The sequence below is a fragment of the Strix uralensis genome, chromosome 3 (assembly GCF_047716275.1).
Source record: "Strix uralensis isolate ZFMK-TIS-50842 chromosome 3, bStrUra1, whole genome shotgun sequence".
Classification (NCBI taxonomy): Eukaryota; Metazoa; Chordata; class Aves; order Strigiformes; family Strigidae; genus Strix; species Strix uralensis.
In genome coordinates, this window is record NC_133974.1 from 129,340,402 (window position 1) to 129,410,200 (window position 69,799).

Genomic DNA, 69,799 nt, shown 5'->3' on the forward strand with positions numbered 1-69,799 from the left:
TTTAACAATATCACAAAGTTCATCAAGAACAGGAACACTCATTTTCCTATCTTTTTCTGCCAGCAAAATGAACAAGCGATTTAGCTTCCTTAAAGAAATTCCATTCGGTAGCTGTGCCAGCTCTGTCTTCCTCATGTTCGTGTGCGTTTGCTTTGTTCCTGAGTCCCAGATGGATTTCTGAAAATGGCACAGGGTTGCCAAAATGCATCTGAAGACACATATCATCAGTATGCACAAATTGTAAAGAATGTAGCCCCTGGAGCGATGTGTGATTTCATCAAAAGTGACTTTCCAGCTACGCTGAAACCTTTCATGTCTCTTGTGCAATCTGCAATGCTAAAGCAAACAATTTGAGTGCCAGATTGTCATAAGTATCTGAATGCTTCAACTTATTAAAGGGCCACAACCTTATCAAATCAGAGAAAATATGAAATCTCAAAGAAGATTAAGCTGCTATAAATACACCCAGGTAGATATAATCAATTTCTCTCCCCTAAAAAAAAAAAAAAACCAACAAAACATCCAACTCTTTTAAACCTATCCTAGGATTTTTAATTAAAGCACAAAGGTATACTTGCCAAACCTTTGGGTTTCTTGAGCCCTTGGGCCACATTTTTTGTGCAGTGCTGTGCTTCTGGTGGCATCAGTGGAGTTTTTTTCAATGTCTCACCTGGGAAAGAGCAAGGAGATTTTGGATTTTTGATGGAACTGTGTAGTGTTATTGCCTATTTTTGTGTTTTGGATATGGCAGCCTGTATAATCTTAATTTAGGAATATAATAAAAAAATAACAGAGGAAAAAGTGGATTCTGGAGGAGTTATGGAAAGTTTTCAAAAGGGTGGGTGGGCAGTAGAAGGTGTACTGTTTAGTATACATTGAAACTGAATCAGGTGCAGGAGTTTTTTGGAGCCGGGGTGCAGGGACAAAAATGTGTACACAAAAGTGTACCCTTGCAGAGACACCCCCACAGGTTTGGGCACCACATTTTGTGGAAAAGGAGAAGAAATGAGGAAGCGGGAAGAGAGCAAGAGAGAAGATGCAAGCCTAGGAGGGACAAGGGTAAGGGCTTGGTGCAGTTACAACCTCCGGGTATGTTAGTGGATGGCTGCAAGGGGAAAGGGAAGGTGTTGCTCTCCATGTCTCTTAGCCATTGAAAAGGGTGTGTGGCCTTTGAAGCAGAAAGGAAGGAGGCTTATGCAAAAACTTGCTGGTGAGGAAGATAGCTTGCTCAGGTGTGGAGCAAAACCTCCACCAGCGGGAACTTCCCAAAATATATGGAACAAATCTCTGCCCGAAAATGTGTTTGACCTGCTTTAAGGCAGGACAATGGACTGGACTTCCTTGTGAGGGCTGCTGAAGCCCAATTTTCCTCTCATTAGAGGTGGCTACAGCCACTGACTTGTGTTGTGGTGCCTTTTTGTAGCGTCTAAAAGAGGACAATGCCTCAACACAGGGAATTGGATATGGTGCCTGCATTTTCCCCCCCTCCCATCTCCTTTTCCAGGCTTTGGGAACAAAACTTAAATGCTCATCAAGTTTCAAGACAACAAATTAAGTAGGTCACCTCATAACTTTGCCAGCTGATTTGTTGTAAAAGAGTAAACCAGTGATGAATTCCATACAGTCTGATTTCTCTTTCAGTACAGACACCATCTCTTCTTCAACTCAATTTATGGTGTTAGAAGGTCAATATTTTCATGGCACTTTTCTTCAGCTTAAAAGGAGATTTTTATGAAGACACCTTAATCACTTTCCTTCTTTCATCTATTTTTTTTAAAACAAATTACGAAGGTTTTTTGTGTTCAAAGGCAGTGCTTATATTCTGGTTGGAAACTTCTTTTTTTTTCTTGCTGAGGATTTCAGCTGGATCAGCTTCCTGAATTGAATTGCTGAATTAACACCAGGGTGAACGCAAGGGCTGGCAGGAGAGAAGCAGTGAGCACATCTGGCTGGAGGCAGGGGGTAAGGGAAAGAGACAGTCTGGGTGGGGAGAACAAAGCAGATCTGACCCCCTGGGTGCTTTTCCGAGGGTCTACCTGCACCACCTAAGGAGCTCACAACCGCGGGGTGGAAACTTCTGTGCGATGGCAACGCAAAGGCACAGCTGTCCCCAGAGCTGATTTTAAGCTGTGGCTTTTGTTTTCCTTCCAGACCCTGTGGGGATATGAGCAGGTCCCTCTCTGAGGTCGAGCAGCAGCGGCGGCACCGCAGGTGTTTGCTCTCCCTTTCCTCTCCCCTGGTGTGGCTCTGCTGGCAGCCTTGTTTTTCCCAAGCAAAAGCCGGTTGATCAGGCCCAATGCAGAAGAGAGGCAGAATCCGGTCCTGGCGAAAGGCCACCTGCCCCACCGTGGCTCCTGTCACCGGGCAGGTGTTTGGTCCTGGCGAAGGCTTTGCAATCTGCGGAGCGGGGAGCGGGATCAGAAAAATGCTGCCCAGCTTGAGCCAGGACACGCTGCAGCCCTTGCTTCTGCACGTTTTGCATCCCGCAGTCTGGGCTGTTTGCAATCTGCTCGCTGGCAAAAGCGTCCTGCACCGGCAGCTTTTGTTGGTGGAGCTTTAGGGATGCTCATCCCTCTTCCCCTCCCTTCCCTTTTTCCTAATTTATCTTTTGAAAGGGGCTGGAGGACAGGAGCAGTGAGAAGGTGGGCTGAGAGCTGATGTGGCCAGTGAGGCAGGGAGAGGCAGCACCGTATCTGAGAAAGGTAGGTGGCACTCACAGCTCCCCTTTTTTTGCCCAAATCCTGAGAGCTTTATCACTGGTGTTGTGGGGAGGTTGGGTGCCAGTGTGTCCCCGCCACTGTGTCCGTTCCTGCTGTTCGCTTTGTTGCTCTGTGGCTGGTTTGTGGCCAATATCTGCATGGGGCATCTACACGAGCCCTCGCTGGCATTGGGTTGGGGGGTGATGGATGGGGACTATGCCCCAACCGCCCACCCATGCCCATCAGAAGGGCTTTGTCAGACCCAAGCAATCCTCCATGAAGAAAATGCATGTCCTCTGTGCTTTCATCATATGCATGCTTACACAACTGGCTTTGTGACTCATCCTTTTGGCTTCTGCAATTACATTTAATAAACTGAAGGCTGAGGTTTCACCCCACAGAGAACAAAGCCCTCCTGGATGCAGGACGACGTATCATCGAGCCGCCCCGCGAGCGGTGCATTCCTGAGAGCTGCTGAGAGCAAATGTCTACACCGTGGGCCCGTCTGCATCAGCTGTGTGCTCCCTCCTTCGTACTCTTCGAGGCGTGGAGGATTTGTACGTGTGCTGCTTTGAGGTGTGGAGAGGGTTTGATATGGGCACAGGCTTCTGCCTCGCACAACCTGGTGGCTGCTCAATTTCTGTCTAATGGTGGATGTGAGACAGAATCACTGAAATCTTAGGGAATATCAGCATTAAAACCACTTACGTTCCAGTCATCTTCCCTTGTAGTGCTTACGCCTTAAGAAGTAAGAAGGAGATCTATGGGAAAAGCGATTTACAGTCAGGTCTCAGTTTTGCCACAACCCTTCATCTCTGACTTTGGCCAGGTTAATTCTCTTGACATCATGAGTTTCTCTAAAAATCATGAGGATAATATTAATTTTCATGCTTTAGAACTGTGGGGAAAATTAGCTCATGAATATTTGTAGTAGCTGAGACTCCTGAGAGGGACTTAGAGAGGTTTTGTGCTGTGGTGTAGAAACGTATTGAATACAGAGAGCATTGCAAACCGTACTGGGTATGGTTGTGGTCCTGCTGCCTAAGCCTGCCTGTCCCACCTGAAGGGCTGTAGAGGCTGACTGTTGCTCATAAGAAGCCTTGGCAGATAATTGATTTTGTTTTTAACATAATGCTCATGTGAGAAAGGCTGTATTGGTGGAAAAGCCCCAGCTCCTTCTCCATTTTGTCTGGAAATTCTGCCTGTGGTGGAGGAATACTCTTGGGAAGGGGTTGTATGAGCTTTGCTATATGGGTATAGTTAAGCTAACAGCTCGTCATCCCCTGAAGCCCTTTAGTTATGTGCCAATAATCTAATGAAGTTTGCATTACCATTGCCTATGGTTATAGGCCAGTTCCTTTGCATGGAAGTACTAAAAAGCCTCACCCATGTGTGTTTGTGGGGGATCACCAAGAAGCAGCACAGTCTTTATGTTTGCTCAGGCTTTGAGCTCTTTGTCTAACAGCGCCAGTTACAACAGGCTTTTGGAGTGGGGCTACTTGTCCAGGAGAACTGAACTGGGACTGTCAAATGGTCCCGGTTAGCTATGGTCTGGTTAGCAATGGTGCCAAGGTATAGCTAATGCTGTTTCCTTCCTGAGGAGAATCTGAAACAGTGCAAAATAAGCAACGTTTCATTGGCTGTTTCCTACTTTTTCCTGCCTCGATGAAACCATCTCACCTTTCTTTCCACATTTCTTTCACTGCCAGGGCGCAGTGCAGGTGGGTGTGCAGGACCTCCCCGCGCCAGGTGAAGGGAACCGGTGGGCTGTCAGCAGATCTCTGCCTGGGAGGGAAAGAGCCCGTAGTCCTGCCACGGGACTGGGGAGGCCAGATTTTGGGACGCTGCTTCGGTTTTGTTATAGGCTCCTCTGTGACCACCAACAGCTCTGCAAACTGCCCTCTATTTCCAGTTCTCTGCTTCCTAAACCATTTGCTTTGCAAAACTATTGCAGAGTAGTTTGATTCACAAAAGTGCTCTGAGGCCTTGGGTGTGAAACGTTATGACAAAAGAAGGCTTTCCAGCTCTTTATTACATCGCAAATTTTAAATCATGGAAAATTGGTCTAAAATACAATAAAATTAGCATAAAAAGGAATGCTTTCCAATTGCCTGTCAGGATCCCTTCAGCCTCATAACTGTTTTCGTGTGAAGCAATGAGTGTAATGCTTGTTGATAGTTGTTTGTTCCCTTGTTGTCTCGAAGTTGCTGGAAGCAATTTGCAAGTTACTCTTGCTCAATGTCTAGGAAGGGAAGAGAATGGAAAATGTTTACTTGTTTCTTTTTGGTAAAGAGTTCATTCCCGAAACAACGGACTGGGCTAAAGATAATTTGAGCCTCGCCGTTGACTTTGGAGGGTGAAGGATCTGGCCCTTTGTATCCCCATCACTCACCATAGGTGGCACTGAGCAGAAATGTGGGTGTCAGGCCCACGTGCCCAGTGCTGTGCCTGAAAGTTTCAATGGCTATTTGTGCCATTCCCATTAAGGAGAAGGTTGTTATGGCAAGATGAAGGACAGGATCATTTACTGTTTGGTTCTATGTGTTGGTATAGAGTATCTTTCCCTCTGGTGCGCAACACAGTCCCATTCCTCCAACCCACTTCGGCGCTGGCTGTGCCGCTGGCCCTTTACTGCCAAAACCAGCATTTTGCTCATCTGGTGCAAATCTGAAGACAGTATTCAGATACTTTTGGATCAGTCAGGATTTGTTTTCCCGCATTAGCTTCACGTATGCATGTCTCTTCCTTGAATGAGGGATGGCGTGTGGACCTGCAACGCAACGACAGAGTGTCTGAGGACTTTTTAAACTGCACTCTCCCTTCACACCTGCCCAGGGACACCGACCCAGTGCTTTGGGGAAGAGATGCGATCATCTCCCGGGGACTGCATGTCTCCAACAGCACCGAAAGCATCACAGTTTGTTCTATTTCACTTCCTGCAGACGGTCTAATTATATGAAAGAACATTGCTCTCCATTTGGTCAGAAGATGTATTATTAGCTAAGTTTACCTAATGCTTTCCTGATTTGTGTGGTTTTTGCTCTTTTTTTTCCCCTCCTTGAGCTGGACAATATGATCTTAGTCCAGCAATCAAACATGAAAGAGACCCCATGTGTATAAAGTACCCTCCTCATGCTGGAACTCGTCCAGAAGAGACAAATTGTCTTCATGCAGGAGGTCTGGTTTTGCCTCTTCCCATTAAAAAAAAGAAAAATCTGGCATGAGAAGCATCTTGGGCTAAGCCAGGGCAATGCAGTGACCATTGCCAGTAGTGCTGAGCTGTGCTGTGGGACCCGAGAGCTCAGAGATGCAGTGACACCTGTGCCATGAGCGACTGCGTTCATGCAAAGCTGACATGGGACAGGTTAGAGGTAGGAGGGGATGCTGCCACTTGTCCCCTGCACCCCAGGGTGAGCAGCAAACGTACTGGCTTGGTGTCTTTCAGAGGAGACTTTCAGATGGTCTTCACTGGTTGCAATAACATTCACTGAAGTCCACACTTGGCTTCACCTGAAAAACTCATTCAGTGGGTAGAAAAGCTGAGAGTGCTGGTACCAAGAAGGGCTCAGCAGCTCTTGGCATTTCTGGGGGTGCAACAATGTGGTGGATGTCATTTAGCTGTGTGTGGGGTGATAGTGCTGCTGTTCCCCTTCTTTGTTTTGTTGCCAGACAACGAACCTCTTTGGAGGGCTCTGGCTTTGAAGAGGATGGAGAGCAGATATATGCCTGCTGAAAGCATTGGGAAATTTTCCAGAAGGCAGTCTGTGGGAGCAACAGGTGGATATTCTTGAGAGGAAAAAAAGAAAATCTCACAGTTTCTATCAAATTTGCTGTACCCTATTCAAGCTCCGGTTAAAGAGACTTTTACAGCTCACAGTATAATCGCCAGCCTGGAGGTGTCAGATGGACCAGAGGGTCCTGTGGGAATCCCTGGCCTTGCAGATCTCCTCTTCTACAGCCAGAGTTATTTGGTCTCATCTTTGTAATGCAGGCCAAACACCCCCTGACAGTGACTCAGATGTCAAAGCTCGGCTCTCCTTCTGTGTGTCCCTTTGGCGTGGGTGAGGCCCAGCTCCCTCTGTGGCTGCATGGGTGCTGTTTCCATTCCAGGACTGAGGTTCAGCTTGGCAGCGTTGGATCTGGTACATAGTTGTATCCTGAAGTACGTAGCTCTTGGAACTTCCCACCGTTCTGCTCCCCATCAGTGCTGGTGTTGGTCAGACACGGAGCGTGCCGCTGCTTTCCTTTTGGCTCACAGACTGAACCCGTGGGGCAACCCCACTGGCTGAAAAAGCAAGGCTGTATTTCTGACCAGGCCACCCAACCTAACAATGGCAGACACAGTTGTGTCTGAGGTTGAGTTTGGGTCAGCTTCCTCTCCCACCTCCAGCCTGTGCATCTCTGGTGGCTTCATGCCTCCTGTCTGTGTGCTAGGAAGATGAGGCCGGGTGGCCCCATCCCTGCAGGGAAAGAGGTTAGTTGCAAAGTGACCCAAGCCAGTGCCCCTGCTCTGTGGTGCAGCTGGGGGTGCTGGGAGGGGGGCAAACCTGCTGTCCTGGGTGATTGATACAGTCGTGAGAGAAAGGGACTTGACCTTTCGAGCAAAAGCCGCATTAAATTACAAGAATACGGATGGCTGTGCCACTATGGGCACGGGCAAAACATAGTTATTTGTCAAGGTTAACCACTGCCATCGACCTCTCGCGGACAGCTAAAAGCTGTGGTACAGCTACCACTGTGCTGCGGCCTCTGTGAGCATGAGGCCGTGTGGGCTGTTATTCAGGAAAAAAGGCTCAGTAACTTTTCCTCCCCTTACACCTTTTAATTTGGCTTTTCTGGTATTGTGTACCTAGCGGTGATTAAACATGTGGTGAAATAGTCGGGGAATGGGCCTGCGAGTGGATGGCCAGGCAAGGGAAGCCCTCAGCCTGCTGGGGATGTTGGCACTGCTTCAGCATTTCCTCTGCTAAGCTCCTTTTCCAGACTTGCTGCCTTCCTTCTGCTCTCCCCTCTCTGAGGCCATCCTCCTTCATGCTATCATTACCCACACGCTGATTTAAATTTTGGTGACCCTTAATGAGGCCGCTTTGTAACTCAATGCACTGTTGTTTCGTCTCTACACCGGCCAGAAGGCAGTTCCATTCCTGTTACCACGTGCTCTTCCTCAACCCGAAGAGACTCCTCCTGTTTCTACACACTTTTTCTGTGTGTTTCCCAGGCAGGTTGTAGGATGAGGGTTGTGTAGGAGAACTGGGGCACTGAATTCAGGCCGGACGTGGTTTACAGCTGCAGAGGCAGACATCGCTTCGGCTCCAAGCCGTCACTCACTGGAATGCCTGGATGCGCTGGAATGGCCAGGACACGTACCAGTGAGCCGAAGCTGTGCTTCTGCCTCCTGGTGGGGGCTGGCTTCGGATGGGGGCATCACGCTAGGCTCCATCTGGGGGGTGATGGGGACCGTGGCAGTGCTGGGAAGCTGCTTGAGATTCACCCTCATGCTTTGTTGGCAGGCAGGAGGAGTATGAAGCCAGGCTGTGCCATGGCTGGAAGGTGCTCCCCATGGACTGCCCGATGGGAAACGCTGCCACGGCCAGTGGGACACCAGCATCCCTGTAGCTGCATGAGCAAGTACATTTGCACCTTTCCCACCTTCTTACCCACCTCAGAGAGTCCTGTTCAGCCCAACAGGGCTTGTCCCAAGGCCAGCTCTGCCCTGGTTCTGTTTTTTTGCAGCTGAGCAGTGTCCCCGCAAGGGCTGCCCCTGGGAAGTGGGGAAGGGGGAGGGGTGCAACTTGGCTTTGGGGGTGAACGAATGGGTTAAGCACAGCTGTGCAGAGGCAGGAGCCAGCCTGCACGATGGTGCTTGAGGGGGGAGCTGGTTCCCAAGCCTCCTCTGCTCCCCAAACTTTCTGACTCACACCCTGCATCTACCACCATGGTGTGCAGATGCTGTCCCTTGCTTCAGGCATGTTTCAGAGTCACACCAGAGCCCTCCTGAAATCTATAGAGTGAAGCACTGTTCCGCTCTAAGCGAAGCATTGGTCAGGCCCATAATAAACAGCAAACTCTGACATTTAACACATGTAACGTTGTTTGCCCAGTTTTAAAAAGGAAATATTATCTAAGTGTTCCTCTGAAAACTAGAGCCACCCACACTTAGTTTTGTTAGGTTTGGCCAGTTTGACCTGTGTAATATTGCTATCACTTCCAGAATATAACACTCTGAATCCCTTATAAACTGTGCACTTTACTGAATGAAAAGCTTCTCTGTCTGTTTAAAAATCCCCCCCAGATCCTTGTTGTGATAGAGAACAAGTAAGGAAAACATTTATAACTCCCTAAACTGATAGAAAATTAGCAGAGTCATAAAAGGTGTATGTGGCTTTAGCAATGCAGCTGAAAGGGAAAAATGAATAAACCTGCCACTTGCAAAGGAAAAGGCAGAACCGAAGAATGACTGCTGCCACTTCGGCTGCCCGGCCCTTCTCCCACCATGTCAGTGCAAAACCAGCCTCAGCCCCCTGTGCAGGCCAAAAGCAAAGTGCTCTTCTGCAGGTCCGCTCCTGCCGACACTACACTCGGCAACATACTGCTCTAAAGTGCATGACTAGAGGATATCCTAAATTAATTTACATGGATATATAAATATATGCATGTGTGTGTATTTTGTATGAAATATGAAACCAGCGATTTCTTAGCCAACCCCTTAATTTGTCTGAAACAGCGCAAGCATAATGGAAACTGCCCACACATTTTTCCATTAAAAGTTACAAAGGGAAAGGAGGGGGGAACTGGTGACAGAAAAACACATGCTCTCTCAGCTGTCACATAAATGCCAGGCAGCAACATGTACTCACACCACTTTGCTGGGAAAAGTGTCACCTTTATTCTGGTGCTTACCGTTGGTCTCCCTGCCTTCACCCTCCCTCCTGGGTGCCATGCGTATGGCGGGGAGGGATGGGGCCGTGCTGGTGCCTGTGCAGGTGCACACAGTGAGCATAAAGAGACCTGAGCGTGGCCACCTCTGTTTTGCAGGCCTCCTCTCCTGGGTTAACCAGCGAGCGCCTTGCCTCGCCATCTCTCGCGCCATCTCTGACAAGCATGCTGGTGACTGCACGGAGCCCCCAGAGTAACGCTTCCAAATAGGCTTGGTCCTGCTGGGAGTGGTGCTTGCCAGGTTTCTGTGCAGTTTGTCCATCCTCAACCTGAGTAATTTTCCCTGATGATGGACGGACAGAATCACAGAATCATCTCGGTTGGAAAAGACCTTGAAGATCATCCAGTCCAACCATTAACCTCACACTGACCGTTCCCAACTCCACCAGATCTCTCAGCGCTGGGTCAACCCGACTCTTAAACCCCTCCAGGGATGGGGACTCCACCACTGCCCTGGGCAGCCCATTCCAACGCCCAACAACCCCTTCTGGAAAGAAATACTTCCTAATAGCCAGTCTAAACCTTCCCTGGCGCAACTTGAGGCCATTCCCTCTTGTCCTATCGCTTGTTACTTGGTTCAAGAGACTCATCCCCAGTTCTCTGCACCCTCCTTTCAGGGAGTTGTTCTTTTTGTAGTGAGGGGCCCAAAACTGAACCCAGTAATTGAGGTGTAGCCTCACTTTACCCGAGTACAGGGGTAAGATCACTTTCCTGTCCCTGCTGGCTGCGCTATTTCTGATACAAAATCATGACTCTGAGCCACATAGCATGAGCCAGAGCAGTGCCACCCTGCAGGAGGAAGATGGGAGGGGAGGTGGGGGGGCTGGGGGACGCTGGCAGCTCTGCAGCCTCAGGCAGCTCCTGGGCTGTTGCCATGAGGTACCGGCGCTCCCTCGCTGCCTTCCTGCCGTCAGCCACTGGGGAGATCATCCCAGGTCAGCAGCTGCGGTGTGAGGTGCGAGGGCTTTGGCAGGGGCACCCCCTTGCTACATGGCTCACAGACATGCTGCTGTGACGCAGCAGATCCCTCAGCGGGGGAAGGTTCCTCTTGCCCCACGCCCACCTTCAACACGCCTGGCCCCACGCGACTGAAGGGGTCAGGTGCATCAGTTACTGGCTGCAACCAACACCATCTCGACGAAAATGCTATATATGGAGAAGGCAGTCCTGTGAACTCACTAGCATTTTTTGGAAAGAATGCGTTGTGTTGACAGCGCTAACCATTTTGCACAGCGGGGGGAAAAAATGCAGCTGGTAACTAACGCAGGACTGTGGGGATTCGTGAATGTGTGTATGTTTTTGTTTTTCACTATATTGTCCTATAACTCATATGCATCACTGCGGGTTATGCTAGTGGAATTTTGCTGCTCGGCAGCTGTTCGGGCAGTGTGAAGCCAGGCCCGCTCATCCTTGTAACCATCAAAGGGACACACTCCAGCCATTTATGGCTGCCTCGGGCACTGCTCCGGCTTAAGGCGTCCCCACCAGCTCGACTCTAAAGCTGTGCAGTAACTCTGTACCTCTTGATTGATTTGGGTTAAAAATAACCTGGATGACCTGACTGGTTCCTTTATCTGCACAAAGACCTGTGCCTGCCCCAGAGAAAGGTAGTGCAGAGGGACGATAGGCTGGGAGGTGCAAACACTCTGCTCTGGCTTTGCTGGTGAGAAATAGGTAAACGGAACCGCTCAGGTACGGAGGGGTTGCTGTAAAGTCTGTATTTTGTTTTCCTGTGGGAAGCAGGCTGGCTACTGGTGGGGCGTCTCCGAGGATTTCTCAGTGCTGAGACCACAAGCCCTGTTTAGTCCTGCTTGTTTCAATTCCCCCTGTACTCTGCACTGGTGAGGCCACACCTGGAGTATTGTGTCCAGTTTTGGACACCTCAATATGAGAGAGATCTCGAGGTGCTGGAGCGAGTGTAGAGGAGGGCAACGAAGCTGGTGAAGGGCCTGGAGAATAAATCCTGTGAGGAGCGATTGAAGGAGCTGGGACTGTTTAGTTTGAGGAGGAGAAGGCTGAGGGGAGACCTCATCACTCTCTACAACTACCTGAAAGGACATTGTAGAGAGGTTGGTGCTGGTCTCTTCTCACAGGTAATTAGTGACAGAACAAGAGGGAAAGGCTTTAAACTGCAACAGGGGAGGTTCAGACTGGACATTAAGAAAAAAAATTTCAGAGAAAGAGTGGTCAGACAGTGGAATAGGTTGCCCAGGGAGGGGGTGGAGTCACCATCCCTGGATGTGTTTAAGGGTCGTTTGGATGAGATGTTGGGGGATATGGTGTAGGGGAGAACTTTGTAGAGTAGGGCTGATGGTTGGGCTCGATGATCCCAAGGGTCTTTTCCAACCTGAATGATTCTGGGATTCCTCATATCTTTGGTTGGGTCTTCCAATACACCCGTTCTGTGCTAACTTAGAAATGTAAGAACAGCTTCTTCTAACTACTGACCCGTGCCTAGGAACGTAAGACCACAAACCCTTCCTTGGGTCTTTTTCCAGGATGAAGAGCTCTGTATTTAAAAGACTGAGCCAAATTTGGCCATGGTAAACTCCAGCACCTTGATAAGGACTACTACATGAAGTCATTCCAGGTACAATTTTAGTCCTTGGAAAGGCGATAAAGAAAAGAAAAAAAGCAGCCCAGCCCTGAATGGCTCATAATTTATTATAAAATAGGACTTTGTTTTTCATAAAGACTGTTGCTTAAGACTGCAGAAGTGCAAATACTCTTTTGATCTGCGCTCCAGGACTCATCCTATGAAAAACCTGGTAGGTCCTCATCAGTGGTTGTTAGCTCCTGCAGAGTTTCTAGACTTGGCAAATTATGAGTGGTAGCACTTGAAACTTTGTGTGCCATTTCATTTATTAGAATAATTTTTCCTCTTCCCTGACACTTTGTTACGTTCAGTATTAATGGTGTAGCAGCTATTCTCAAAAGCCCCATAATTTACTAATCCATAAACTACAGGGATGTGTTCTATATTTCAGGAATTGCAACCACCCTTTCATCGCCCTCCCAGAGAAACCCGAGACTGTTTTCCCCCCCCTACTGCTGAGTGAAGTAAAAAGCAGAGCTTTCTCCCCCATGTTGCAGAAAATACCTGTCTTCCCTATTAAGTGACAGATCCTGGAGCTGCTTATGCCTTTCATCCATCTGCTGTCAATTTAACTGCCTCCGCTAGCTAGTGGCTCCTACTTATGACCTTGCAAGAATTTACAGAACCTGTTTTTTATAAAAATTAAGGGGCGATCCCCATGTTTACCCTCTTGCTCAACTAACCATGCTTTGTTACTACCAGCTAGTGCTAGAACATACCCCCGTCTCTCCCCACCTCTGACTCAGACCTGCATCTGGGAAGATCCGATGACTCAGCCAAGACTTTGGCTGCTGAAGTTACCTCAGCAGGTGCGTTGCTGTTGCGTCTGCGCAGTAGCTTTGCCTGGACCGCTGTGTTTCTGGGAACGCGGAGCATAAGCGGAGCGCTGCGGCTCTGCAGCCTGTCGCACTAGGTCTGGCAGATCCGGGGAGCGCCTTCGCAGCGCACGCACCACACGTTTGGTCAGAGTGGGTGTCCAGGTCCAGGCTGCTTTTAAATCCCCTGATTTGCTCCACATAGGCAGACCAGCACAAGCCTGACACTTCCCAGACTCGGCAGACTTACTATGCACATGTTAATGCTGGGGGACCGTGCACATGTCTATCCGGGAAGTCGCAATCAACTGGTGCCTGAAAGGCCAACAGAGCTAGAGAAGAGATTTACACTATACACGTGTGTATGCATATAGCAGAAAGAATCATCTTTCATGGCTGTCCTGAATCCTTCATGAGGCCGGACTGCAGTGCGAGACCGGCTCTACCATGGGGTGAGGTTCCACATGCGGGGCACCTCTGTGTGTCAGACAGCGTAACCCAAAAACAGGCACTGCTCTAGTGATGCTGAGCCTGAGTTTTCCAAATGAAGACATTGACTTGCAGCAAGACGGCCTTTTACAGGATGGAACCGTAAGTATTTATTTACCCATGGTGTAATTTTTATCTTTCATAAGAATGCAGGTATCAGCTGCTTAATTACAGGATAATGTATGTAAACTTGCACTTTATAAAAATTTGGAAGTAAAACCTTTGCCTAACAACAGTCTTATTCTTGGCAATCAAGTTCCATCTACAGAAGCCTTTCGTGTTCGAGACATATCCCGCATGTGAGTTATTGTTACAATTCAATAAATACTTTACAAAAATAATGCTAGCTTTTTAAAAAAATTAAGACATTTTAACTCACCAATAGTTCCTCCCACACAGCTTCCTTAAAGAATAGTTTCTTCTGTAGGACACTGTGAACCCAGCATATGATAAATGGGGGAAAAGGGCTGATTGCATGCTTTATCTCAGGGAACTTAGGAGTGTGTATCCCACTTTTCCTGTTCTTTAAAAAAATAAACTTTTTCCTTTTCCTAAAAGAATCAAGCAGATCTAAATGCTCTTCATATTAAAACTGGGAAGTAACTGTGATTTTGGGGGTGGTTTTTTTTATCCTTTGAGCTAGTTTCCTTCTTTGGCCTCACTCCTCCACAGATGTAGGGCATGCTTAGTTTACAGGTAGCTGCCCCAAAGACCTGCTCCCCAGCACGAGACGTAAGCCCTGACAGCTGTAGCTCCGTATCTGAGACGTCTCCAGGAGTGGGCTGTTGTAACTCTTGCAGAACCACTGCATTGGGACTTGTCCTGCTCTGTAGGAAATCCACAGCTACATCTCCCTGCAAGCCTACCCCAGATGGACTGCAAAGACCTGAGCTAGAGGGTAGCAGGAAGAATTCCAAGAAAAAATTGCTAGTAACTGTCTACATTCACTTTTGAGTATTACCCTTCCAAAAAAAAATTCTTCCTTTTTTAGATATGACTAGTCATGAAACCAATTATAGAGAAAACTGATGCTGTAGGTGTATTAATCTTGTAAACCATTCCCATATGGAAAAGTACATTCTTCAATCCTATTGTTTATAACAACTTTTAAATACGTGCCCTCCTCAGCTGGGGCCCTGGGGCCTGATGGTGATGGCAGCTGCCCCCTCCCCACCGCACACTTACGTTACAGTTGGGGAATAAAACGAAATGCACATTATTAAATGAACATTATTGCAGTATAAAATCCTACCAGGACAAGTTTTATGTATGTCTGTATGTAAAAATAGGTGTGTGTGAGATAGAGAGATACGTGTTTATAAATTACACACACTATGAAAAATACTTATGTATTATATTACAACTATATACATTCATTAGAAAGAAACTGATCAACCCCTGTCAATGAGACAATGCAGCAGCCGTTATCAGTTCTTTGGCATCCAGGCAACGAATGCTATTTTGTGTCCGAAGAGGAAGAAAATCTTCTCAGTATTCCCTTGCTTCTTGAAATTGCTTGTAGTAGTCTTCGTCTGAAGGGTTTTCTGTACACTTCTGCCCATTGTTTGGAGGCCGTGCTTCATTGTATCGGCTCCAGTCACCTTTGCATATAATCCAAGGCAGAATGTCCACTTTGTAATGGAGTTCTGCTGAGAATTCGATGCTGATCAGGTTAGGTGTACCTGCCCCTTTCCCTCTGGTAATCAGCTGCATGTTATCATCGTAGCAGCAGTGCTGCGCTGCAAGCGTTGTGCTTTCCAAAGAGAGCATGGAGCGGATGCAGTACCGTGCAGTGGGCTTATAGATCTCCAGTTTTTCCTTTGGACCACTTGCATCTTTCCAGCGAAAGTTTTTCCTCTTAATTCGATCGTAGATTTCAGCAGTGCTGTATGCGACTTCTCTGGGGTAGGAGCACGGGCAGCTGGGAAGATCATTGACCACTTTGTGCATATATTTCTTCAAGAACTCGCTTTTGCAGCTCATCCATCTTTCACAGCTATCAGTATCTGTTTAAGGGCAGGAAATGGAAACTTAAGATACATTATGCAGCATCCCCGTTCGTATGATCACTGATAACAACCGAGTAAAGCGTAACTGTTCAGCACCAGTGCTTTGCTTGAGAAAGAAAGGGCAGCCAAAGCTCGCCTCCCTGCCTGCCATGTGCTAACATGCTGCCTTGTCAGATAAAGAAATCACACGTGTGAGTGGCTTCAGGGCCTCTGGCAGTGCTCGTCTGAGTTACGGTGCAGCACCAGCCAGTCAGAACCTCTGACGCTTCTTCTACCTGGCAAATTCTAATTAGGGTGCTGACATCCCCATGCAGCACAAGAGACACTGTCACGGGTTTACAGGTGACAGAACTGGAATAGGGAAATCGCAGTGATTTGATGCCAGTCTCCAGTTTGAAACCCTCGTCCAGACACCTACCCTGTAAGAACAGCAGATTCAGATGCTGAAGGATTAAGTTTCTCATGATGCTAGAAATACCAAGATGGCAAGCAAGGCCTGGATTCCTTTTTCTGTTCTTTTAACTAACAAATACTTTTTTCTATTTGGTCTCCATCTTCCTGAAGGGGTATTTCAAGCAGCTGTAGTTCAAACATGGAGACTGACACCTTAGCTGGCAAATGCAGCCAAAAGTGATTCAGATTCAAAAAGCGAGTATGTGACATAATATCAGTGTCTGTACCTTAGGAGGATTTAATGGCACCAGAGCCACAACTTATAGCTGGGATTAAAGAGATTTATAAACTAGTAGCATTTTTAATACTGGCACTTTATTATTTTGCAAGAGTCTCAGGAGAATCCAGTTAAACGTCTCCTACCTAAAACATTATTTAAGGCATCTGTATCATGCTACGGCTTTCAAAAAAAAACCCTGCACATCTTGCTCCACACTTACTTAACAGGACTCTGGAGCAAGGCAAAGACTGGGACCTAAAAACCTTACAGCAAACATTCTTGCAAAATATTTACTTAGTGATCTGTGTCCTGTTTTTCTATCTCCTTAAAGAGTCCTATCCCAGCTGTCATTAACTATTGTGCTCTGCCACCATAGGAGGGAGGTGCTGGATTACATTATTTATCCAATTAGTCCAGCATCCAGTGCCTGAGAGTGGCCACACTGTGCTTTCATTGAAGGGATGAAATCAGAACATTACAGAGCTTGGGCTGGGTTTTAGCTAGAGCAGTACCGAGTCAGGCCCTACAGAATTGCTTTGGCTAGCCCCACTGCAGCACGCATGCTTATAAAAGCTATGCATGCTCATAAAAGTTGTCTTTTTTTTTTTTTTTAATGTGACAGCTGTACCTAAAACACTTTTATAGCATCTTCCATTCGAGGCTATTTCAGCAAAATGCTAAACAGTGATTTTTTTTCCCCCTCTATTAGTGTGGAGACTTACAGCCCTTTTCTGAACTAGAATCACCATTTTATAATGAAAGAAGCACAGAAATTTGCTATGACTTCAGAGGAGAAAGATTCTACAACAGAAGCAAGCTAAGGTTCAGATCGTAAATTTAAGCAAGATAATAAATGGCCATTATTATTGATGTTTTTAAAGGTAAACTCAAAATCTTGGTCCCGCAGCGAGACTCTAAACAGGAAAATCTAAGGAAGTCTCTTATCTATCACTGAAAGATTGGCTAGGCTGCTTACCAACTTCAAACAGTTTGGTAGCGTTGAAGTCTTCACTTCCTGCAAGTAAGCTCACTTCTGTGGCAGCTGTCCGGAAGGTATCTTCGATCCCTAAGACAAACAGGTGTTAGCGGTGGTGGTGTTTTCCTACTAAAACACAATGCAGTCAACTGCCTCCGGGCCATCCCCTCCTTCCCCAGTTCTGCCTGGTGCTTTTGTTAGGCAGGGAAATCATCTGAAGGTGCTGCTGGGGAGGGTGGTCATTTAAAAGTATAATGACTAAGGAATCTGTGGTGTTAGGAAGATAAAGTGTTAGTTTAGCCCAAAGGTCAAAAGTTTTCAAGTTTTAGAGCTGAGATTATATTTAAGCAGCAGATTGGCCAGTTATGAAGCCAGTGCAGGGAGAGCAGTGAGGGAACCAATTTTGTTCCTCTTCCCGATGCAAGGCTTTCCAGCATCTCCCAGTAACTCAGGCAGGAGCTGTATGTGACCAGCATCTCCTCCAGAGCACATATCACAAGGGACTGACAAGATAAAAACAAGTGTCCCAATGGAAGCTCTAAAGCCCTAGGTAAAACGTGATGTCTAAAGGAGACAGCCTCTGTGCCACTTTCTAAAAGACGGGTGAGTAAGTTCATATCTGTATAAGGGCAACTGTTTTTCAGGATGTACGAGGAAGAATGATGCTATTACAAGGAGACTGAAGCTTGTTGGTCTCTCCCAGTGCTAGAGAGTTGAAAGGTGTGAGTAGGCGAGAGAGAACTAACCTCACCAATCACCCCTACCTACAACAATCAAATAACATATCAGGATTTTAAAATATCAGGATCTTCCAACAACCTCCAGTTAAGCATTTGCTATCAGTAGAGAGAAACACAGATAGCCAGAAAAGTTATTAATTGATCTTGCCAAAGTAAAGATCTTTTCACTGCTGCTTTAGTTTGGCCTACCTACCAGTCTACTGTTTCCCTCAGGTTTCTGTACCATTTAGCCTTAAAACAAATGTCTCTTCAAAGAACCATTTGAACAGGTTTGGGTTTTTTTTTTCCTCCCCATTGAATTAAAGACCTCCAAAGAGGGCAGAAAGCTCTTTAATATGTGATAACTATATGGTTAATTATGAAGTCTGTCCACCATCCATCTTCTTGCCAGTGAGCTTTCTCCTGATCTCCTGAACTGGGGCATAATAGTGGCTTGCAAAGCTTCAAAACAGCCTCAGGCCACTTTTCAATAAAATTATCATAGGGTTGTGCCTTAACTCCAGCAGTAGATGCAGAATAATAGATACCCAAGAACCCATTACAAGGCAGTAATTCACTGCTGGAATTATAAACAGTAGAAGCTGAGCTTTGCCCTTGTAATTTTAAAAATGTCAGCACAGCCTCAGAGAGTGAATATATTTTGTTGGCTGGTCGCTGGGGGTCTGTTATATGACATAATATATTCTTTCAAGTTTGCCACTGTTTGATGCTAGCTGGTAATAAATACTGGAGAATATAACTGGGGGTACATGCTTTCTTCTGGAATGAATCCCTTATTATCGAGGGTTTAGGAGGTATGGCAGCATCCAGAAACATTGTTCTGAGCTGCCTAGCAGCCATTACCTTGCAATGGATGCACGCATCGCTCTGCGAGTGAGAAGCTTCTCTCCGACTCTCTCACTGAAGCTCCTATGTCTTCTCTCCAGCACTACTGACATTTCGCTTCCCACCAAAAAAAACCTGACCTCCAATTTAAGAATTTCTGCCTTTCTGAGTCATTAAGTAAACTCAGTGAAATGCATACCACCACGGCATGTGTTTTTACTTTGATTTTGGGAAGTAATGCAGTTGCACATATCCCATGCGTTGTGGCAGCTACTGCATCACTGCCTTACAAACTCGCCTAAATCCAAATGCACAGCAGCATTTAAACGACATCATAGGAAAGTTTTCCATAGAAGCTTTAAATTTTTACGATGTAGGTTTGAGTGCTCAGCCCTGCTTCCACCAAAGCAAAAACTGCATGATGGTAAGGACACCTCTGTTACTGGCATTTAAGTGTCAGTGCCTGTAGAGGGGCAGGAGCTAGGGTAAGGCTCCTTGGCCATATTTTTTGAATACATTCAAGCCAAAACTATACGTTCCTTCATCCCATTGTGCGCAGCTGTTGCAGGACCAAACTTGCTGTTTTATAATTCTCCAATTATCAAGCAACATGTAATGAAACAGAGATGACATTTCCACCTTAACACTGGCTGTCTAGGACAGGACATTTTGTAGCTTAATGCCCAATGAACCCAATATCTCTGGAGCGAAACGCTAAGCAGGTATTTAAAGTATTTTTTTTCATATTAACACACATGCAGTCTTAAAACAACTGTGTATACATTAGGCACAAACTTAAAAGCCAGATAACGGGGGGGCGGGCGGGGGGAGGGGGGAGCTATTTGTTCACAACACAGGCATGCCCATTCACTGCACAGCAAAATAGGAGCTCTCTGAGGTAGCAGTCAGCACAGCTGTTCTGAAATTCTAAAATACACAAATTTGTTTCAAAAGAGTAGATTATACCCTTTGGAATACAAAACTGTTCACAAAAATGATGGCCGTAACTTAAAAAAAGTCTGTACTTGTCTTTTAAGTCCCAGGAGATAGTAGGCTGCATCTAGCAGCATATCATTACCAGCCAAGAACCTGCCATTTCATAAATGGCCCTGAAAACCAGCGAGTCTCTTCTCACCACAACTCCCACCTAGCCGGGGAACAAGCAGGCCCTGGGCTTTGTGCATGGGAGGGTTCCCCTCCCCACCCTCGGCTGCCTGCTCCCACTCTCCTCTGACAGCAGTTCACGTGAACAGAATCACAGAATCACAGAATCACAGAATCGTCTAGGTTGGAAAAGACCTTGAAGATCCTCCAGTCCAACCATTAACCTCACACTGACTGTTCCCAACTCCACCAGATCCCTCAGCGCTGGGTCAACCCGACTCTTAAACCCCTCCAGGGATGGGGACTCCCCCACTGCCCTGGGCAGCCCATTCCAACGCCCAACAACCCCTTCTGGAAAGAAATACTTCCTAATATCTAATCTAAACCTTCTCTGGTGCAACTTGAGGCCATTCCCTCTTGTCCTATCGCTTGTTCCTTGGTTCAAGAGACTCATCCCCCCTCTCTGCACCCTCCTTTCAGGTAGTTGTAGAGGGCGATGAGGTCTCCCCTCAGCCTCCTCTTCTCCAGACTAAACCCCCCCAGTTCCCTCAGCCGCTCCTCATAAGCCCTGTGCTCCAGTAACATGGTCACACCTGGGCAGTTGGGCCTGTCGCAGGTCCGGGACTCGGTGGCGGTGCAGGCGTACCCGCAGGACCTCGTCCGCTTCTGATTGCCGCTCCCACAGGTGACGCTACAAAGGGACCACGGGCTCCAGTCTCCCTCGCCATCAATATAATCTGTGTAAGAACAAAGATGAGGAAGGAAATGAAGAAACAAAACTCCTACTACCCAAAACTACTGTGTAGTGTTTTTTATTAAGAAGGCAAAACAAGAATGGAGTCCAGATGTCTCTACCTGAAACTTGGGCTAAATGCCAGGCATAAGCCTGCTGTTTAAATGGTTTTCACACTTGATGCTCCTCGGGGAAATGCATGCAACATTATTTGAAAAAATATTTCCTTTCTCTTTTGACCTTCTGGCAGCTGAGAATCCTCAGCTGCAAAGCTGGGTCATGAACTAACAGTACACATCTATTCGCATAATTTTCCTGTATATAGGAATATCTTTTCTGACCACAGACTAATCAGGCACAGGATAAATGTTTCTTCTTTTCAAAACACACATTGATAGCACAACAATACTCAATTAATTTTTAGGGCACAATCAATGTTGGACTATGGGAGCCTGAGCATCACACGTGAAAACTGTAATTTTGTTTTTCAGTCCCTTGAACAGGAAAAAGATATTAAAGGAATACTGCCAGGAATATAGGGACCCGCATATGCACCTTGCACCCAGAACAACATGCAATTTGTACCATTTCATGGGAGTTATTAAATAACATAAAATCTGACTGTTTACTAGCAGGAACCTTCTGAAAATGAAACATGACTATATTGTCTTCTGGTAGACATCCAAGGGCAAACGATACCAAGCCTGCGCCACCGTGGCTCGGTGCCACTGTCCGTATCTAAGCCCCTCAGAACCAGCCTCCACTGTGTGCTGAGTTATCCGCTGCACAGCCCGCCTTGGGAAGGCCACCGAATGGAGTCTGTGACCAACCCCAGTTGTCTTGCCTTCCCACCAGCCTCCCCAGCTGAGTGTTGGCTCTCACTAGGGCATGTCAATCACAGAATCACAGAATCATCTAGATTGGAAAAGATGTTGAAGATCATCTAGTACAACCATTAACATAACATTGACATTTCTCAACTCCACCAGATCCCTCAGCGCTGGGTCAACCCGACTCTTAAACCCCTCCAGGGATGGGGACTCCCCCCCTGCCCTGGGCAGCCCATTCCAACGCCCAACAACCCCTTCTGGAAAGAAATACTTCCTAATATCTAATCTAAACCTTCTCTGGTGCAACTTGAGGCCATTCCCTCTTGTCCTATCACTTGTTACTTGGTTCAAGAGACTCATCCCCAGTTCTCTGCACCCTCCTTTCAGGTAGTTGTAGAGGGCGATGAGGTCTCCCCTCAGCCTCCTCTTCTCCAGACTAAACCCCCCCAGTTCCCTCAGCCGCTCCCCATCAGACCTGTGCTCCAGACCCTGCACCAGCTTTGTTGTCCTTCTCTGGACATGCTCGAGTCAGTCAATGTCCTTTTTGTAGTGAGGGGCCCAAAACTGAACCCAGTAATCAAGGTGCGGCCTCACCAGTGCCGAGTACAGGGGTAAGATCCCTGTCCCTGCTGGCCACGCTATTGCTGATACAAGCCAGGATACTGTGGGCCTAATGTCTGGCTTAATGGATTTCTCTGCAACCTACAGGAGATATTTAACCGACCCTGTGATCATAACCTGCAGCCTTTGTTCATTTGGGTTAAACTGGCGCGGGTAGCAACGCAAAATCGGGTTTAGTGACTGAGCCAGCCCTGCTCTATAGCTATAGGCTGAATGTGTATGTACAGGCAAGACACAGGGACAGATCCCTGCCTGCACTGGCCTCTGTGCTACACGCGATTCCCGCTCCCCCCTCTCCGTGCTGTCTGTGGGCTTCCTGAGCTGGTTAGTAGAACACGTAACTTGATTTGTACCATATGTAATGACTGACGACAACTCTGTGGGGTGCTATTAAACATTTATTGCCAGGAGTATGGGAAGGTTATATATCTCACTTGTAGCACGCTGCCTAGATACGAGTTCCTCATGGCAAGGACCTTATGTGCTTTTCCTCCTTTTCATACACTGCTGCCAATCGGGAAGCCACCACACTTGAATCGGGTGTCCACGGTGTGATGTGGGTGGGAACATGGCTACTGTCTGTGTGCAAAGACCCGTGACTCTGGGGTTTGCCAACAGGTGGGCACTACAGCAGTCTCAAGAGGCATAAGTCTCCTCAGGAAAATGTGATCTGCCCTCTCTCCCTGGCCCTGCGCTCCTTCCCAGCTCTTTTCCAACTCTGATTTTCTTTCTCTGCGTGCCTGGTGAGGAAGAGGGAGGGTGAGCAGGTGCAGTGCTTGTCAAAGAGCCCAGCCTGGGAGGCCCAAGAAGGGCAGGCAGAGCCGTGTGGTACTTTTTGGCAGAGGCAGGACGAGGGAGATAGAGCTGTGAAACGTGTGAACGGGTCAATGGGCGGAACGGGCAGAAAAGCCCCACACGGGCAGGACCTGCTGCTACATCCTCCTGGCCAAGGCCGATGGCACAGGACATTTTAGGTTAGTCAGAAGGCCAGGAATCTTTTCCAATTAGTAGGGTGCTCTGGTGTAAGGCACAGAGCTCTAGGATAATTTTTAGGCCCACCTACCTAGTGTTTATACTGCACCATGAAACACACAGTATCTACTATTAAATACATCACATTAGATTTTCAGCTGGAGTTCAACCTGTTCTTCCTATTTTTATGTTTGTAATTCTTATTCTTTTTTTCCCACCACAATTATTTGTGAAAGCAATTTTATTTTACCTAAATGAATAACTACCTAATATATGAATTCTTGGCCATAAAGTGTGCCCACAAATAAATGCAGGTGCAAAAAGAAGGGATAGACTTTAATCTTCTGGCCACAAAATGTAATACATATGTATGTGTTTAGATACACCACTCCACGAAAAGTCTGTCTCAACTGTTAAGGCTCTAGGACTTAAAGTTAACCAAAATGGGAAAAATAAGACTGAATCAGTGCATGACAGCCACGCTGCAGTATCTAGAGAATGCAACAGAAGTGCCAGGGTAAAACTACTGTAGCTCTGAAACCCTGCTCTAACTAAAACCCTTCCGTATTTACATACAACTTAAATCCGAGAGGCTCTGAGCTATCTGTGAGCACATATTAGTTGACCCCCCTCGAGTCATTCCCACGTGGATAGTTACAGCCCGTTGGGGCAGTGAATAACTGTAGCTCCTCTCTGGTTCTAGTTTCTGCAACTGTTTCATACAACAAGCTGAAAACAATTGTTTTCGCCATGACACATCTGGAAGAGAATTACACACGCAAATACACAATGTTCCTGCTGCATATGCCACTCCCCAAACATGCACCAAGATAATTCATCTTATTTGTGTATCCACCAAATACTACCACGTTTTAGATCTTGCTTATTTATCCAATCATTATATTTTGGTTCCCAAACCACCGCACGGTTCTAAATTTGTACTTATCCTTACTCTAAAAATAAATGTGAAACCTTGTTTCCTTTGTTTTTAAAAAAAGTACACTTAGGACTAAAAAAAGGTCCTCTTATGGGATAACTGGTATGATTTTCAAGATTATAGACTTACTAGTGGAATGCAGCTACCACAGTACAGCTTGTGCATCTGCACAGATTTGTATTTAAAAGCTGATGAACAAAAGCCACATGTTGAAAAATTCTATTTTGCTTGGCCTACTTTCAGCGATGCCTCACCATTCTCATTTCCCCCAAACTCGTTTTTACAATCCCAAGATGCCCATAAGAGGCCTGGAACGCAAACTTACCATACTCTGGCTGCTCCTTGGACTCAAATGTCCGGTGACTGGGTGCATGACTATCCCACCCACCGAGAGGGTTTAGGAAGTTGCTGTCCTCAGTAGTGCTGTCATACTTGTAGTCCTGGTCACCGCTGCTCATGCGAGTCAAGGTGGAGGACCTCTGCCACCAGTTCCTCCAGTCAGGTGATGGGACTGGCCAGCTGGGCTTGCTGCTCTCTTTCTGCAGCTCCTTGTCTGTCTCAGTGTCGGGGCCATCCACCACTTCAATGGTAACCTGGAGGATGCAAAACAGACCAGCCTGCCTGTCAGTATCTCCTCCTAGTCAGTGGGAAACTTTCTATACGGCGAAGACAAATGACCAGTGTTGCCTTGCAAAGGGGCTGTGTAATGCTGTAGGGTTCACATGTTGTAAACCATATGTGGATTACTGAGCCCAGAGATATGCAGCGGCTGAGCGATTCCTTCTGCTACCTCTGCTGAATCAGACCTTGGAACAAAGGCTAGGAAAAATCCCGTACAAAATAATAACCCACGCTGTGCCTAAAACCTTTGCAGCAGAATTTTCTGCCTGATGGGGGAAAGATGTTTAAACCCAAACATATACGACCAGGAAAAAGAAAACCAAATCTGTTACTCTAATTACGCTGAGGCTGAATTTGAGGCAAGCATGAAGCACACCAGCATGCACAGCCCCTTCCAAGGACTCAGACTAACTCAAGACAGGGCTAAGGAAGCTCATGAGTGCAAAGGTGGAAGACGTGGAGCCCGGGAGCTCTGCTGGGTTTGCATTTGCCTTGCCCTCCAGCAGCAGCTGAGCCCAGCCCCTCGCACAGCCTCCCCGCAGCACCAGCGTTTCCATCACACAGCGGCGTGGGCTGTCACCGCTCCGTGAAACCACACTCTGCGGTGATGAGAGCCAGCAGCTCTTTCAACCGTCGCTAAGTCACTTGCTGCTGAGCCCTCTGAAGTAGGCTCGCTTTCTGTGCTGGAGAGTGCAACGATGTACAACCTCTTTACGGCTTCTACAGAAGCCCAGAGCCAAGACTCAAAGTTTGCTGCTCGATTCCCTCATGCATGCATGTAAATATAGTTCTGCATAGGAAGAACCCTTGATTACTTCTCTTCTGTGATGAACAATGTGCAGTTGTGAAACTCCTGGATAAATGCTGTGCGTGTATACAGGTGCCTATTTAAGTAGAAATAGGAACTAGCCATCAGAACCCTTGGCTCTATCAGTCATGCAAGCGTAGCGTGGCCACAGATAAATCATAAAATGCTCTGATGCTTCATGCAAATGTGGTTCAGGGATTACGCAGGACTGGGTAAACAGCTGTGATACAGAAGTGATTATCAGATACAACTATGATGTTTAATAGGTACGGAGGTATTCTTCATGTTTTATAGATTTACAAAGCAGTCTTTCAAGACAGTACTCCATGAAAATTGTGTAAAACCTGGAAAAACAGAATAATGTACTTTTATGCTAAAATTAATCTACATGGCTCTATGGATTTGCATTATGGATAAAAAGTTTTGTTTCATACAGCTGTTATTAGTAAAATCGCAAGACACACAAGAAAAAGAAAGAGAAGACTGTCTGTGTTTCTTCAGCTACCTGTGATCCACAGAGGAGTGTGACAGAGGAAGCAAACCAGAACTGCTGCCACAGCTTCGTGGCTGCAGACACAGCTGCACAGACCAGACAATGCCCACGCATCCTTTTTCGGAGAAAGGAGATTTTGCATCTATTTCATTTGACCATAGACCAAGCCATTGAAATGAAACAACTTTGAGGCTACTAAGAAGCTCCACTGGGGGAAAGAGCAAGAGCGAGGGAGAGTGCAGTTGTCAGCCTAATAACATCTTTACACAAGAGATATTTTACTCCCAGACTAAATATGGAATTGGAATGATTACTTCATTAAACCTCAGTTTCTACAGACCAAGAATTAAAATGGATTTCATAAGTTTGAAAACATCAGGGTTAGTTCAGGGATTCAAAATTGTCGCATCTATCCAAGCAAAACAGAGTTTTCACAATAAGTGAAAGGAAATAGTGTTACTGAGCGGCTAACACTGTGCACGGCTGGCCAGTCGCGGGGCTTTAGTACTGCCCACGTGAAAAATTAGCCTGATTCTAGTACTTTAGTAGCAAGTATTTTTAAGACCACATTAACTCTGTAAGCAATGACTCAGCAAAGTGAAAAAGACCCCAAACTCAAAACAAAAAACCCAAAAAAGATAAAAAAAGGCAGGGGGCACTTGATAATCATTCCATTTGCTTTGGTAAGCTGTAGTGAAGCAGCATGAACTCGCATCATTTCAGCCAGGTACAGTTTGAAGAACCATAGGGATTTGATTTAAAGTATTTATTCAGGATGCCAAGTCAGTTTAAGCAAAAGAGGGTTCGTAGGGACAGAGAAACTTCTGCCGAGCTATGTGCTACACCGGGGAAGAGAGGCAGGTGTAACGCACAAACTTCCAGGGTCATAAGACCTCTTCAGCCCACCAGCAGCACTGCCACTAATTTACTTTCAAGCCCCATCTGTGCAATCAGATATCTCTCCTCAGTCTTTCTTTTGTTGCTAAGGAGGCTTATTACAAAGGCCTTTAAAATGAGTTTTCCAACACACAGCCGATTTAAAAAACGAACACAACAAAAAGAAAATCCAGTGTGGTAGTCTGACACACGCCTATATTCTTCTCTGCTGTTTTAAGCTTTGATTACCAAGTTGTTTGTTTAATTTGTGGCATAAAAAGCATAGAGTGAAAGGAATTCTACAAAGAATCCTGGGATTGTCTGAAGTGCCACTCTTGGAAATTAAAAAAAGGCAGCTTCAGTCGACCCTAGTTCTGTTTGTTTTCAGGGACTCAGCTATGCTCTGCCCAGCCCCATTTAACTCTAATGGGCCTTCCAGAGGCAGGAGGAAATCAGCAAGTAATCCTTGTAATCCCGCCATGGTATGACCCAAAAATTAGGGCAGAGATGTGTGAAGAGGCTGCTGCGTCGGGTGAGCAATTATCACAGTCTAAAATTTCAAAAAATCAGCATTCACTGAATTCTTCCCAGTACTTACAGCTAGACTTAACATTAGCCCATGACTATAAATATACAGGATACACAAACATGTATCTTGTTTGATCAGTTTCTATACTGTGGATTGTTTATAAAAAGGAAAAAAAGAAATCAGATCTAGAACTCGAGTCATTAAAAATGGGCATTTAAAGCAGTTCTGGAAAAGCTTTTGTGCTGTATAACTACTCCAACAAAAACATGTTCTCTCAAAAATTAAAAAAAAGACCTGGTTTAGTATTTCTATCTTGGAGACTGTTTTAAAGACTTCATTTTCTCTGATTTCTTCTTCCAGTGATTATCAGAACTGTAAAGGTTATTTATTTTTTTTCTCAAGCTTCCCAAAATGTCTGTGGTAATATGGTTCTCGTATAAATCCACAATCATCTCCAGAAGTATTCAAACCTAAAATGAAGCTGCTTCTTTTATGGTTGCGTGAGCTATAAATAAGGATGTTCCTCTAAAAATTGTTAAAGACAATTGGCATAGGTACATCAAAACAACAAATTTGCAGTCAATTTCTAATGAAACAAATGTATCAAGCACAGATGTCTCGGGACACCAACATCCAGTTTTCTCCTGGCCAAAAATATACAGAAGATAAATATTATCCCTGCCTGTTGGAGTGCACAAAAAGTTCTGTGTACTTCGTCCTGTTTACTGAGACAAAGTTGCTGGATTCACTTTAATGGTGTAAACATTGCCCTAGGCAACTGGAAGATTATGTTTCAGGAAGAACTACATTTGTAACATTGTGCAAGCAGAGGATTCTATGACATTTCTATCCTCTGCTTCCCTCATACAACTGATGCAAATTTGCAATGCAGAACTTGCCATTCCGTAAATGTGGATATGTGCAAGTCAGCAATGAGGTAACCGTCACAGCAGAACAGAAATGAGTTCATTATAAGACACTGAAATAGAAAATTTAGGATTACACCACCTAACAACTTCAGTTAAAATGGTATCAGTAGTGACACCAATTTACTTCTGGTTATGTCATGACAGTTCATTTAGAACGCTTTTCTGGACTTGATGAAAAGTCAAGGACCCTCAAAATTTGCTGGGAGCAAAGAAGACAATGTGACTTGAAACCTGAAATTTGTATTTAATGTTGTCAATCTTATCTGCACTCTCTGATGGGCCCAACTGAACCCCGGAATTAAAAATGTGGTCTGAAACCCAGCTGTGAATTCTGCACTCGGCAGCGAGTTCTTGTTACACCGTGACATTAAGAAATCTGCACAGAGGTAGTAACAGCCCCGGTATTGAAAGTGGTTTAACCAGGGCCCTCTGGCAGCCTGCTCTGCATGGACTAGTCTCTCCAGTTTGCTAAAAGGACTAGCTAGTTCCTGGCAAGGCTACGCTGTGCTTCCAGGGCTGCAGCTAGGGACAACTGCTTTGCTACTACCTTAAACTATTAAGCCTTAGAGGCATTACGAGAAATAAGCACTACTGGAGCCCTTCAGTTCTTACTGTGCTAGATTAGGCATGAGCTCAGTCTTACAGACACTGTTGAGTCTTTTGTGACGATACCGAGAGGGTGTTGCTTTCCAGTGCAGTGAAACCAGCAGCTTCAAGGGACAAATAGAAATGCTACCTAAAAATACATCTAATAAAATGTGTTAAAAGTGACACGTGATAAATAGAGGTGAGGGAAATGGCCACGAATGAGCCCAGAGAAGAGCCGGTTTAAGTCTGCAGTTCTTTTTTAAAAGCAGATCATACAGCCTTGTTTCTCTGTAGTTGGGTATGTTCCTAGAGTGGTTCTGTGTAGAATTTTTTTAAGAGAAGGTAGAAACTGAGTAGATAACAGAGAATAAATAAAGCTAACACAGCAGCACTGGAGTGGTGTGACTGGTGGATATGGCCGACCAAGCAGGCAGCATTAACTCCTTCTGGCTTAAAACCATTCCTAGCAGCTATGACCAATCCCACCACCCAAAGCGAGGAAAATAATCACAACAGATTTAATCATATACTGATTTACTTCGGTTTTCTAGGGTACATCAACATGTTTTTAGGACAGGAATCCTACCCAAGTCTGCACAGTTTCTATTTGGACCCTGTCACCTCATCAGAAATGTTCAACACTTCCATCGCAACTGGAACTCACCCAGCTGTGTTTCAGGTATACTGGTTGTGAAGCTTGATCGAGATTCAAGTTCTCAGAAGAGCATTAATATCAACAAAATGCCCTTGCCTGACAAACAGTAAGGAGTTTTCCCTTTTCTGCTCATGTGTCCTGGTGCTGAGCACTGCTAGGAAAGCAGCAAAGCAGTGGGACAACAGAGAGCAGCGCACTACCTGTTACGGTACATAAGCCTAGGAAACCAGGAGTAAAAAGAAAAGGGGAGGGACAAGAGCAAGAGCTCAATTGCAAGTTGAAGCATCTGGCTCCGTATAGAGGATCAGCTGCAGAGAAGAGCTGAGAGATTGTAAAAGGTTGGTTGGAACAGATGAGAAAAATCCGTCAGAAATGGAAAATAAGCAGGCCCCTATACACCTCCCATGCGACCGCATTCTGTTACTCAGGGGTAAGAACAATTCTGTCTTAGTCTGAATAATAACCCTGCTCAATTACAAGGTCTGCATAGGCATCCCTCAGCTAGTTCGTCAAACGAGTGCAAACCTACACAAAAGGGATTTTCCACTTGTGAAAGGAAATCCAAAGAAAATGTGTGATCAGTTTTTGTAATCACCTTCTCATCCAGAAGTCTTCCAGGCGTTGATGGAATTGTTAAAATGTCAAAAACGAAGAGAAAAAAATACCCCAAACCAAACAGCCAGCCTTTGCTCAACAGCAGCTACTGCAGTTACTCTCAACCAACCAGCGTGGAAGCAATGCTAAAGTGTAAAATGCCACTTGAAATGATGGGAGATTTTACAAGGCTGGAACGCCACAGAAGGACCAGTAAGTGTCCTCCTGGTCTTGCATGCAGAAAGTCAAATTGCATCTCAATTACTGCAGCTCTGACTGTTGCTTCCAAGGTTTTTCTAGAAGACAGTCCACCATACGTATATTTGATTATCACCTGATGAATACAGTAGTACCTGGGGAGATGTTAATTTTCTGAATTCCTGTGATGGTGTTCTGATATCCATCACCTCCTCCCCAGAAGAGCACACGACACATGATACGGCAATTGCCGCCTCACAGGAAACCAGAGAAGAAATGGCCATGAAAAGAACTGACTGGAGTATCTTTTCGACCTGTTTTTTCAGGCTGGGTTTTATGCCTGTTTTTAAAATTTCCAGGTATGATTTCCCTTAAAAATGCTAATTTTTGGTCCATACTGGTTTGTACTAATAGAAGGGAAAAGAAGTTGTGGGTCTTTGAGAAGTTAATGCGCTAGATTAACATACAGGCTTTCTTCTCCTTTCCAACCTCACTGTCATAGGAGGACTTTTGAGTTAACGCTCCCAGGATTGTAACCTACAGAGCCCGGAGCCATTGTGCAAAAAGAAAAAGCAGTACTGATTCTGCTCTCACCTGCCAAGCACCTGATGAGAAATTTGCAAGTTAACAACTGCCATGATTTCCATTCAGGTTAGTACGGTACTGTTTAACAAGCAAGAGGTCACTATAATCCTGTTTTTCCCAAAAGAGTAGGCCACCTTTTACAACCTTTAGGCAAAGAAATAAACTTTCATTGACTCTCTAATGAATTAATGGGAGTTTTATCTCCATAAGGCCTGACCTGCTGCAGGACTGTCAACCAGGAACTTAAAGAAGCTTTGTATCTCCCTATTTATGCACCTAGGTGAGCAGAGTAAATATAATGCAGACCTTAGAGAGCCTGTTTCTGAAAGAGCTGATCCTTGTGCACAAGAGCTCTGGCATTAATGTTGCCCAATGTTTTCCAGTTTATAGGACCAGGCTTCCCAGTTCTCAGAGTCCAGCAAAACTGCTGACATAGTTGGCTGACACATTTCCAAGATCAGGTGGTGGAAAAAGAGGTCGTAGCAGAAGCAGTTACTGTAAAGACAAGGCAGGGAAATGTTTCCATCTCATTTATCTGTTCCCTGGGTCTAAACATTAAATGCTGTTACCAATCAGAGAAGTTTTTTGTTTCATCCTGTCCTCCTCTGCAGTTTACATACTGTTCAAACAATGACGTTACGCTATTTACCTCATGCCACAGTCTGGGGCCCCTGTAGCTTCCCTACCTTCCCTTCCTAAGGCTTTCTGGAAGGCTTCTCCTAGCGTGAGGGATGTGTACAGTCACCACATGTTGAACACGTTTACTACCTTGGCCCGTCAAGTATTGGACCCGCACTTGATCCAAATCTGTTGGGCTTCTTAACATCGCAAGCCATCTATGACGTAATGGGGTGCAGCTTGGAGACAGCTTGTTCTCACCCGATCATGTTGGTCTCTCACCAACAGGTCTATTATATCTTTACATACGTACTTCTTAGACATATGAAAAGGATGGTAATTTTGTGGGCTGGGGGACTATAAGAAGCCAGGAATTAATTTAACCAGAAACCCAGTTCTATTAGTGTATTGTTTTTATAAGTACATCTTAGGCAGAACAACATTTCAATTTATTGTTTTGGTTAAAAAAGACTGCTTATTAATGCCAATTTTGCTTTAAGGCTCTGAATTAAAAACAAATCACTCATTTTTTCCTCTTTCTAATCCTTGAAGTTTCAAGATGCAAGTGGCTTATAAGAGGCCATTCCAAACCCAAGAACAGTTTGAGGAATAACATATAACAAAGTTTCTTGCAGACAACTTTTTTTTACTCCAAGCAGCTGCTGCAGAAACAAACTGTATGTCTCAATTCTATACAGAAGACCACATTTTGAGCTGAAACTTAAAGACTTGTTCTCTTATAACCTTCAGGGATGGCTGCATTTTATAATAGCATACCAAAAGAGAATCTGTTCACAAACAAATTTTGCACCAGAAAACTGAAAACAGAATTTGAAATATCCATTTAATATCAACAAAGATAGTATGTTCCAAAATGGCAATAGCAAAGATGGCTTTGGTATCATAAATATGATACCCACACTTATGCAATCAACACTATCCAAAGAAAAGTTCAGAAAAAAATTGAAACTTGTGCATTCGCTTAAGACAAAAAGTATATTACATATTTTTTATATATATATATTTATATATTATATATTTTTTATATATATAATATTACATTGCACTATATTACATTATATTCATTCTCTCTTGGTGCTATTAGTAGAGAGACAGGATGTTCTGACTGCATGTCATGGAAGCCAGGCTGAAACTCATCTTGGTTCAGTAAAATAATTTTGTGCAGCTCAGAAAAAAATCACACGTTAACGTAAATTTGTACCTGAATGTTGGGATTCTGCCCATTGATATCTGCTTTTGACAGGTCAGGGAAGTTTGGGAGATCCAGGAGAAAAGATCTGGGTCCATCTCTTTGCAAAGACGTATGTCCGTTTTCCTGCCTGAATCGCTGCTTAGGGAAGGGCCGGTGGGCAGCCTGGAGATCAGGGTATTCTCTTCTGTCCTCAGGGTTCAGGGTGAAGCTGTCTTCAGGTGAATGGTCATCTGCAGCGAGTGTGTTCTGGGGAAAAAAGCAACGCACTGTAAAACAACTGAGAGCGTGCAGTCCTGCCAGCGGCCCCGTCTCTAGCTTCCTGCCAATGGTGGCCACCGAGTGCGTATGGAAAGCCCTACACAGACCCATGGCTAGGTACTGAAACACACAGGATTTATGATTGGTATTTTCGAGGGTGCCCATGAGTTTGGCATCACTGGACCATACTTGGTTCCAGTGGTGCAAACCTGTAACCATCTGACACGAGACAAAACTGAGTCAGACTTGGGTGCTCAGCTCTTCCAGGTTCCTGTAACATTCCAGCCCCGCGGTGAGCACCTGCACATTGACACAAGCATCCAACTTAAAGCAAATCCGGAAGCATGAAGCTCTGAAGCAACCCCCGGCAAATCGAATTATGGCACATTAAACTTGTCCCTAAAATGGTCAAAGGTATGTTTATTATACACTGATTTAGTTTGCTTTGTTCCAAAGTAGAGCAAAACCACTGACTGCTAAGTGCATGTTGAAATTTATGGTATTAGAAGATCCTACCGCTGAACTGGCATCCTCCTCCCTCCCCTCAGTTTGCAACAGCTTCCATCTCGTTGCCTGTGTTCCTCACCCAATTCCTCTGGTCTTGAACATCTGAACCTTCCTTCCTCTGGGATCTCATTTTCATGTTTGCCTAATGGCGGGATTGAATTTCACCAAGTTGTGGGTCAGCGGTTAATGCTTTTGTTATTGTTGAGCGTACTTTCGGGTTTTGTAGTATATTACAGCAGGCTGCCTTCGAACCAGTAGCACTGCTGCCACTGCCTTTGACCTCACCAAGGAGATACATTCAGTATCAAAACACTCGCTCCCTGGGTTAGGACTGGCCTGGGGACTCAGGGAAAAAAAACCAGCAGAGAAGTCAAATCTTCTTACAGCTACAAAAAAAATGCATGGGGCAGATTCAGCACAGGTTTTGCTTTTGACTCAGCTGAAAAATTTTAGGCTTGAGGTCTTAGTATGACTGCCTGGGGAGCTTTTATTTTCAGTTCATAAAGAGACAGCAAGCATGGAGAGGGTAAATGTTAAAGACCTATCTTTTAAAACAAGCACAATTAAAGTGGAATGGCCACATGTGGTTCTGGCTCTACTGAAGCATATTTTTGCCAGCATTTCTGGTTAAACGCAATCTCCATCCAGCTCCCCTGGCTCAAATTAAGCTAGCATACCTTTTGTTAGGCTCTCAGATTGATAACAGTTCCATTGCCTTTTCTTTTATTTTGTGTTTATTTGCTTAGAAGGTCCTGAATTGACATTTGAAGAGATTTTACACTATAATCTGTGCACATTACAGGAAAATATTCAGTGAGTTAAATAAACCAAGATTTAAGAGTTAATCTGGGACTAAGTGAAATCATCTCAAGCAAACACTAAGGTGATTCTCCTCTTCTTGCTGCACTGCATCTGTAAAGAGCAAAATCAGATTCAGCAGAATTAACGTCTTGGTATTTTCATGATCAGAATGGTTACACTTTGAAAGGGCCAAAAGGGTACTTTTCTACATCCATCTACAGCACAGATGCACAAAGTTCATTCTGAATTTGTGTATGTGTGCAGTGCTAAAAATGTATGTGCTCCTGACAGTCTACATTGCTTGAAGGCTAAACCAAGAATGTTCCTCTCTGTTGAAGACCAGGAAGGACTTTCAGATGCCTTTGGTGGGTCACCCATTAACACACCCCTTATTCAATATGAAGTAGAAAGCAAATCACACAGCAGCAAGCTCTGGGAAAAAAAATCGAGAGCCACTTAGCTAGCTTTAGGTTCCTTATCCATCTGCTAGTGCTTTAACTTAACACTTATCAAACAGAATTTAACTGCAAACTTCTTGGTGCATGAGGATTAAATGGCTTCTCAGTTAGGTCTGACTAACAACAAGGTGTAATTGTGCTGTTATTAAATTACTTCAGACAGGAACCAAAAAAAAAGTGGTACTTTACTTTTTTCTGGGGTATCATGCCCATAATCTTACCTTTATTAAAAATAAAGTGATATTTTATTAAAAAATAATAAAATTCTCACACACAGTTTCATACTTTCCCTATCTGCTTGCCACTTCAGGAGCATCCCGATTCTCCACATTAACATACCATAGAGCTAGAGCTGGCCAAGGACTTTAGAGACCTACATTTAATTCTCTGATAAGACTTGCTGTGTGATCTTGGCAGGTCATGATCTGTCTGTGCCTCGGTGGGGATAACAGCACTTCCCTTCCTCACTGTGATGTTTGCGGGGAGCTCAGCAACTACAATAATGAGGGCTATATAAAAAGTTTTTAATAGTGTCAGACAGATGGAATATCACATGGAGTTAGTTAGAAAATTGTCATGGTGAAGTAATGACATCAGGCTGATCGGGCCCACTACCAAGCTGCTTGGGGCAGGGACTGTCATTAATTACAGACTGAATGAGTTGGGGTTGTTTAACGTTACAAAGAACCACGGAGGGGGACCCAAAAACCGCCCTATTCCAAAGGCTGCTGCAGCGACGAGGTGGATGGACCACTCTGCTTGCTCGGGGTGGACACGACCAGAAGACCCCACGGGGTTCAACGTGAGCTGCACATTTCTAACAGCAGTGACAGCCAGTCGCGAGCTCAGACTTTGCGGGGGGACGTGGAGTTTGTCTTCAACCTGTCCTGGCAGGAATGGCACAGGTTAAATAGTGTCCCCCTTGCCTAAAAGCACTGTTCTCTCTTGCAGTCCCTCTCAGGCTAGGACAAGCCCACGCTAAGCCTCCTTGGGCCTTCTGCATCATACCGCGACGTAAGCAAACGGATACACTCAATATGCACGATCATTTCAGTCATCTGCTCACAGTACCATGAGCGAAAGACCATTTGTTTCCAGTTACTAAAACTAATACAATGCCTATTTTTTAGGTAGGTAATTGTTGGTGTAGTGTCTAAGCTGATTTGCAGTATTATTAGAAATGTGTATTTCTGGTAAAAAGATAAAAGAGGCTGCCATAAATAAAAAGTGATCTTGAACTGCATGTGGAGTGAAGACTATGGGCTCACTCTGTTCTACCGCATTAACTCAGGCCAAGGCTCTTCCAAGGCCAATGGAAGGATGCAGGATAGCAGGATAGCAGGAAAAAGCGTGTCCTTCCTGCAACGCCAGCATCCCTTCTGAAGAAAACGGGGTTTGTGTTCCAAAGCTAATAGATGAAATTTAATTCCTTTTTTTGCAGGGGGGGTGTACTCTTCTTATTTCTACATTATTTCAAATGTTTATACTTCACACTATTTATTTTTAGGTGTACACAATTTGTATTTCCGATTGCTTTTGGGAAAGCAGTGTTGCTTGCCTTCCTTTAAAAGCTATGTCACTTCATTCTGAACTACTGACTCAGTTTCTTTGAAGCTATGACATTTCTAATTCAGGCACATTGGTTCCTTACCCAAATGATGCATCTGCTTTAAATATTTTAAGATAAATTGCTTTTTTTCCTTCATTTAACAGGATTATCCACAACTTTTAAACTTTCCATTAAGATGATTTTAAGGGGTTACTCATGCTTGCTGTCAGCTACAGTTCTGCTGCCTCATGGGATCAGATATTTATAGAAGCTCCTAATACAAAAACAGCTTAGGATTTCTGAGTGTTCTGAGTGTGGACAGTATATAAGGACAGGAACACATTATTCACAGCTGTGTGACAAGGCAACAAAATAAAACCTAGAGAGAGAGAATCTGCCATACTGCCTGTATTACAGAATAACACACCTTGCCACACCCATCACTGAAAAAGGGAGGGCGATGTGTCATCTATAAACCGAGGAAGAAGAGAAACTCACAGGGATTTTGTGAGGATAACTTTAAATGTTGGTGATCCAGGCGGGCCTTGCACCATGGCAGGGTTTAAGGCACCAAGAAACAAACCTGCATGCAGGAAAAATTTCTTACCTGATACTGCAGTTTAACTTTTCAATAATCAAATGGGTATTTTAACTCCCTCCATTGCCTTCCTATTTTGTTTCTCCCTCTTGTCACGTTAGACATTAGCTGCAGGGAAGTGAACCATTTCTCTTCCCCGCAGAGAAGTTAAACAGAAATGGGAACTTGTAAAAATACCAAACTAGGGAAAAAGGGAATTTCTCTGCATTTCTACCAAGCGAGGAATTCATCTCCCTCCTCTCTTCCTTATTTTAATCCCACTAGTTTCCAGTTCTGGAAAAACAACCAAGACGGAGAATAAGTGAGGAATGATCAGAGCTCCAGAAAATATTCTGGAGCAGCTGCTCTTTCTCTGTCCTTCATACTTCTTACCTTCCTTCGCTCCCTCCCCACTTGCCAAACTAAGGGCACATTTGCAAGCATTGCTAATGATGGAGTTGAAAGAATTTGGGAAAACTGATGCAGCTTATCCCTAACAGCTCCCAGACAGCAAGGGAATCTATTACTAAATCCCTGCTGCAGCTACATTGCTTTTTTATTTCTTGTATACTCCTTTGAAATATCTTGTAAAATGATCTTGACAAGAGGTCTTGAATTGAAAACCGACAGTCTGTCAATGCACTTTCATGATGCACCTGTACAGCATCTTCAACCACCAGGAACAAGGAACGTTTATTTATTAGGAAACTTCACAGACGCTATAAAAGATTATATTGCTATCAGAGACAAAATGAGGCCTGGGGCCTTCACAGAAAACCATTACAGCCATTAGGACTGGTTTCATTTCCCACCTGCCTAAACAGATTGTTTTGATTTTGAAGGCTGTCGTGTGTTTCCAGGTTAGTGCTAAATGATCACTTTAAAATTAACCGGTCTGGGGAGGCTGAGTAACACACCGGGATACTACATGAGACTTTCACCTCTGCAGATCCAAGATCTGTAACGAACCTGGGTGATCTAATTCCTGAGTTTTATTTATTTTTTTGTCTATCATGAGTATAAGCGGCACAGGCCCTAGCAGGAAGAAGTATGAGGACAGCGTTAGATAAGCAGACAGTGAAGTTAACAGCTGAAAAGCATTATCAGAGATACACGGAGAAAAATTTCTTTTATGATTAATGCCACATACAGTCCAGGCAGTCAGAAGACATTTGTTCTGTTCTTGGCTCTGTCCTGGATTTCTCATTTAACAGGCAAATCACTCGGGTTCTTATTTAATTTCTGTGTGACCAGCTGAAAGCACGCGGTGCTACTGAGCCTCACAGCTCTGGTTCCCTCCAAGGAGTCACCGGTGGTTTGTATCTCTGGAAGAAGTCAGACCACAGGGGTGTCACATCAACTGCTGAGACACTCCCATTTTTTCTTAAAATGCACTCGCCCTTCATGTTCACATATATCAATGAAGTGAAAGGCCTTACTTACTATCTTTAGAAAGCCGCACAAATTAATTGTTGCAACAATCAATAGCACGTTTTAGATAATCCCTGTTCATAAATAATTTAAAACAGACTACATTGGCTTGCGTGTACACAATTGTTTTCACTAAGGGGCTCCAAAATCTAGCATCTGCTTTAAACATTGTGTAAATAGAAGATGAATCACTGATTACAGTTGATAATAAAAATTAATAACAATTTAAAAAAAGAGTTCTGTTTATCAGGGTGCATTTTTTAATAGTTCTCTATTTAGTCTGGCAAAACTAGTAAAATGACATTGTATCCAGTTCTTTCTGACTTGCAGCACATCTGCATGTGTGACCAAGCGGCTACGCAAAGACCAAACCCAGTCATCCCCCAGGGCACTGCTATGGGACACGGTAGCTTCAGGGGCCGTACGGCTCTTGAAGTGATTTTGTTTCTGTGGAGAATAGGATGGAATCGCAAATACTACTGCCATCAGGACAGCAGAAATTCAGAGCAGACATGCCGATCTGCAGTCACTGTTGGAGCAGAGGTCTTCTGCCGACAGCGCAAATGTTGGGTGCCAGTGGCAGCAGTTCGGCAGCGAGGTGCTTGGGATGCCCAAGTGTCTACCCAGCCCGCCACAGCTCGTCTTCTCCCGCATGCTGAAATAGCTCTCAGAAGCAGAATCTCAAAGCACCAGGGCGTGTTTATCTCAGAATCACAGCCTTGGAATTTTAGGGGTTTTACACTAAAAACTTCTAGCCCTCACACCTACACAGAAAATCTTGAGTACTGAAGACGTAGCCAGGAGTTACGACTGCGGAGATCCCAGGGCGGTAGTGCTGAGGCCCCCTTCACATCTAAGGGCTAGTAAGTCCCAGACCACTCTTTTGAGGCACATGGCCAACACTACGACAGGACCCTCTGCAGCGGAGGAAAAGACTGTTGCCTTGCTGAACCACCTGAACCGATACATCCCAAGTGCCAGAGCATCCCTACTGCCACTCCTCCCGCACTGAGCCTGTTTATTCACTTGCAGTCGTTGAGCTTTGGTCCATCCTTCGTTCAGCCTCTGGTTGGGAATTTCTCTCACCAAGCTCCCTGTCTCTTCCACACCATTAGTAAACAGTGGGTCTACATCTGAACTGCTCTGGCAGACAATAATTTTTCCTCAGAGCTCAAGGAGAAAACCAACCATATTATACTCAGATCTGACAATCTTTTGCTACATGTTGTGGACACACACTTCACAGCACAGCTATTTTTTTATGCTCTGTTGTTTGCTTGTATTTCATCTTTTCCTTCAACTGGAAAATACAAACAGTATGGTTCAGCTTCGAGGTGAAGAACTGCCAGTTTGTATAAACACTTTGATAATAAAAAGGACTTGGTGGTGATTACAGCTCAATGTCTGCTGGAAAAAACAGAGGCCCTTTAGCAAATTTTCTAACATAGTACACACTGGTGCTTTGTTCTTCAGCAGATACTCAGCCATCCATGGGACGGCCAAGTGCACAGAATTAAAATCGTGTAGGGCTTTGACAGATGTTCAGTGCCGAGTTTTGCTTGTAGTTAAAAGATATTCTCAGTTGCCTAAGCTGGTGGTAAACATTTAATCGTTCTTCACGACTCCAAAGATCTTCCCTGCAATCACTGCCTGGCTGGAGCTCCTCATACAGGACGCATTGATTTAGTGGTTGAACAGGCAAACGTACAACTGAAGAGTAGCCCAACTATTCCACTCCAATAACCTGCGGTGCCAAAATGCAAATTCTCTGCAGTTCTTTTTAAGCTTTATTGAATAGTTGCATAAAATCAGTAGTATAATAAAGCTTTAAATAGAATCCATTTATACCATGGCTAAATTTAATTGAACGAGCCTAAGCTCACCCATCATTTGAAACCTGCATCATAATTTAGACATCAGGTTCCAACAGAATGGGAAAATCTGCCTTAAGCTGCGATCAAAACCGCAAAAGCAAAGGAAATCCAGAATATTAATGCTTTTTGTACACAACTTTTTGGTCAGGCTTTGCAGGCCAGCACACACAAAGTCAGTGTAAACGAAAGAGAACAACCATACATCTGAAATTATTTTCATGGGTTTTAAACTAGGTCCTTTTGCAAGTTTATTCCACTAAATCACTATGGCTAGGATTTCACTAGGTGAACCGGCTTTAATAAACGAAGTTTTCATCTCTCCCTAGCCAACAGAGTAACCTTACTTGAAACCTTTTCAATTTCCAAAGTTGCCTTCAGCTGTTAGTTTCCAAGAAACAGCTATTCCCAGCCTCTGTGTCTCCCTCTCATATGCCACTGAATATCCACCCTATGCTTTCAAAAGTGTCTATGACTCTGGCTGTGTTAGCTGGCAGATGTTTTTAGAGACTAGAAAGTGTTTAGTCCCTGTGGACTAAAAGTTACATGATGACTTCATCACATAAGCAAAAGCTAATAACGGGAAAGCAAGAAAGCAGACAAGTGTTATATTCCAAAAACATGATGTTTCCTGTGCTTCTGGCAATGCTACTTCTGTGCCTGAAAGAAGGCAAATCACTTGAGTCTTGATGCTCAAAACATGCACACCATCGAATCACTGCGAGATCACTTACTTGACCCTCCCTTAGCTGCCCTCCCCACCAATACTCGTTTTTCTTTTGATGGAAGTTAGAGGGTGAAGGCAGAGGAAAGGCAGTGGTTGTTTACATTCAATATCTGCGCACCACCTATATGCCTCACAACACTCCCTGGAAGGGGTTGTTACTACACCCAGGAGTTTACAGCAAAACAGCAGCAGAAATCTGAGCGGCTGCCTCAGGACCACGCACCTCCGCTCCTGCAGCGAAGTATTCTTTCAAGCCCGAGTGTACTGTGTTACCCTCTCCATTTAGAAAAGTTTGGAGACTGGTACTCGAGCAACTGGAAGTCATTAGTATAAATGGCATCTGTACACGCAGTGCAAGAACTGTCTTATTTTCGTATCGAGCCATCAGCAGTGGACATTATGCCCTCTCTCTACATCTCCGTGAACTGCCCTAATGACAGAACAAGAGAGAGAAACGAGAGGAAGCACATACACAAGAGAAAGGCCTCCCTCCAGTGACACTACGGGGAAGAAGAGCAAGCGAGTAGATAGACAGTTCACCGTGACAAGACAATGTGAAGACCCTTCTCTGTTTAAGAGGGGAGAGAGAAAAGATTTGCCCTGGAGAGAAGCGTGGGCTTTTTGTATTATGAATTCTATGCATGTATATATAAATTTTCTTAGAACAGTAAGGGAGGGGGGCTATTTCCTAGAGCTGATTAAAGAAGCATGACTCGATTTTCAATTTCAAACGACTCGGGGGGCATTCCGATCGACTGCAGACAGGAAATGAATACCATACATGCACTGAACAAGGCAGATGCTTTTGAATCTGACACTTACGTGAAAAGAAAATATCTTCATTTCTGTCTCCCCTCCGCCCCATGATCACCACTTAGTTCTGAGCTATTTTTAGGATAAATGGTTTTATTTTTCAAACTTGTTATAATCTTAGCATGTGCCCGAAGCCACCCAGACGCCACTGACAATAAACTGTATGGAGCAGGCCAAATGCATCTTTAGATTAGTCCCAGCAGCCAGGCGCAGCAGCAAGGTAGAAGAGGAAAGATAAGCAGTTCAGGTTTGAGATATCCTGACCTCCTCTGTTGAGGAAGAGAGATGGGACCCTAGCTGATAGACCAGATCCCAGGGAGGGATTGCTGCTGCTGTACAGAGAAGACTCCAAAGTGTATACGGAGCAGAGCAGGTTGGAAGAGCATTTCCTGGTAGGCTGTGGCACAGAACTCACTTCCAGCTACTTAACTGTGCTAAAGAGATAAATATACATCTTTTCTCCTCAATCGGCTCTTACAAGTAAACTGCAATAATTGTCATGGGAGTATTACGGGGTTTATAACCAGATTGCAATGTAATTGTGGCTCCTTTTATCAATGGCAGCAGTGAGTATTGGAGAATTGGCATATACAGCTCTCTTCCCCCCATTTAGTCTTCACACCATTTCAGCTGCAAACTCCTCTTGTATTTTATTGTGGGAAGACTTAAATGGGATAAAGAAAAAAAAATCAGGGAGGTGGTATTAATCTGGCCCTTACTCTGATGTTCTGCAAATAATTAGTTAATTTTATTTTGATGTTAAGACTGCCATAGCTATATTCCTAAGAACACTAAAATAATCATCCTCTTAGGAGAGACAGAGGAGAAGAAGAAAGAGGAATGGGTAGGTGAGGAAGGCAGCTCTGATTGACTTTATTCAGAAAGCCATGAATGCTACATCAAAGAAGAGCAGGAATCAAATTCACTGCCACTGAAGGATTTCAGCAGCTTTTTCCAGAGCTATCGGTCCCTCAGTGGCAAACTCTTTTAAACACTAGGTGATGCCTCTAACTAGCCAGAACTCCCACCTTATACTGGCTAAGCCTCACTGTAGTTGGCTTTCATCAGCCAGCATACTGGGGAAAGCAGAGAGCGCTAAGACACTGCTGTCTCTGGGCCTGATGAAGGAGACATACAGCAGAGCACAGAAATAGCATGTGTGCATTTTCTGCACCAGATGTTGCCTTTTTAATGGCCATCATGGTAGATGTTAAATAAAAGAACAGATTCCTCACTGAAGAGCTGTGCGTTTGGTGACCACCGACACCGTGGAGTGCTTTGTCCAAGGACAGAATGCAGCCACCCTGGGTGGGAGAGCCCTGGGCAGGGTTTGTTTGCTCAGCGTTGACTTACTGATAAATATAAAATCACCTCGTATTTTGTTGTGGGATGAAGGTGGGATAAGACATCTAAGGAGCTACTGGCTAACAGTTCAACTGGCAAGCAGTGACTTGCTCATGAGTCTGGACTCACAGGTCTAGTCTGAACACCTAGAAGGCACAGGATCCAATCCTAAATCAAGTCCTGAACTGTCAATCACACAACAGATTGGCATCTTCCCCCCCACCCCCCTCGTCGCTTCACTTCTTTGGGTCAGGTGTCTTCGGAGTCTGGTAGAGAAGCTTCCAGGTGTTCTGCCTTGTCGGGACACTTTAGGATCATGCCTTAAGCAAGAGCCACTGGAATTGGGTGCAGTAAAGCAATTTAACCTGGTGCATCCCCAGAGGTTTTCTAAGAGCTGCCTTTGGGCTTCCGATACAGATCCACTTGCAGTGGATCATCACATCATCGCGTCCCTGGGAACGCTCTGTTCATCCTGCCTTCCACATCTGCTACGTTACACACGTGGCTACAGCACTGTGTTACAGATTACTCAGCTCTTTCCAAGCTCTGCTCACAATTCAAAGCCCATTTACTCCCACCAGCACTTAGTGCAACTTGGTACCTTACACATTTTCACGAAATGGACGACCCTTTGATCAAGAGTTAGCGCTGCTGCCATTTAAATGCATATCAAAAGCTCCAGGCTAAATATCTATCAGGCTAAATAGTTCATTTGAAACCTTTGGCACTATTGTTCCAGTACGCCTGAAGACACAGGCACAGTGTGGCTGCCCCAGGTTCTCTTTTGATAGATATTTTCACAAATGTTAGACATATATGTATCAACCCCTCTATTCTTTCCTAATAAAAGCTTGCACTCTAAAGCACAAGATGAGGAATAGATACTCTGTTGGGCAGCTGCAACAAGCCTTTCATAAATAACGCGACAATCAATCCCTGTAAAGGAAAATGATACTCCAGAAGCTCTATCCTCATCTGTTTTCTTACTGTAGGAATAAGAAGGTAGAAAATGTTAAATGCTGAATGCCTAAACAAAGTCTGAATTAAGAAGAGATGGTAGTAGTAATGATGGATGATTTGTAAACCACCTGCAAACGTTAAGATTGTTGCACTCTGCTGCAGACCACTGAGTCTACACTGCAAACCTCCAATAGACAGGGACTGCGCTCTATAAAAATCATGATGAATGCAGGCTTGTTTTTATATTATGGAGGTCCTAATCCTCCTCCTCCTCTGCCTTTGCTCTATTGTTACAACATCAAAGACCAACTGCTGGCCGAGATACAGTCAATATGAAAAGGGCGACCAGCAAATTTACTGCTTGACTTCATTCCCTTTAAATGGAATAGGCACCATGGCCCTTTTTCGAAGTCCAATCACAGACATATATCTTTTTTATTGGACATCATGTACAATAAAGCGAAGCTGTAACTTGGAAAAAAAAATAGAACACCTTAAAAAAATCCCATGAGGTGAACATTCCTTTATAAAAATATCACTGTGGTTACGTGTTTTGAAAAACTCCGGGCACTCTGCAGGGCAAAAGGCACGGGCTGGCTAGGTTATAGTTTAGCTAAGATGCATACCCATGCCTAATATCTAGTTGGTTTCAAAAAAAACCCCCAACTAATAAAAAGTGATATATTTAAGACGGAATGCCAGTGTCATTCAAATAAACCGAAATGGCAGCATTCATGTCACAAGAATCATTAACTGCTTTGTTATAGCCTGCTCTGTGCAGTGAACCTTTACAGACTTCTTCAGTCCAGACAATCTTAAAATCAGCGGCACAAAATGCCAATATATAGACTGCATCTTAAACAACTCCAGTCTGATCACTGAGGTAATTTCAAGAGACACTTTCACATGACAGTTGTATCTGTAAGGCATTAAAGACAGGGACAGTTTTATTGCTGTTGTGTTGCTAAATAGATGCTAAATAATTTCTTGCCATGAAATTAAATAGTGTATAAGCAACTCATATGATGTAGGAGGTGAGTATATGGGGGTGTTACAGAATCCATGCTAGTTAGCTATGGCATTTTTTTAAAAAATAAATTATATGTCAATACCGTGAGAAGTTTTTGTTTTAAACTATTTAAACTATTAGTCCTTTTTGTTTCTTTGAGTAACTTGTGCAAACAGACATTAGTAAATATCTGATGACTAATGTTACACCTAGATCAAATCCATACTGATTTTAAAATCCTGCACTGACATATGTGGCAGATAAAACCAAGCACAATTATGTTTTGGTACACCTACAGTAATCTTCAGCAGCTGGTTCCAGTGGAGTAATTATGGTTTCCTCATGGGAAAATCTGCTGCTGCTGAGTTACTTCTAAGGCAAGAAAGGTACCAAAGCTATGTGACTAATTTTTGAAGCACTAGCTTCAAAAAATAGCCGTCTGATTGCTAGGTTGTCTTCGCTGCTCTTTCCGTTACAGTATGCTCTGCTGTCAGTCACCTCCTCTTTCCATCGCAGCCTACAACAGTTCTTCTGGTGCAAGGACCTCACCTCCTACTCAGCCTTCCCGGGCACGTACCAGAAAAAGTGGTTCAATTGTTCAACACCTGAATGCCCAACTCAATGGGAATGCAAAGGCGAGATGCCTGAAGGAAGCTTACACCTGGCCCATGGACAACACTGACTCAGTTCCTTTGAAAGGGAGGAATTCACTTTTTTAAGAGCGGTCCTGTAAACAGTGGCAGAAGAAGGTCGGGCACATTTTTTGGGTGGTTGCATGTACACATCATGGTATTGTCACAAGTACTGATCTCAACAGTCATGCAGACAAAGAGGAAATTTTAATCTTCCCAAGGAAGAAGAGCTCCTGTGGAACAAAACAGTCCAGGATTTTTCAGTGCGTATGAAGCTAACAGCGAAACATAAAAGGTGGCAATGAATCCATGCAATCTGAAGAAAGCCACCCGCAAAAGCTCAGCTTGTCTTCATGGATGGAGGTCCAGGTTATGTGTGTGACATGCATATCAGTTCTGTAGAAAAACTGAGCTGTGAAAGATTCAAATCCAAGAGGAACTTTGGCTGGGTCTGCAGCCGACACAAGTCATTGACTCGTCTTGCTCCGTGAAAGTCGGTGAAGCAAGGTCAATTTAAACACACCGAGAATGTAGGTCTAGCATGGACGCATAAAAGCCAAGGTACGTTTGAACTTCTGCCTTTCAGCATGGCCTGACTCCACCAAGAGTGTCGAGAGAAATATTTCATCTCTGATCTTCCGCTCTCGTCTTTCTGAGCACCTCTGTATCATTAAAAGCGCCCAGAGAGCCATCACTCTACAAGAGCTTAGAGGTGAACAACTCCAGGCCTGCTTTCATCCTGCTGACTGCTAAAAGGGAGGAATAAAAAAATATGACCCAATGCTATGAGTTCTCCAAGCACTGAAAAACAAGGGCAAAAGGATAAAGGAACTGCTTACCAGTACCGCCCACACCAGCTCCTCTGACCAAGTATTATACAGCCACACAACTGACCGCTGTGGCAAGCCATCACTTATTACAATAATAAGTTACATTTTACTTTGTTTTCTTTCTTTTTCTGGTATTTCAAATCGAAAGTACATGAAAATACCAACACTGGAAACATTCTGCTCTTACTGATGTATCAATGAGCTCACTACTCTGTTTCTTGGAAATGTTATTCATCTCTATGCTTTGGACTATGAATTTAGCCTGGCATTTTCTGTCTTGAAAACTTGTAAAATTGCTATCCTGGAGGCACAATGGTATTAAAGTGCAACAGTAACCTCTGCATCATTTAATGCTTCCTTTTGCAACTTACTAAAGCACTTTGTGTTTTTCTGCACTAAGTTATCACTTCATTATTCATTTGTGACAGTGCTTTCAGCCTCCATTCAGGCCTGGAGCCCTGTCATGCTACACATTGTACACAAGCAACACCACAACAACGGAATCTCAACCTCAAAGAGCTTGGGTTGAGATTTAAAAAATAAAATAAAAAATAAAACGTGTCAGTGACCTAGCTCTGCTACCACTGAAAAATAATGCTTTAAGAGAGTCATCTTTTGTGGAGAACAGTATTCAGTCAATTCAAAGAGCTTTTAAATAGTGTAGTCTTAAAGCAGACAGCAAGATAAGAATCTTAACAAAAAGACCAAACAAGCACTAAACAACATGTGAACAGAACAAATGAGGCATAACTGGGCACTACCACATTTGTTTGCAAGACTGGCAAAACAGACAGAAGAGCAGAAACCCACCAACTCTGACAGTTAAACCTGTCAAAGCTGCTATATCTTGCCTAATGCTACACTTTCAGGATGTAAGCACAAAGAAAAGCTACATTGCTTCAATTTTTTAGTTTATGTTTGTGTAAGGAAACATCTACATTGTCTGCTTATATATTTGAAATATGAGTGCATTTCAAGATTTTAAAATGATGACCAGAAGAATGTAAGCATAGGAAAAGTACAGCAAAATAATTCCCTACTATTGCTTGCATTCTGTGCACTTTTACATAGTGAAGGGAAAAAAAAAAAAGAGAAAAATTCTGAAGCATGAATATATACAAATCCATGCATCTTAAAAAACGAAGCAACTTTCAAACCAATCTTTCCTCCCTACTGGAATACACAGTGATGACTGAGTTTTCAGAAGTCTCGTCTATCTCTGTCACAGATTGTTTTAGAAAACTTTTCAAACGTGACTAGTACATGTATGTATTAGGTCGGCAGGCAAAGATAGCATAGTCTGCATCACTATCTATACTACTGTCTTCTGCACTTTCTGTAAAGTTTTCAGATGCTGCAACACACGGCCAGAGTTTTCACCTAATCAATACTTCTTTCATTGTTCCTTGTTTTCTTTGAAGATGTTTTCCACCATTTTGGAACACTAAGGTATTGATTATTAATATACAGATACAGTAGATAGGAGTAGAGACAAAAGAACAACTGCTGAATTCAAAACATGGTTCCCAATTTACATTTAATGCAACCTGGATTGGTTAAACAGATGTCTCCTCAGCAAAAGAATTCCACAGCAGAGCAAGGTGTCGAAAACCTTAGTATGCTGAAGCTTTAAGTACTAGGGCTCGGTTACCTATTAGCAGGCCATAACATGTATGCTAAAAATCACAAGGGAGTACACAGTTGACCAGCTCCAGACAGTAAAATGATGACGAAATTGTTGGGGCCATAAAAACCAACAGCAGAGATTCAATTCAAGGCGTCCTGTTTTTGTGGACACTGGCGTTATGAAAGGACAGAGCAGGGAAATGTGACTGAATCTAAGGGCTGACAACCGGAGCTGGAGGAGCGAATGAGAGGTTTTTGTGCCAAGCAGACAACAGCGAGGGGTCAATAGCGGTGTGGTTGTACCGCTGTTATATTGCTGTTACAGCTGTGACGGACCAGCTGTGTTCTTCCTCCATACAACAAACTTCTCTACATGATCAATGAAATTGAATTACATTGAATTACTTGACATCGAATGACTCGAGCGTGTCCAGAGAAGGGCAACAAAGCTGGTGAAGGGTCTGGAGCACATGTCGTACAAGGAGCGGCCAAGGGAACTGGGGGGGTTTAGTCTGGAGAAGAAGAGGCTGAGGGGAGACCTCATCACCCTCTACAACTCCCTGAAAGGAGGGTGCAGAGAGCTGGGGATGAGTCTCTTGAACCAAGGAACAAGCGATAGAACAAGAGGGAATGGCCTCAAGTTGCACCAGGGCAGGGTTAGACTGGCTCTTAGGAAGTATTTCTTTCCCGAAGGGGTTGTTGGGCGTTGGAATGGGCTGCCCAGGGCAGTGGTGGAGTCCCCATCCCTGGAGGTGTTTAAGAGTCGGGTTGACCCAGAGTGCTGAGGGATCTGGTGGAGTTGAGAAATGTCAATGTTATGTTAATGGTTGGACTAGATGATCTTCAAGGTCCTTGCCAACCTAGGTGATTCTGTGATTCTGTGATTCTGTAATGAAGACTACGAAATAAAATCTACTCCAGAACTAGTGCTGATTGTCCAAGTTAGATGAACCAACACAAAAAGTACCAACCCAGCTCCTCCCAGGATCTCTATGCACCCAGACCTTGCCTCTCCACATTCATTGTCACCAAGCATGATCATGACAGCTCTAGACCTTCCCAGGAACTAGACTCAAACCTACCAGTCCTTTCACTACCATGAGTCAGCCGTTCGACCGCCGTAGGGCTCAGAAACCCCTGCTAGCAGGCTTCCCTTTAACCACACTCCCCCCACACACAGCCTTGGAGCACAGGTAAGGATGGACTGAGAGAAGAGAAAGGCAAAAGCAGGAATGTCTCTGGGACTTCTGCCCTGCAGTAGTCACTGTGGTTTGTGTCTGGCTCCCAGGCCCATGGGAATGGACATAAACACACCGTGATGACTGAATTTAGAACTACATACACTCTGCTTTTCTCATACAAATACCCCAGTACTATAAAGAGCTGGAAAATTATCCTAAATCTTGCACAAAATAGAAATAAAGAACTCCAATAGATTCTTCTGTATAAAGCACTAGGAAAAAACTTCTCTGAGCTACAGTTAGAGAGACAAAATTGAGAGGCACCCTGTGATTTAACGCCAGGTGTTCATCTGCAATGATCCAAGATGAGCAGCAGAGTAATTGTTAGCTGTTGAGCTGAAGATAAGTTCAGCAAAATGTGCCTCATCCAAACATCTTCGTCAAATCTGATGCAGGAAGTTACATTCCTACCTGCCTAACATTGCTCCTTGCAGCCATAACTAAATAGGATATTCCTGGATCCCTGCAGTAGTCTTAGCCACTAAAAATCTTGCCACGTCCTACCCTGAAGGTGTGGTAGCTCTTTTCCACCAGGGATGCTTTAGTTTGCTAGGAAATGAGTTAAAGTGAGAGGTATGAAGAGAAGCTTAATTAATACTTTCTGGGGTTTTCCTGAAGTCAGGTTTGTAAGGTGGAAGAATCTCTCCTGGTAGCAACAGACAACAGCAAATTGTCCTCTGCTCAGAGCAGCAGCCTCACTCCTTCACCATTGTTTCCCATTTTATCCTTTGCTTCCATGCATGCGGCAGCAGCACACGTAAAGCTAATCACCCTTCCTTCCCCCTAGATCCTGGAACAAGCCACAGCCCACTAGCAAAACCACTAAAGAGCACACATAATTCTCCCCCTTTGGGAGACGAGAGAATGAACTGCACATGGTCTAAGTCATTCGTAAAGCTTAGTGCATAACTGGAAGAACATATGCTAATGGTAAGGGCGAGCTTTAGCTAAGAACCTACACAGCAAAGCCTGCTGAGAACAGGCAGGTTTTACTATCACTGTCAAAAAGCACGAAACAGCAACCTCTGTGATGAGTAACAACCTCACCGAAACAGATTTCGGTTTTCAGAGAATCAGCCTGTTTCATTCACGAGCCACCTGCTCTGAAAGTTATTACTCAAATTGTGTAATGTACGAACTGTTCTTAAGGCAGAGAAGGATTCAGTGCTCATATTAAATATACGATGTACATCCGCTTATTGGCATCTTATATAGGCTAAAGACAGCCTGGAAAACGTGAATGCAAAACATTGAATTGACAGTTTTTCAGAGATGATTTAGATGATCAATTTCCTATTAGAACTAACCAAACATACAGCTCCAGAGCTCAAACAGGCTTTAAAAAACTCCATCTAAAACTCTCCCAAAGTAAACAGCTTGAGTCCTACTTAAACTGAGAAAGCTGAAGTATGCCACTGTATCTGACTGGAGATGATTTTGCAATTTGCCTGAACGCGGTACAAGGGGCAACAGGAACGCACAAACCTTAAGAAGACTGAAACGCACCCCAGCAAAGGTAAACAGGCAGCACATCATTTCTGAACTTCTCATCGTGTTGAGATGTGGATCCGAGGAGGAAATTAAGAAGCTCAGCCCTGTAAAGGACTCCACACACAGCTTGGAGAGCGACTCTTGTGCAACCGCTTATAAGCAGCAGTATGTTTCTTCTGGTAGGGCTCAGAGAACATTTCTGACGCGCTGTAATTGCTTGCATGCTTATTGAGGAGGGGGGCAAGGACAGGAGCAAGGAGATTAAAAGTAAAAAGCTGTTTACGGCATTGTGCTTCTTTTCAAATTACGTTCTCTTATATGGCTCCAGCTTTATGCACAACTACTGAGTTTCATGCTAATGTAACACTGCTGCAAGTACCGCAGTGGAGAATCTGACTTCATGTGCTATGGCATATATTGTTGGTGGCTCTGTTACTACATTTTACAAGGTCATTTTTCTTGGTGTGGGAACGCTGTTTTTCTTGGTGTGCAAGGCCTGCTATGGAAAAATTAGAAGTGATGGGAATAAACTTCTCGATGAAATATTTTCTCTCAGAACGAAAGCACAGATTTTAGAGCATCGTAAAGTATTACAAATGTCTTTCAAAATTTATGTTCAAGCCTTCCCTTCAATTTAGAACTATGAAAAAAGATAAAAAACATACCCAAGCAGCATTCTTCCATCTCTTAATATAGCTACACTTGCTCTTATTCAGAAGCAACAGTTTGTACTTACTTATTTCATAAATATACTCCACAATAGTTTCTGGATGCTAATTAAGTGAGAGCTCTCACCAGGAAAAAACAAAATCTCCCCCTCTCCCCACTTCTCCTTTTTTTCTTTGGTAGAGATGAAAGAAGAGAATAAAACCTGACTGAGAAATAAAAGGATGATTCGCTCTCAAAACTGCGAGATATTTTACAACTCCAATCTGGTTTTCCCATTTTACGCTCCCACAAACCAACTCGAACAGCAGGGCGAAACGGCAGCGATGCAGAGGTCCAGTGCCTGTTTCTGCAGCAGTGAACCGAGGAAGCCTGTGCCTGTATCCCACCCATCCCGAAGAGGACCAGCAGAGCACGTCAGGATTTTCTTCTCCCTGCTGCTCCATTACAGCCAGTCACAGCGGCACAACACAATCCCAGACAGCTGGGAAACTCTAGAGACACGCACAGTACAGGGAAGGGCACCAAAAGTAAAAATAAGAGGGAGGAAGAAGTAACTTGTTTAATTTTAGGATTGAAGTTTTTTTCTGGATTTATTTCATCTATCAGTCTAATGAATTGCAGGGGTTAACATAATTGAAAGACAAAAAGAAATGAAAACCTCCAAAATCCTTCCTTCATCTGAAGGACCAAGGGGTGGGAGAAAGATAAGCTCTTCCTTAGCGAATCAGACTTCAAATGCACACAAGTCTCTATTTTAGACTATTTAAATCTCCCAACAATATTTTAAGATGACCGAGGATCCCTCCTGAATCCATTTTATGTAAAAAGGCTCAAGGATGTGCTAAGTTTTTGGAGTTTGGGTTGGGTTTTTTTTTTGGAACTAAGACTAACACTTCAGATTTTCTTTCAGACACACAGGACCAAATTCTGACCGCTTTATTTGTGCGAACAGACGGCCTAAGTCCTAAAATACCATACCCTGCATTTGGTAACAGCCAGTTTGTTTTTATACAAATTTGCCTTATCAAAATACATCTATAAACGGTTGCTGCAAAGATTGCTCCTTCCTGGAGTTGCTACAATGTGCGCAACAGACTTTGTCAAATGAAATTTCATCAAATGAAACACTGACCTAATGACTTCTCACAACCTCTTCTCTCTATAGACCTACCAAGACAGAAAAAACCAATAAGGTTCTTTTCAGCATAAGCGCTAGCAACCTCAGAGATTTCTATTTGCTTAAACCAACAAATCTGGGTTTGTGCAGCTTTGCTTTCCACATTGATTCTTTACCTGGGAACGCAATGCACTGGGATTTTGCATTTCACTTTGTTACGTGCCACGGTAACAGCCCAAGAAACCCCAAAATCTGAAGATCCCAGTGCAAATGTGCCATCGAGATCTATATTACGATGCTCTGAATGGAAGCATCTGCCTGTCGGAGTACAATTGTCTAAAGCTGGTTACAGTATTTTCCGGCTAGCGATGGAACCCATGAAAGTTGTAAAACCGAAAAATTGATCAACTTCTATCTGTTTAACTGATTGCTCTAATCAATATACTTCCCCCCCATAATGTCTTGTACAGACACACTCTCACAAATACATAAGTGCAGAATCAATTCAGTTGGGAAATATATAAAAATTTCAATTCTACAAATGGCAAAACACGATGAAAATATGAACTGCTAAAGCTATCATGATGCTTAAAGGCACAGAGTTTCGTTATCTGTAAAAACTCACCAGACAGAAAAAATTCTTGAATTCAACAATCAACAGATTTTCACAAGACAGCTAACTACAATGATAATACTCTAAGATAATTATCTGGAGATGATTTTCCTCTTGTTTCACCCTAACCTTACAATAGTGCTCTAAAAAGAGTTCCTCGGGGAAATGGCATCACCCAGAGTTCCCACTTGCCCAGATGTTTCCCTCATTATGTTACAAGCCTGTCAAGAAAAGGCAAATTCAGGGTTATTCTAATGATAGCAAACACCTCATAAAAAACCTCTCCAAATTTACTTTTCCAAGGAACATCATTTTAAAAGGCATTTCAAGTGCCCATGAGGAAAGAAAGCATCATTTATAAACATTATTACCAGAAATCTTGAAGATATTAAAAAAAACATCCTGGAATGTCAAGCCGGTGATAAAACTGCAGCTCAAAGAGAAACAACATTGTGGGGCCTTACCCAAAGCACGCGGCCGAGCACTCCCAAGCAGGACTCCCACCAAGTTCAGCAGGAGGTTTTCTGAGTTAAGAGGACCCGATTCCAGCTTGTGACTGGGATGTTGAGTCTGCACATCTGGGTTTGAACCTAGTCTGCACCCTTCTGTAGCTAGAGGTTTCACTTTCTGGACCACCAGCTGGGGATGTCGTGCAAACAGAGTGATCCTTACAGCCTGCACGCTCCTTAGTTTTCCTCATGCTTTATAGAAATGTGCTCTGCTGGTGCTACAATTCTTTCCGAGATGATACAGGGGTTTATGTAAATTTATGGTGGTAATAATTATACATTTTTGTCAGTTCTTTGCACGATTTGCTGGTTGATTTTTCTTTTAAACTTGGATACAAGGAAAAGAAGTTGGTCAGGGCACGTGCAACCGACCAGATTTATAAGTGTGGGGATTTTGATGGTTTTGCAGCTTTTATCACTGTCTCCAACCCACTAAAATGAATGGCAACATGTGATACTGAATAAAAAAAACCACCTGCAAAAATAAGGAAACAGAACAAAAAAGTCCTTTACTTGTGCTGGACATAATTCACTGTTGGGTTTCATGGGATCATAAGACTGGAACGGACTGGCTGGGTCAAAAGCCCTGTCCTATCATGCTGGTTTTTGGCTATTTCAGGACTATCTCCACCTGTCTCTTGATGCTTTCCAAGGAAAGCCACGAATTTTGTTCCCGTATTTCCCAACGCCATACACCCATGTGGTCCCCTCTGCCCTGGGGGACACTGCATCCTCACAGGGGTGGCCCTGGGTGGGCCACGCCGCGTCCCTGCCTGGCCCCATCCCCGCACCCCAGGTGAGACGGTCGTCGCCCGCTGCCACCCACCCGCCACCCGCCGGGAGCCGCCTCGACGCCTCCAACGCGGCATCGACACGTGGGGTGCGGCTTTGCCTTTTCCCACCTCCGTCCCCCGAAAACGTGTGAAACCAAGGCGGGGGGTGGGGGGGGGGGAACCGGACATGAAGACACCCCAAAAAGGCACGCGAGGCAAGTGGGTGAGCGGGTGAGTGCCTGCGGGGGGGAGGCCGAGGCAGGTGCACGCCGCCGGCTCCATCCAGCCCCGAGGGGAGGCAGGTGGAGCCCGCTGCTCACGCGTGGACGGATGGGGGGTATGGGGGGGTACGGGGGGAGGCGGGGCGGCACTCACCTGCCGCTGGCTGTGGTTGCCGGCGCCCGGGGGGGCGTGGGGCTCGCCGCCGCCGCGCAGCACGGTGATGTGCAGGGTGAGCAGGAGGAGCCCCAGCAGCAGCAGCAGCTCGGCCGCCAGCCGCACCATCCTCTTGAGCCGGGCGGCTTTAGGGCCCCGCGGCGGCGGCGGCCGTGGAGGAGGCGGAGGAGGAGGAGGAGCCGCGGCGGCCGCCGTCGCCGCCGCCGGGGCCGCCGCCGCCGCCGGAGCGGCCCCGGCCCCAGCCCCAGCCCCAGGGCCGGTGGCGGCAGCCGCAGGACGGGCGGCGGGGACCGCGCCGCTCTCGGCGTCGGCGGGGCGGGCGGCGGGCGCGGGGCAGCGGCGGCAGCAGCAGCAGCAGCAGCAGCGGGGGCCGCCACACCACGGCGGAGCCACGTCGGGGCGGGACGCGGCGGCGGCGGCGGCGAAAATCCCGGCGCTGCCCGGCTGCGGCGGGGGGCGGCAGGTAGCCGCGACGGAGCCGCGGACCGGCGGCGTCTCTGCGGGCAGCCCTGCAACCCAGAGTCACCGTGGGCCGTCGGAGGGAGGGAGGGAGGGAGCGGGCCGAGCCCCCGCCGCCTCGGGGAGCCGCGGGCCGGCGGAGAGCAGCGCGGCTCGGCTGCCGACGGGGAGACGCTGCGAGGACGGGGGGGAGCCGGGAGCGTGTGTGCGAGTGAGAGGGAGGAGGGAGGGAGGGAAGGAGAGAGAGGCGGGGGGGACTGGGGACGACTCTCACATGGCGGGGAAGCCGGGACGCTCCGAGGGGAGGAGAGAGCTTGGGGCTATCGCCTCCCTCCTCGCGAGGGGATGGGGGTGGCCCCTGGACCAGCTTCCCCCCCCCTCCGCCGTGTCCTCGCCCGCCCCGCCGCTCCCCCCCTCCCCTCACGACGCCCGTCGAGGCGTCGCCCGGGCCCGCCCGCCCCGCCGGGTCCCGTCCCGTCCCCTCGCAGCGGGGCTGAGGGAGCGGGGCCGCACCGCCACCCCCGCCGGCTCCCAGCCCTCGACGGGGCGGCGGCGAGCTGCCCGTGGGGGGAGAGGGGCAGATCACTGCTTCACCCCCCTCGAGCCCCCTTCTTCCTCCTCCTTTTCCTCTCAGCCCCCCGGCTCGGCCGTGGGGAATTGGGGGGGGGGGCGGGTTGGCGAAGGGCTGCAAAAAGCTTCAGCCGCCTGCCCTCGCTGGGAGCTGGATACCTGGCTCCATCTCTCCTCTCTCCCTCTCCAGCGGCCCTAGGGCTGGCAGGGGCAGCTCCGCACTCTCTCCTGCCACCGTGCGTGCGTGTTTGCAAGCGGCTGCCTCTCCTCCCGGCTCCTGCTGCTGCTGCTTCCACACCAACTTTCTGGCCCCTTCGCTCTGTGTCGGGAGAGGTGCGTGTCGGATGCTTTTATACCGCCCTGCCTCCCTCCCCTGCTGTCCTCCCCCCTCTCCTTCCCCCTCTCAGCAGCTCCCTGCTGCAGCCTCGCATCACCCCCCCTCCCCGCTCCCCTCCTCCTTGTGCTGACCTGCCCCTCCGCAAGCCCCGGTTTGGCAGGGGACCCTCCCGCGGGGACCCGCACCCCGTGTCCCGCTCACGGCTGCACCTTGCGTCGTGGCTGCCCGGGATCGAGCCCTGCTCAAGTGCCGTGTCCCCTTCAGCTGGTCCCTGCGTCCCCAGGAGGCACGGGGGGGACGCGGGCTCCTGGGGTTTTACACTCCTCGCTGTTTCCCTTCCTCTTGGTTGCTGACTGCATCACTACAGTGGAAAAAACTTTCTTTCTCAGATGGGAGGCCCCTAAATTTAAAATCAACATGAATTTGAAAATAGGTGAAAATGAGGGATGGATTATCGCTTGCTGTAAATCAGTACCTTTGCATCCCTTTGCATCCAGTCTGATGGAGCCCAACCTCTTTCTGAGTGCTGAAGATGCAGCTCAGTGTAACCAGCTCAAATAAACTTGAAACATCAATAAAGTCACCTAACAAAAAATGGGAGTTTGGGAATCTTTGTCCTCGTTTGTCCACAACTGGGAGTGTTATGTGTAAAAATGAGGATATAAGCAATCAGGGCCTGTGCGAGAGTGACAGCTGGGAGGCTGAACTGGCATCAAAACGGCTAAATGGGCAAATTGGGGGAAAAAGCGTTCTCCATCCCTAACTTTTTCAGTCTGAGACCAGTGTCCTCAGCAAGGTTACTGCGATGTAGGGGTGAGGTTCCAGCACATGGTGCCAGCCGAGGCGTGTCGTGAGGGCCTCTGCCCGTGGTGTGCCTGACCTGGGAGGCTGGTGGATTTGGGGCATGAGGAGAGTCGGAGCTCGTGGGAGGCTTCTTGCAGGTCTCGGTGCATCTGAAGGCCGTGGCCACGAATGAGTTGGAATGGTGTCTCCTACCCTTCCAGTCAGGTAGGTTTCCCTTCCACGGATAACTACTGTAAATGATTAACCATCAGGCAGGAATATGGTTAAAATAATTGCACTGGAGTATTGTTAAAGATGTGACCAAAGCCACAAAACTGAAACCTTCAGATTTAAGGGTTTTTAATCCGCAAGCATGTTCCATGTTAGCACTGCTGTAGGAATGGTCGGCGTAGATGATCGTGCAGGGTTGGGACTCCCACGGGGCTGCCCTGAGCGCATTACAGTGAGGTACAACCCCTCCGTCTCGTGAAATCACTCGTCGATAAATACCCGATATCACGCCGATGCCCCCGGTTGCGCGGCAAATCACACAGAGCTATTCAATATTACATAAAGCCATAACAGCCTGTGGGACCATCACGTGGTTTTGAAAAAATGTGTTGGGTTTTTTTAACCCAAACATTCCTTGGGCTAATCAAAATATTGAGAAGATAAAAACACTGATGTACTTCAGCTGTCATTGCTGGGCCTGGGCTCTGCTCCTGCCGTCACTGCTGTGATCCGCCCGGGCAGGGATGCCGGTGGCAGCGAGCACGAGACGGGGCCGTTACGGAGGCAGATTTGGGGAGATGGGCAGCAAAGAGGCAGGAGAAGCATCCTCCAGGTTTGCCAAAGTCTGACCCTACCTAGTGGCTGCCAGTGGATCCCGACTGCTGAAGAAAAGTGGAAACTTGGCGCGCGAGTTCTGTATTTCAGAGCTTAATAGTACAAATCGACAGCCAGAGCGAGACTGAAGGCTCGTAATGCGAAACAGTCCAAGTGACAGCCTGGTGAAAAACACACACATGGATCTGCTGCCGAGCTCTGGGTAATGTAAGTTCTCCCTCGCCTTATGAAAGAGACTGAACCAAAAGACATCTTTAATCCAGATGAGATGGGCCCGTACTGGTGCGCGTTTCCTTGTGGGACGTTAAGTTTTCTGCATTAAGCCGTTGTGCAAGAACGGTGAGGGACAGCGATGCTACTCTTAGCAGCGAGCGGATGGCAGCAAGAAACTGAAGCCTCTTCCCACTTGAAAAAGTCGAGGTCAAAGCAGCACTTGGGTACGGCGATACTGCCTGCGTGGCTGCGCTGGGGGCGACCGGAGAGGAGAGCGCGCGCATGCCTGCGCCGTAGATGGCAACTGAAGTTCACAAATGCTGTTAAATCAGCAGATGACTTCATCGATGAATCCAGACGGCTGAATTGCAACCTGTAGGGAAGATGGACTGAAAAGCAAAGGGAAAAGCTCTCTTCCTGGCTGGGTGAACGCTTGCTCCAGCAGCTATCATCTAGTCCCTGGAAAATGAAGACAGGGTTTGCCTGGGGGAGGAGACCCATCGGTAGCCCGAGGGGGATGCGATTATGGGCACCCAGCAGGGAGGTAAATCAGCAAGAGGCTCTGATGGTGGTGCTGGAGTAAGGGAGGTGTGTTCCTTTGATAGCTCCTTCCCTGGGAAGGTTCACAGCTCACGCCTCACCCCTCCAGCTTTTACCTTCCACTCTCTGGCCTCAGCTCCTGTGCTCTCCCAGCCCCTCGCCAGTGCCAGCACACTGAGCCCAAGCTCTTCAAAACAGGATTAAATTCACACATTTTATGCAGCATTTGTGATACGGCCAGTGCACTACATGGTCAAGTAGTGTAGCTCAGCTGACGTGCGAGGAGTCAGTAAACCGTGGTAGCTCATGGTCTGACGTTCTGCCTCTCCTGAGTCTCGCAGATCCAGTGTTCCTCGTTGCACAGCTTCAAGAGGGGGTTGTGGCTGTCCCAGTTACAGCCCCCACCATGGGGTGAGGACTCTCTCCTGGGGAGGTGTTTCAGGGGTCTGTTGGCTCCAGTTGTGGCGCTGCCAGATGAAAGACCCCAGTGGTCTCCCTCGCACCAGCCTGTCAACAAAAATGCACCACAGTTGTCCGTGGCCACTGTGCCACCTTCAGTGCTCAAGGCCAAGATATTGTGTCCAGGGCTGAATCTGAGATGTCCTCGCTGGCACGTCCCGCTGGTGGTGTTCCTGTCTCCTGCCGTGGCCATCGTGGCTGACCACCCTACGTGCTGTCCGCCGCACTGCCAAGGGCCAACCCCACTACACAGCTGTGCAGGCACCTACACATGGTGTTATGAGTCCTGAAAAACAAAGTATTGTCTCACTGAAACACAGCACTTCACAGAGTCTGGGTGGTCCTAGTGACTGAAATGAATAGTACATCGATTGTACCTGGTCAAGTGTGAAAAATCCTCATTCTGAGTGAGTGCCACCAGGTGACATTCTTCAAGGCCAGCATAAGAATTGCTGGGTAAGGAGGGGGGAGAAAAGAAATACAGAATGATGTAATGTAACACAACGTAAGTCACTTTGTATGCTTTATCTCAGAAGCAAGGAGGACGTAGAGGTGGGAGCACCGCTGGGTTTTATGTCAGAGCATCACGGCTCACTTGGGTCCCGCACCCATTGTCCCAGTGGTTATTGGTGCTTACCTGCTTGTCCACTTTACCCCTTTATCATCAATCCTGGTACTGCTCCAGGACTGGAGGCATCCTGTCTGTAAAACTGATAGCTCTTCAGAGGAGCACAGCTGGTAGAGGCCCATCTGCCCTCCTCAGCTCGCTCCTGCCTGCGCCCACTCCCAGGATGCCGTTGTTTTATCTCTAAGCCTGGGGGTTGCTTTAAAATTATCTGGGATGAAAACCTGGCTCCACTGAAGTCGTTGGCAAAGCTCCCATTGACTTCAGAGGAGCCAGGATTTCACCCTAAGACGCTTTGTAGATTATTGGTGAATGGAAAGCATACGTCTGGCTTCTTGAGGGTTATTATTGTTGGTGGTGACCTCTGCTCTGGCGAGCATTGAGCAAAGCTAGGTTGAGACAGATGGCTAAAGCCTTTCCTGCCTCTTCCTCTGCTTCCTCACAGGGGCTTTGCTTTACGGCTCATCTTCTTGGATGCTGCTTATCAAGGAATACCTTCCCGTCGCCTGCCAGTGGAATTTAATGCCTGTTTGCCCACATTCCCCTTCCCCCAACGCCAGCAGATCAGCAGATAGGAGACAGAATGGCTGATTAGCTTCTAGCTCCAGCCTCTTAGCTATAAGCTGCAAGGGTCTTCTCTAAAAAAAGAAAAAAAAAAGAAAGAAAAAAAGAACAACCTTCCCCTGCAGGCAACCTAAGTCTTTCTGTGATGCATGGTTCCTTTATCTCAATAAATTACAACTTAAATAGTAACCACCCTCTTTTTAAAAGAATTGATTAGCTTAGAGTTCTCCATTTTCCTGCTTCTCCTAGACCTGTACTTTCCTTCCCGTCTACATATTTTGCCACCAGCTGGGCCTAACGCCCGGGTCAAGATTTCTGAATTCTGCAGTGCCTTGTGTGACAGACTAGAAATTCAGCAGCCACTTTATTAAAACTTGAAGCAAAAGCGGAAATATATAATGAGTAGTCTGAATTATGGAATATGGAAATGGGGAAAACAGTCCAGCCCAGTTTCCCGCCTGTTATTTATTTTTTTTTAATATCGAATTCTGTTTCTTTTACACTCTGCCACATTTTCACTTTTCAATATGCTGCACATTTTTGTACTGATGATGTGCAACTGCACTGTAGCATTTGCCAAGATGCGGCCGTACGGGACTGTGGGAATCAGCACGCTGGGCAACATTTTTCAAAGTGCCCAAAGAGCCTAAATTCTGCTGACTTTCATAAGAGCTTGCCACAAGGCAATTTTTGCCTCTTTAGAGAAATACAGTGAAACCAGCAAACCCCCTTTCCTCTGAACACAGTTCTATCGCTGCAGAAGTGCCGGGGTTGGTTTAGCTGAGACGAGTGCTACAAATGGAGTAAAGGCTCAGACACCTGATTGAGTTACCTTGGTTCAGCGAGTCACAGCACATCAGCTGAGGCGAGCGCTTTCCTGGTGGTTTTTCTGGCCGCGGTGCCAGCCATGTGGCAGAGCTGGCCCCCTGGCCTGGAGCAGGGAGGCAGCCCTGCGTTTTGGCAGCAGTGAGCCATTAAATTGGCTCATCCATTAAACTGACTCAGCCAAATTTATCATGAAGTTTAAATTATTACACACAATAACGAAAAATGTGGCAGCTCACTCTGTGTGTACCTACGCAGGCCGTCTGCGGGCACATGGCAGCGGCTGTGGGACGGAAGCTTGAGTTGGCTCATCACTTCTGACAAGTCTTAACCTATGTTCAGCAGCATAGCAGATGAGCAGCTTTTCTGATAGTTAGAAAAATAAATAAATAGATATAAACAGACCAATTCACACCTTCCACACCTATGGTTTTCAACCCTTCACTTCCCCTGGGGAAAATACCACATTACTGGCTTGCAGTTGGCTTTTTTTTAAGACTACTTCTGTGTCTCTAGAATTTAAAAAAAAAAATATCAGAAAGCCAGCTGAGTGGCTGAAGGACAGCTCAGCAGGAGGGAAGTGAAAGGAGGATTTCACAGCAAATACTGGGATGGTGGGTGAGATGAAGGGCTGTCTCCTAAAAGAAGTTTATCTGTCTCCATTCCAAGGAGGCTTTCCTTCCCACAGAGAAGGTAAAGAAAATATAGCTCATTTCTCGATGGCTTCAGGTGGTAAGGGTCACCTGGCTTCACTGAGGTGATTTAACACAGCTGGAACACAGCCTGTGCAAGGGGACTCAGACTCCTGATAGTTCATTGTTGCACTGGCACAGGTAACAATCTTCCCTGGATAGGGGCTTCAGCAGTTTTACTTTATTGTTCTTACTAAATCAGTTCCTCTACTTGAGAGCTGATGCTCTGGATTTCCTAATGCCTTTGTGCAGTGCTTTCTCAAGTCAAAATTGCGCCACGTCAATGAAACATTCGCTTTTGAATCCTGCATGTTCTAATGCCCGTAATACTAGAGTGTTGAATTTACACTGAGGTTTCTCAGTTCAGTTTTGAGCCAGTGGTTTAGGAGCTAAATAGTATTAGTAATAAATGTCCTCTTCCATAACGGAATCTCCAGCGAGTGTTACCAGATAAGTACTTCACACCATGTACCAAAGCGAGTGGAAAAATGCCACAGTCCTGTCATTACAGAGAGACTTGTTCAGCAAAGGTGGCCGAAGCATGGAGAGTGAGGGCAGGTTTTTTTCCTGCTATTCACCTCTTTCTCTGAGGCCCACTGGTACCCCCAAATCTAAGCCTGATGACAAATGCTGTATTGCCTGCAGAGATGTCTGAATGATCTGCAACAGCCTTTTAAAACATATATGTTTACTGAGATTGCAGGAAAAATGCTCTAATGGGAAGTAAATCTCTCTTCTGTAGGGATTGTGACAACGTGCTCAGTGAAGGCGTATCTGTTACACAGCCATTTGGCATGCTGTAAGGAAACAGCAGGAATAGGCTCATAGTTATTACTGCAGGTGAAGAAATCATTTAAACTAGCACATGTCCCTTCTCTTAATGTTTTTTTTATTAAGTTGCTGAAGTCTCAAATTAATTTCTGCTGGACTAAGGATGGGTGGTTGGATTAGATGCTCCTTCCACCAGTGTTGAAGTGCAGGCTGGTTTTTATGTCTTCCCTTAGTGCAGCCTTTATCATAGTGGTGCCCGTGTTTGTGATACCCCAGCACCTAAACATAATACCAAAGAGTGATAGACCCCCTGGGGAATATCCCAGCTAGTAGAGGACAGGAAAAATTTGAAATGCGTCTTTAAAGGAGGATGATATTACATCAAATAAAGCAACGAAGAAAGAAAACAGAATCTGGGGCCTCTCATTTAAAGTAATTAATTCTAAGAAAAATGTTCTCTGCTACCCAATTTCAGGCGTCCTGTCTGGCATAGAATTGTGCACATCGCCGGTGCTCTCGAGGGCAGTCTGGATAGCAACAGCTTCACCTACTATCCAGGGTGGGATGGTAAAAGTCTCACTGGATCTGGATGAGATGGTCAGAGCACAGAGAGAAGCTGCAGAAAGGTGCCCAGAAAGCCTTTGCAGAAGATCTGATGCCTCACAGTCACCCCAGGCAGAAAGCCTTTGCAGAAGATCTGATGCCTCACAGCCACCTGCCAGTGCCTGGGGAAATCACATGAACACCTCTTCTGGTCCTGCCAGAGGTAGAAGTTTTGGAGGAAGTGCAGCAGTAGGCTGGAGACACGGGGCTGGGCTGGCTGGAGGCTCCTCTTTACACGGCCATGGTGGGTTTACAGCAGCGCTCAGCACTTGGGAGAGGAGAGGGAGGGAGAACGGTTTGGATGTGCAACGCTTTGGTACACATGACTGAGGAAATCACTAAAGATCAAAGTACGTGTTTATTCAAGGCAGCTGACCTGTCTGTAGAAGATTTTCGCTCCTCTAGTACCCTGAAGACAACCGCAAGTGTGAAACAAAACGGCATGGAAAAAGCAATACCTGGAGCTCCACCTTGCTGCCTGAGACAGTTATTTGCTGCTGATCAACAACTAAGATTTTTCTTCTCTCTCTATTGCTTATATCCTCGTGCAGTGAGAACTGGCTTCAGGAGGTGGTGCGACCCTACACAAATCCTCATGGGAGGCTTGAGAAAGACTGATAGAAAAAAGGGGCAAGCACCACGGAATAACCACACAGCCCCGTCTGATCAAGCTCAGACTTCATCTTTCCACTGTGCTGGCTATAAACGTTGTTCATTTTATACGGTTATATCATGTAACAGTTTATACATTTCCAGTGCATTTTCTTATACATAATGTCATTCTCTTAAAACATGGGATGTGTGGGCTTATTCTTGCTTTTGAAGCTGCTGGTGGTGTTTTTTTTCTGGATAGTCCATGAGTCTGATCAAATGTCAGGGCATTTGGGCCAGCCTCTTGCGGTTTTAGTTCCAGAGTCACCTCTTCACAAGGTTAAAAACTTTGAGGCTCTTTCTAGTGCTAGATCCAGAAAGCAGGTGGTTGATAAGATTATTGGCTCAAGAAAATAGGAAACTTGTGGCTGGGCCCACTATAAAAGGAAATTCTTTTCGATGATTTACAAATAAATGAACTTCAGTGCAGGCAGGATCAGACCCTTGTGTATGAAGAGTCTTTTTACTGTATCTGGAGACACTAGAGAGATCTTTTTTTAAACAAGAAATAACTTGAAACAGAATGAGAAAGGAGGGAAAAAGCAAATTAACCCTTTTTCTGACTTCTGGCACTTAACCTCAAGTAGCTTTTTAGTAGAACCCCGAGGGAGTTGTCTGTAAAATACTACAATTTACAAGTGGGTTTAACTACAACATGTTGCTTTTCAACCAGGACAGACAGGAAAAGATCCAATTGACACCTGCTTCAGACAACAAATGGGACACAAAAGATGAAACTAATTTCAAAGGGTCTGTTTGTTTGTCTCTTGTCATGGATTAAACCAGCGGGGCCACTATTTCAGGATGGATTCTGCTCCCATTCCAGTCAATGGAAAAAAAGTCTATTTGTGTGGGTAATGCAGGACCGGCCCTTGGCAAAGAAATGAGTTGGTTGTTGCTGAAGTTTTACTGACAATTCTGTAGTAAGCGAGGATATAGTACTTCTGAAATGCTCGATTTGCAAGCCAGATGTTTGAAATATGAATATTCACACTTGCAGAACTTTAAACAGACCGATGAAAGTTTACTGAAAAACAATTGGGAATACAAGAATTTTTTTAAGAATGCAAAGTACCACAGTGCTTTTTAAAAATAGGTTTTCACTTATTTGATTCAAGTCTAACTCAATTTAGAAAATTCTTCCTGTCTAAAGCAATTTCTGTGTGTGTGTGTAAGAACAGAGAAAAATTGCTGAAATTATGCTTTTTAGAAATTCAAACCAAATGAAAAAAAAATTACTACCTCATTGCCAGTAGTTTCATTAAAGGACATAATGAGATGCTGAAGCAAACACTCCCAAATCATCAATATGCTTAAACAAAACCCCTTCACACAAACCGTTGCAGGGCTCCCCTAAACACGTGCGTGCCTAATAAACTCTTTGCACTTTCTGTTTTGGGCCCAGCAGTCCTGCTCCCTGGGTGCGGGTGAGGCCGTGAGCAGCTCGGCCGCAACCCAGCTCTGCCTGCCCAAAGGAAAAGGAAAAAAAAAAGCCTGACATGAACATTTTGGCAGCTCTTTTGTTTCAGAGAGAACAGAACTTTGTCTACTGCTTGCTGTCCTTTGATTTTTCATGGATGCGGTAGTGCATGGGGTTTCCAAATCCCTATCCCTGCCAAACAGCAAGCCAAATTTTGTCCTCAGATACCTGCCTCTAATCCCCTGGAGTTGCACTGAGTTTGGTCCACACATAAGCTTTTGCCTGTGTACTTAATCACTGGGGGGGTTGTGGTAGTTAGAGCCTGGACTGTTATTCACTGTTCTGCTTTTATGAATAATCTCATAATCACTTTTTGTTTTTTTTCTTCTTAAAGCCATCAAACTTCAAGGTACGCAAGTACGTCAAATTAGTGGGGTATTTTTTAAACTTTCATTTCTAACGCTGACATACGTAGAGGAAATAATGAAGTCAAAAAAGCTCCAAAGCAGAAGACAAACCACAGTAGCTGCAGATTTTAACTCCCAGCTCCTTAGCTCTGAGCACTTGCAGCCAGCAGTAGAGGCCTAAAAGCTGCATTTGGAGTTTTGCCCACGGTGGCGTTTGCCGCTGCAGAGTCCCCATAGTTTGGAGGCCACTACTGTCAGCTGAGGCTGCAGAAACTAGGCTGGGTAGACAACCTATGAGCAGCCAAACCCAAACCCACAATATATTTTGTGTAACAGAGCACCAGTTCCAACGAAGGCAGGCAAAGAAGGTGATGGAGCACAGGGGAGTGCTAACTCTGAATTTCCTGCCTTTTGTGGCGAGTATGCGCCCACTTCAACAATGTTAAAATTCTATTAACAAATAATTTTGTGTTAAATGCTGGTTTTTAGCATGTATTTACTGAAATGCTTTAAATCTTATTTCTGCCCTTTTAACTCCCGATGATTCCTTGAGGCTAAAGGACACAAGAGTTTTTCTATCAGTTTAGTTCTTCTAATTTGAAATTGGTATACTTAAATACTGTGGTGCAACTGCCCCCTCTCTGCAGGTAGAGACGATGCAAACATAAAGTGTGTTCCAATCGGCAGGAACAAGCTACACCGGTATAAAGCACCCTTTGCTGTTAACCTCACCTTCGTTAGGACTTTCGCTAATTTAACAGTTTCAATTAAAACAAAAAAAATCATACCCCCTAACTGAAATAGAAAATCTATGCGTAAAACAGATATAGAAAGACTGGAAGGCAGGGTCATTCCTGGCTAATAATACCGTTTGAGATATTAGATCTGAAGAGATCAACTGGATGTGTGTGAAACTAAAAGCTGCTGATTGTTGGTGCGTTAGATGACAACAATGTTAGCAATGGTTAAGGGTGCTAAGCCTGAACCCCACTCCAGGAATCCCAAACTCACCTGTTCGTATGATTGCCTGATAAACTAATTTAAACCAGACAGCATTTAGCATCGTGGGGTAAAATTAACGTGTACACGTTTAAATTGCTCTGTTTTGTCTCCTTGTGATCACCAAGGCTGCAATATCTTTTCAAATGACTTAAGTATGGCAGCTTTAATTCCGGCTCTAGAAAACAAATGTCAATCCTCTTGGAAGCAGTTGGACTACAAACAGTTCTGCTTCATGTAGTGCAGTGGTTATATCTATAATGGCATCTGCTTATTGTAGGCATCAGTACCAAGTAAAATAGTTGATATGATCATTAAAGAAATAGAGGACTTGCAAGCATAACATGAAAAGAGATATGATACCTCTCCAGTCCGCTAGCATTTTTTGACTGTTTCAGCAAAATAACAGACAAAGCTTACTTGGCCTTGCAGAAAGACTCTTACTAAGGATTATTAAATGAACTGAACAATCATGGTTGAAAGGCAAAATTCTACCACTGACTGAAAATGATATAAACAGCAAAAATTAAAAAAAGTAGAATAATACACACACATATATGCGGGGTGCGTATATATACACATTAACCCCCCCCCCCGCCCCCGAGAAGTGGTGTGCTAAATAACACAAAACTGATAAAGCTAAACAAAGCTGAAGGAAAATAGGAACAAATTCCAACTAGACAATGCTACGATGAAAAAAGTCAGGGTAGAAAAATGTAGCAGAAATGATGTTGCAAAAATACTCCCATGCATCGCTTCGTGCTAAGGGAACCCTACTAACCTGGGTGCCAGCGTGGACCATCGACAGTTACTTGGGCAGAAGCGCTCAGAAGAAAAAGTTGTGAAGGATGGGGAGAAAATAATGCTGAAAATACTCTCTTGCTGTCATTTCAGTTAGTGTTTTAAGCAATAACTAGAAACCAATAGATGAAGAATTCCACATGACAGCCAGGGTCAAGGGAACTCTCCTGTGTGAGAAGGGACCTAGAAGGACCAAATGGAAGGAAGGGAGCAGACATAAGAGTGGACAGAATAATGTCCAGTTAAAACAGCAGCTGGTTTACACAAAGAGAAATGGCATTTTCCATATTACTGGACAGAGGGAATGCAGCAGCATCACTAAATGGAATGACTTCTGAAAGCAAAATGGAGTGTGCTTTTTAATAAATAATGCCTAGCACTGTAGAAGTGAGTAGTGGGATGCAGAGAGAAAAGTGTTGAAACCAGAAGAGCAAAGAATTTCTGTACAAATCTAAGCATTTTTATGAGACAAAAATCTCTTCCACAGATAGCATAACATTAGCAAAATCAGTGGTCTTCCATCTAGTTTTTAATGTGGACTGCTGTGGCTTTTTCAGTAGAAATATGGATCCCTGTGCAGTTCCTGAGCCTACTGACAATACATCTGCTTTTATTAGCTGCCTGTTGCTGCCTCTGTCATAAGATACAGGCTGAAAATCTCCTTTCTAAAGGATTTCAACCCTTGGAGCTCAGGACACTGTCATCTCAAGACCAATTAAAAAAAAAACAACTAGTGAGGGGAATGGAAAGATTCTCCATTGGACTTAATTATCTAGGGCAAGGAGAAAACATCCCTTTCATCCAGGCATTGCGTAATTATCTATTATGGGCTACAGTCTTGGCTTTAAAATGAGTGACAAAACTCATATCGAATTAAATGGAAGAAGGATTTGACCCATGAGGGTTCAGACATTTTGAAGCATCTGATTTGCTGATCGCTGACAAAAAGAACCTGGGAAAAATAGTTCAGTACTTAGACAATATACTTGCAATGTCTGATAAGCCTCTCTCAAAAAAAACCCCAACAAACCAAACAAGCAACCTGGGCTGATTCTGCCTGTCTCCACAGTGTACACGTGTATTATGAGAGAAAGTAAGTTTGCCTGTTGCCCAAGTGGAAGTCCAGGCCATACAGAGAAAATAAATTTTGTGTGTAATTTGGGGGTTTCCTTAGGCTCAGGAATGTGTGTGTATATAGATATATATATAATATTAAATAAGAGTATAGGAAATCCAGAAATAATCAGCACTCAAAAGAATGGTCAAGGCTATTGCTACAAATAAAGAAACCAGGCTAAGAGACCAGTTACAGTCTGTGTTAGGCTGGCAAACTGGATTTTAAATTAAGTTTTAGCTGGAATGAGTTTCTAAAGTTATTTTTAGCCTCAACCATGTGAGAAGCACATGGCTCCATAAATACATTCCCCTCAAGAATAAGTTAACGGGAGTGGGGTGTGTGGAAGGAAACAACCTAAACAATTCATTTAAAGTTAATAACTGAGTTAAGAATTTTATAGCTTTGTTTTTTAAACATTTGTCATTAAAGTGTGATTGACTTTTGCGGTAACATGCATGCATATACCAACTGTGCATGAGACAGTAGACTGATGGGAGGATTCACATGGGCCCCTATTAGCCTAAAGCACCCCTGGGTCCCCCCTGGAGCTGGGTGAGGGGATTTATTCACGAGAGCATTTTGGTGCAGCTGTGGTAGGCTCTGGCTCTGAAATGCCCCACAAAGGAACCTGCAAAGGAACTCTGCTCATTCAGAGAGGGCTGTGGGAGGGTCAGCTTGTGCAAAAATCTCCAGGAATCATTTTGGAAAACTGTGAGTAAGAAAAAAAGTAAAGAACAGTCATGCGATAATGCTCATACATTTTCACCAAATATGTTTGGCCTTCCAGTGGAAGAGGGACTGGAAAAAGGACTTGTGTGACAGAAATCTAGTCTGTTTTCCCTGCTACACCAGCAGATCTTACAGAAAGGCAATACTTCCTCTATAAACCTCCTCTCTCCTCTGGGTAAAGATGACAAAGAGCTTGAGCAATTAGACAATATCATTACGTCCTCAGTCTGCAAACATTTCAGCTAAGAGATGTTCCTGAGCTTTAGGAAAAAAATAAAAATAAAATTTAAAAAAAAAAAGAAAAAAAAAAAAGAGATAAATGGGACTTGTTTATTCTGGTTCCTCCCCTGACCCAAGAGGTCACAGGCCTGTCACTTGGGTGCTGCAGCTCCCTAGGTCTGCAGGTTGATGAGCAAATTCAATCTTGGTAGGAAAGCAGACACGCAGGACTTTGATGCTACAAGACAGAGGCATTTTGATCATTTTGTTAAGTTGACGTAGGCACCAAATTGCTGTTGAGATGA

The 69,799-nt window shown here is 45.2% G+C and overlaps 1 protein-coding gene and 1 long non-coding RNA gene across 2 annotated transcripts; one reads left to right on the top strand and one right to left on the bottom strand.

The window, feature by feature from the left end:
• Positions 1-13,649: 13,649 nt before the first annotated feature.
• Positions 13,650-54,975, bottom strand: ISM1 (isthmin 1). Its single transcript, XM_074864911.1, has 6 exons — positions 54,844-54,975; positions 32,672-32,908; positions 24,281-24,548; positions 20,456-20,599; positions 17,194-17,283; positions 13,650-15,541 (listed from the first exon to the last, which is right to left on the bottom strand). Exons 1-6 carry the CDS (start codon positions 54,970-54,972, stop codon positions 15,024-15,026), a joined length of 1,386 nt encoding a protein of 461 aa, XP_074721012.1. The 5' UTR covers positions 54,973-54,975; the 3' UTR covers positions 13,650-15,023.
• Positions 54,976-55,193: 218 nt separating this feature from the next.
• LOC141941932 (uncharacterized) lies at positions 55,194-56,817 on the top strand. The gene is made up of 3 exons (XR_012628475.1): positions 55,194-55,327; positions 56,084-56,226; positions 56,620-56,817. It is a non-coding gene; the product is annotated as an uncharacterized LOC141941932 (long non-coding RNA).
• Positions 56,818-69,799: the final 12,982 nt, after the last annotated feature.

Bases quoted from the DNA above. Each gene is read 5' to 3' on its own strand.
- ISM1 (XM_074864911.1), bottom strand. From the start codon at position 54,972: ATGGTGCGGCTGGCGGCCGAGCTGCTGCTGCTGCTGGGGCTCCTCCTG. The intron at 32,909-54,843 runs GTGAGTGCCGCC...TTTTTTCCCCAG, and splicing joins GCAACCACAGCCAGCGGCAG to AACACACTCGCTGCAGATGA. The intron at 24,549-32,671 runs GTACAAATTTAC...TGCATCCTCCAG, and splicing joins GGCAGAATCCCAACATTCAG to GTTACCATTGAAGTGGTGGA.